This window comes from Quercus suber, unplaced genomic scaffold (assembly GCF_002906115.3).
Source record: "Quercus suber isolate HL8 unplaced genomic scaffold, Cork oak 2.0 scaffold_440, whole genome shotgun sequence".
Lineage (NCBI taxonomy): Eukaryota > Viridiplantae > Streptophyta > Magnoliopsida > Fagales > Fagaceae > Quercus > Quercus suber.
The window spans coordinates 265,041-337,129 of record NW_027069891.1 but is presented as its reverse complement, the minus strand read 5'-3'; the positions used below and the strand labels follow the sequence as shown (position 1 = coordinate 337,129).

The following is a 72,089-nucleotide window of genomic DNA, read 5'->3' as shown; positions in this document are numbered from 1 at the left end:
AAAATGTCAAGAAAAATCAACTTCAGTGCAGCGCTTGCAATCAAAATGTTTGTGAATCTCGTGCCTTCACTTGTCTAGATTGTGATTTCAATCTCCATCTTGGCTGTGGTCCCTTACCATATATCATTCAAAACAAATGTCATATGGATCCCCTCGTTCTTACAATTTCACCTGTTTTGGAGGAGGATGAGACAGACGAATTCTACTGCCATGTTTGTGAAGAAGAAAGAGATTCACAACTACCCGTTTATTATTGCGCAGACTGTCATTTTATTGCAGAAATCAAATGCGTCTACTCTCAAGTAAGTGCATAATTAAACTGTCATTTTACTTACCAGGAATTTTTGTTTTACTTATCTCTTTAAAAAAAAATTAAAAAAAAACACTTGTTTTTGTAAAGAGAAAAGAAATTAAAATTTCTTCAATTAAGTTACAGCCTTCTATTTTAATGATGACTTCAACTCCAAAATGATAATTGACATCTCTTATATCGTCAGCTTACATGTTTTGGTTCTTGTTTTTAATTTGAAAGCTATTTAGGACATTAACATCTAACACTGTTATCTAATAACTATAGTTCTATCCCTTATGTAAAAAGGATGTGAGATTTATTATTTCTTACCAAGACAATGCTTATTATCTGGATGCATTCAATAATATCTACTAATTAGAAGATTCCAATAGCTTACAACACAAACGTAATTAACCACACCATTATTATGGTTAGGCTAAAAATAAACATGATTTAGATAATGTCTTCATGATCACATCTAGGATAAAAAAAGCAACACCATTGCATTAAGGATTTGGGATTTCCAATATATCACCAACAATTTAGTTTCTGTAACGGCACAGTGGAAGCAAATCAATAGCTTAGGACAATCCCTTTGACAACTCAAATTAAATAGTTGTTACTCTAGCTACGTCACCAATCATAGAAATACAAAGAGAAGTACAACCCCAACAACCATTATGATTTTAATCACCAATAGTGCACACTAACTCATCAAACATAAACTATTAATATGGTTGGTTAGTGATAGGAAAAGAAGAAAACCTAAAATCTAAAAATCTCCTAGCTTTGGTCGACATATACTACATTATATTGAGGTAGCAAACTTAGCAGAAGAACTTGACACTTTAAGAAAGGATCTTATATGTAATATAAATGATTTGCTCGATATTTCCCAACAAAGTACTCGTTGACTCAAAAGCAATAGAGCACTCCAATTCACAAAGATGGCATACCACCCAAATACCAAAGGCAAGTGCTAAACATAACTTAAATAAATTTAAGACTATCTTATTTTTCATGAAGATGATATGCAAAATGCACCAAGAATGGGAACATACATCTAACATATATATATATATATATAATAATAAATAAATAAAAAGAAAAAAGAAAAAGTACCAAAGATGACAGAAGATATACCAACTCAATGTGACACATTTCTTTGAAAACTGGAAATTCTCTAGGTAGGTTTAATTCATTAGGAAAGTGAAAAGGCAATTTCAAAAGAAATAAATAGTAGATTGATACCAAAAAGTATAAGACACTTTTTAGAAATTGTGTTGTCCTTAAAGTATGCATGTAGACATAGAAAGAAGAACTCTAAACTCAAACATAGCATGTGAACCAAAACACATATACACATCTCAACAATATCATTATCGAAGTGTATCAAACTAACTCTCCCCTTAAGTTAGATAAATCAACAAAAATTTTCTTCCCCTTGAAAAAAATTTATTTTCCCCTTTAACATGAAGTTCTCTCCCTAAATCTATTACTCCCCTTAAGGAATAATCTAAATCTCAAATTTCTCCCTATTTTTGCCACGATTGTCAAAGGGCACCCAAAAAAAAAAAATTGTCCAAAGACAGACAAAAAACTAACCCAAAAGGAACAAGGGGAACAAAGAACCATAGACTAGGGGTGACAATTTGTGTTCACGGGTCAAATTCACGAGTCGAGATCGTGTTGTGTCAAGCCATGAGTGTTCGACTATATGGATTGACCTAAACCCGACTAATTTTGTAAACGTGTCAAGAATCCTCAATCCTAACACAACCTGTTTATTAAACAGGTCAACTCAACACAACACATTTAACCCATTTAATTAACAAGTCATGTAAAGGTCAATACAAATGACTTGTTTAATAACTTGTTTGATTAATAGGTCATACCTAACCTAAATAACTTGTTATCAATTCCCATATATTTAAAATTAAAATAAATTTACAATCATAAATATAGTAGTAAACATATAATTACAACAATAAATTAAGTAATAATAACAAAATAAATAAATAAATAAATAAATAAAAGCAAATACCATTATAAGCTAAACGGATTCGCATGTTGAACACGAACACAATCTATTTATTAAACAAGTTAGTCATATTGACTTGAATATAACCCGAACCTATTTAGCCTCAATCCATGACCTATTTATAGATGAGTTAGTTGTGTTAAGTTCGCTGGTCATATCAAAATTTGTCACCCCTACCATAGACCAACATGAAGAACATGAAAACAAGATACTATGGATACAAGGGCACAACAAATGCAAAACATGAATCACACATGAAAACCAAACAAGAGGAGCTCACACAATTTATAAAGCTTATTATAGACTTCTTGAAGGTCATCGCCATCATTCAACACAACCTAATCATGCAAAACAAAAAAATTAATGGATTCTATGACAACAAGGGTCAATAGATCATACAATAAAAATTAAAACCTAATCAGATACCACTTGTTAGTTAACATATATTCCATTTGGATATGCCAATAAATAAAAATATGACCCTCACACAATTGACAACACTTTGACATGGTTTGTTAACACTAACATTACATGACCTTATTAATTTATATGAATAGCATTTTCCTTTTTATAAATACAATTGGATGGTGCGTGTTGTTGGTTCGATAGATTTTGCGCCATGAATTCCTCTAATGAACATTTTATAATCATTGGTTGGTTTCTAGGTTGCATCATCACTAAAGGGAGAGCATGGACATGTAGAGTTAAGGAATACTCTTGGCGGATTGCCTGGTAACTTGATCAGCATAAATGAAATTGAAGAGATATTATTGCGAAAGAATAATGAACAAGTGAAGCCAACATCAACATTACGCGATATTGTAGACTCTTTGAGTAAAGAAGAATTGAACGAATTGAGCCGTGTTTTGGCGATGGAAACTGTTTCTTCTGAAGAGGATGACGATAGGGAATACTTGAACACTTCCTTGTTGATCAGTGTTTTGGCTATGGAAACCGTTACTGCTGAAGAGGGTGACAATAATGAAGATAGGGAATACTTCAAAACTTTCTGGCCTTTTATAAAGGGTTTCATAAACTTCATAAAGAGTCAAGCCGATGGTAGAAAGATTAGTGAGCAATTGGAGACTTTTCTTAAGTATTCGGAAAATGATGACTTGCTTTCTGAGAGGGCTCACATGCAATTCCTGAAGTTTCTTGATTGTGGCAAAATTATTCATAAGCCATGGGAAAGCCAAGAAGAAGTTGTCAGTGTTGGGGATTATATGGTTCCACTAAGGTTGGTCCCTATCCTTACGCACTTGCTTTCCAAACATGAAGATGTTAGTGCCAAGTCTTTCCTAAGCCCAAAGGTAAAACTAATTCTCTTAAACATTTTATGTGAGTGTATATATAGCATGACAAACATCAAGGTTGTGGATATCACAGCAGAACTTCTTCAAAATTGGTGGACAAGCTTTAAAATCTTGCAATTCGCAAGATTTGAAACTTCCTTTGCCTTCAATCATTTGAAGAGAGTTGCACAAGCTTGCTTTGCTCTTTTTGTTGAAAAGAAAGAAGACTTTGCTCTTGATAACATCCATAAAAATATTGCAAATCATTGTGAGGCTACTAAGGCACTTGAAGAGAACCGCGATCGCATAAAAGTTGCAAAATCTGCAAAATCTAGTTTAATTGTGGAATGGTCGAGAGATGCTTCGGTACTAAAGTACAGAAGAGCGGGTACAGGACTAGTAACTTTTTCAGCATAGGCTATTAAACTTCTATGTTATGTCTGTTTGTTTATTTCTCTTGTATTAACTAGTATTATGTTCCGTGCAATGCACGACTTGAAATTCTTTAAATAATATGATTGTTTAAATTTCTAATTAAGAATCATATGTAAAGTAAAGAAATTTTTTAAATAATATAATTAAATTGAATAATAAAATAGTTGATAAAAAATAAAAATCACTGTATGTTACATGACAAATGCATATATCTTACAATAAATCATAAAAAAATTAATCAAATAATGAGACTCCTATTAAAGAAACAATTTTACAATTTGTAATACTTACATTGAGTTTGAGTCATATACTACAAGTATAATGTGTACGACCAGACTTTTATTACTAAATAATTAATTATAGATTATATAAATTAAATCATGTAAATCTTCTAAATTTTTAAAAACTCTTAGCAGGAAAATTTTAATCAGGTTAGTATTTTTTTAAAACTTTTTGAAACATTCGCAATAGACTTTAGTAAGAGCAACTATGTTATTGTACTTTACCCAAAAATAAAAAACCATGTTATTGTTGTTGTTATTATTATTATTATTATTATTATTAGTATTTATTTTGCTTATAACGTGCCATGACATAAGAAAAACTGTGGAAAATAATAAAAAATGAGAGGGTGTTCACTTTACGCAACCATGTCATGTAGAGAATAACTTTTATTATATGGAAGATGTCACTGCATTTTGGACTGATTTTTATTTTATTTCTCACTTTTTTTTTCTTTCCTATTTTCGTTCTTAAAATTCAAAAATTATTTTTAATTTAGTCCTTGCTATTGTCTAAAAGCCTGAGTGCACTATTTGTAAACACGAAGTGAGATAATTATTAAAATAATATTAAAAATTATTTGACATTAAAAAAAGTCATGTCAGCAATTATATGATTTTAAAAATTAATAAAAAAAATAGTTTTTTCAATTTTAAAAGGTGAGATTAAAATTGTAAGAATTTTCTCAGATTTTCTTGCATTTTCTTGCAACCAAACACAAATTTCAGCCCATCAAGAAAATTCTAAACATTCATTTACGTAACTCCATACCCATTTGGAAAACAACCCAAAACCAAATCAACCCATCCACTCATGATCAAACTCAGCAGCTTCTAACTCAATCAACAAACCTATTTCCAATGTAATCAAACCCAGAAAAATTTGAACCCAATAAACACCATCAAACTCAAAAAACCTTGCTTACACACTTGCAAAGCAAAAAATCCCACACTGGCCGAAAACCCACAAAATCATTCAAATCACACCATCAGTACTTCGTTGAATTTTTGGGATTGAAAATTTTTCCAAAAAAACAAAAAATCAAAACCCAGCAACTCCACAAATGAACAAGATAAACAGACCCAAAATTCAAACCTAGCACATGAACACGATGAACGAGCTATCACTAGTTCTGAAGCCATCAACCCAAAAGACATCGCCAGATTCACTCCGTTCTGCAAGTCCAACGAAGCCTCCGCCATAGCTGATTTCAACGAAGTGGCGACAATTCCTCTTCTAGATCTCTTAGCTGCCTTCTTCTTGCTCACGTCAAATTTTAGACTAACCCAGCAACTCCACAAATGAACAAGATAAACAGACCCAAAATTCAAACCTAGCACATGAACACGATGAACAAGCTATCACTAGTTCTGAAGCCATCAACCCAAAAGACATCGCCAGATTCACTCCGTTCTGCAAGTCCAACGAAGCCTCCGCCATAGCTGATTTCAACGAAGTGGCGACAATTCCTCTTCTAGATCTCTTAGCTGCCTTCTTCTTGCTCACGTCAAATTTTAGACGAACCTATTTGGCGGAGATCAGAGGTGAGAGAGGCAAAGAGTGAAAGGGAGAGAGAGAGAGAGAGAAAAAAAATTTGAGTGAGAAATAAAAAGTGAAAGGGGGAGAGAATCCACTGCCAGGATGGTGGTGGAGAGCGGCGGCGAGGAGCATAGAGTATCGGCCATGGTAGCTGACTTGTTGGTTTGGAAGAGAGAGAGAGAGAGTTCTGAAAATGATAGCCAAGAAAAGCGAAGAAATGGGCAATTTAGAACCCGTGTCAAAATAATAATTTTCAGTTTTTTTAAAAATACGTAGAGAAAAAAAATAAAAATTAAAAAATAATAAGAAAATACATATAATATTGAAAAATTAAAAATATTTATTTAAACTCCAATATCAAATAGAGCCTAATATTTTAATTTGTGTTTTTCTGTTATATTTTTCTGACTTAGAATTTATTTTCAACTAAAACGATGACATGATAGTTTCAAATAATAATAGTTGCTGACCTTTGCATTTTTTAAACACTAAATAAATTTTTTAATATTTATTTTAATAGTCACGTCAATTTTATATCCGCAACAATGCACTCTTTTTACTATGTAGGCTATTTTTATTTAAAATAATAGTAAAGATTAAATTGAAAACAACTTTTGAATTTTTGAGACCAAAGCAAGAAAAGTAAAGAAAAATATGAAAACCAATATGAAAATTAGCTCAAAATATAAGAATCAAAAAAGTATTTGCTCCTATGTAATATTAATCTTATTGTGAATCTTTTGGTAATATTAATTAACTAAACGACTGTTTATTATATAATTTCACGATTCTAAAACAATATTTCTTAAGTCATATACTTTCGCATGGAAGGACTTTTTTATTTTTGATACGTTTTAGTAACAAATTATGTGAATTACTGTTACTGTTAGTTAACAATGACTCTTTATGGCTATGGATTGAAACAATTTAAAAGGTTCGTGTTTTTAAGTGCAATTTTTTAAAAATTTGGTTTCATTTAAAATCACCAAAAACAATAGAGCAATTAGGTACTTTATTAATTAAAGTATTTAATAAATGGTAATTACTTTTTTTTTTTAATGAGAAAAAGGGTAACCACTTGGTCCAACAAGAAGATAGCCAATTAAGACTGAAATTTCTTTATTTATACTATTTATAAGCGAATTCTCCTCTTTAGACTGGATTTTTATGTGGGTTAGAAATATCTCTAAGCCTTATGTTTAACAGAAAAAAAAAAAAACTTAAGGAGAACTCAGTAAAAACATATCTCCAATTTCATTTAAAATGCCTACAAAATAAAACACTCTCCTACTAATCTCTGTCTTCAAAACAAACTTATCTCAAAAAAATTTCTTAAAAAAAAGGAAAATATGATACTAGACAAAAAAAATAAAAAAAACTTGTCGCACGCTCAAAGCACCTGTGATGATGGTAATATATTATATTTCTTAAAATTTCATATTTAATTTGAAATCACCCAAAAGTATAGAGTAATAATATAATTTACTAAACAATTTAATAGAGAGTAGTCATTGGCAGTGAGAAAAGATAGCTACTATGTGCAACCATGACTTCTAGAATCCAAATTTTATTATTTAACTAGTAGAATTTTTGTGTAATGCACATATTAATTAAAAAATATTTTACTAATATCACACTATCTTAATTATTTTGAATCACATTACACTAATAATTAGTGAGCCACAAGTAAAAGGCACATTATTTTAATTTTGTGGCATGTAACACGTACCTATATTGAGTTACTTTTTGCAAAAATGGTGTCTAGTGCGTAAGTTTTAATATACCAAAACAATAATTATGATATATAATGAAAATGATTATAATAAATATCTTGTTTTATTTTTTATAGTTACTTGAAATTTTTTATAAGAAATGGAAGTAAAATGTTAAATTTTTAAAAATTAGATAATAAACTTTTGCATAGAGTAAACTATCATAAGTTCATAACCATGGTTCTCAAAATCAGAGTCAAATCATACAATCCTACTAGATTAAAACGACTAGGATCATGTATTTTTTAGGATTGCATGTAGGATCAATGGGATCGTGTAGGATCTGTAGGATTGCACTAATCCTACAATCCTAAATAATCCTACAATCCTAAATGATCCTACTAAAAATCCAAATATGCTTGGGGTTGGCTTAAAAAACAATAACCCAATCAACCCAATGATAGAAACCAATAGGCCCTAGACCATGAAGAAATGTAAAAAATGTGAAGTAAAAATCTATTAAAAAAAAAAAAAAACCTCACGAAATATGATGATAACGATGATTATGATTATGATGGTGGCTATGATAAGAATCTTAGAGTGGATGATTAAATCTTCACTCCATTATTTCACATTGCTTTTGGATATTATATTATAATTAGGTAGTTGTCATTTGCAAACTTACTTTGGATTTTGAACTTGGAACTTAGAAACTTTAAAAACATTTTCCAATTGTGTTGATACTTGATAGTTATTTTGACACTTGGTTACTTGTTAAACATTTTGGATACGTTGTGCAAAAAATTAAGTGTATTTGTTTCATTAGTGTATGCCACAATAATTGATTAAAATAAAAAAAAAAAAAAAAAAAAAAAAAAAAAAAAAAAAAAAAAAAAAAACCTCACGAAATATGATGATAACGATGATTATGATTATGGTGGTGGCTATGATAAGAATCTTAGAGTGGATGATTAAATCTTCACTCCATTATTTCACATTGCTTTTGGATATTATATTATAATTAGGTAGTTGTCATTTGCAAACTTACTTTGGATTTTGAACTTGGAACTTAGAAACTTTAAAAACATTTTCCAATTGTGTTGATACTTGATAGTTATTTTGACACTTGGTTACTTGTTAAACATTTCGGATACGTTGTGCAAAAAATTAAGTGTATTTGTTTCATTAGTGTATGCCACAACAATTGATGGTATGGAAGTGACATCATACTTCTGCAAATATTTGTTTTTTTAATGAATGAACTCATAATTTATGAAGAATGTTATGTCCACAACATTTTCACAACACTTTCATAACAAATCTTAAGTGGTAAGTTGTTATAGGTGTGCAAAAAAATAATTTAAGTTATGGATTCAAATTAGAACCAATAACAATTAACCACCTATAATTTGTTATAAAAATGTTGTGGATATAGAACTTTTTTAATTTCTGTGATTATTTAATATAAAAATCCACCACCAATGTGTTTTTTGTTTTTTTGTTTTTTTGTTCTCCCAAAAAAAATAGTAATTTACGATTTACAATTCAATCTTACAATCTATGATCCATTGACCTCCCACAATATTACATAGAATTTTAACTTTAACAACCTTGATTAAGATGGTTTATCAAAAGGTAATAGTGAAATGGTGATATGATAACTTTGTATATATGATATTATTTGATATCAAATATCTTCTCCTCTCTTTTCTAGAGTTGGATATTATATGCTCTTACTTTTTACTGCATAAATGTTACTAATGGTCCGTTTGAATACAACTGAAAGCTAAAAACTGAAAACTGAAAATATTGTAGCAAAATAATTTTTAAATGTGTAAATAGTACCGTGGGACCTATTTTTAATATATTTTTTTAATAAAGTGGTTATGAGTCCCATAAATAATGCGTGAACAATGTAAAACAGTGCTTAAACAATGTTTTGTCCCTTAAAGCTGGAACGTGTGCAACCAAAAAAAAAAAAACAACAACAACAACGTAGACGCACAGGAAATAATTTGTATCCAAACCCAGCCTAATTCATGGTCTTTATGGATGGAGAATAAAAAAGAAAAGCAAATAAAAAATCAAGATCCGGTGGTGAGACAAGGGTACAACAGAAGCTACCCTTCCACATGGAGTTGAGTATTATATGTTTTTACTTTTTACTGTATATATACTAATCCATGGTCTTTATGAATGGAGAATTAAAAAATAAAATAAAAATAAAAATAAAAAAAATCAAGGTCCGGTGATGAGGCAAGGGTACCACAGAAGCTACCCTTTCACTTAAAAAGGTTAACCACAATGAAAGCAAGGAAGTTGATGCCGCTGGGCTTTATTCCTTTTCTGATGGCTTTATATATATATATATATATATAGTCCAGCCAAATTTGCAACAAACACACAAGCCCACCTCTACCCTAATCCAAGAGTTTCTACGCCTGTAACACATGCGAAATTTGCTTTGTTGTTGTCCAACATGGACAGCAAGGGAGTAGCAGATTCTCCGCAGAAAGCCAACGTTGCCAGTTCTGTACAGCTTCCCAGCCATGCCATCAATGTGTCACAAGGTTCAATATTGCATCAACCCTCCCAGCAATTGGGTCCTTCGCAGCCAAACCTTAGTTCTTCGCGGCAACCCATGCCATTGGGTTCTTTGAAGCAATCCAGCCTGGTCAGCAAGGTGGAACCCAGTGCTATGCACCAAGACCGAAGCCTTAAAATTTCCAATGACAATGTGCTGGTGAGTCATATTCTGGGAACCCATAATCCACATGGCCAAGAAGTTGATGCCAAACCACTTCTCCGCCTTGTCCCAAAAATTCTTAGTCTTGGGCCTCGCTGCGCTCTCAGTCCTGACCCCCCCATTATAACGGTATAATACTGTACATTTTAAGATATATATGGTTCTCGTTTACATCCTGCTTGATGGAGGAAATGTGCATGTAATTTAATTGAATTGAAGGCATCCAGTCATAACGTTTTATCTTATTTAATTTGTTTTCATTTTCTAATTACTGTTTGTATTTTTTTTGCAGGATGCTCCCTTGCTTAAGAAGCTCCAAACTGCTAAAAAGGTTACAACAAATCACTATTACAGAATTGAATAATGTTAGAAACATTACAAGTTTTACTATAAAAATCTTATAATCTAATGTCCCAATTTATTCAAGAGTTAGGTTCTTTCGAATATACATCATCATTAGTTTCTTTAAAACCTTATCTCTTCTTCATGTGTGTATGTTAAAAATACTTAGTATTCTAAAATAAATAAAAAACAAAAAAAAATCATTTATGGAATCTATTATTACTCTTTTTTTTTAGAAATAATTACAATATACTGCTAACTCCGCAATTCGAACCCTTTTCCCTCTAGACTCCCAAACATTTTGTGCATGGGGAGGTACAAATTCAACTACAAGGCTTTTGGCAAAATCTATTATTACTAAGTTGTTGATGTGTACACTAATGACAAATTAAATTCATTAGCACATTAGTTTAAAACTTTTTGTAATAATATTAGATGTAGTTTTAATATTGTTTTAGATTTCATGCTGCATATTATATAACGCAATTATTTCTCAAAAATATCCAATAATCAATTGCGTTAAAAGAATGGATTATGTTATGCAGGTGGTTGGCAAACTTTGAGCCAAAATAAAAATGGGACTCGCAAGTCCTTTGAGGTTGGTCAGATTTGGATTGTATCTTTCACTATGAAAGAATAACGACAAGTTGTCACTCGTATAATTTAAGGAGTGATTGAGAAATTGACTCATATAATGCCGACTTAAACATTGGTGACGGTAGCTAAAAATGCATGATCCCCCACCTTGAAAATGTTATAAACATTTTGAGGGTTGTATTAGTATAATATGTACAATATTTATTACATACATTATTGATTGAGTTAAAATCAAGAACAATCAACATTGTCTTTGACTTTAGTCTCAATGAAGGATCATTTGTCCTTAGGGGCAGAGCCACGAATTTTTTTTGTGACACAAATATATTAGACAACACACACACACAAAATCGTAGTATTTTCTATTAAAATTATGTTTGTTTTAAATTTTATACCAAAGTGATTAAAAAATATTTCAATTGAACTAATAAATTTTCAAAAACATAAACGATCCAAAACTTGGAGCAACAAGTTTGGGTCCAAACATGTTTGGAGCTATTTTATTCTAACCCATTATGTAGCAAATAAAGAGACATTTATGGGTAGTTTTAATCACAAGACTTTTTTTAATGATTCAATGACTTATTTAATTACCACATAATAGATTGAAAAGATAGATCTAAACATGGTTGGTGCAAATCTTTATAAAAAAAATTTAACAGATATAAAAGCACATTTTATAATAAAAATTGAAATTGAGAAAAATAAAGTACAGTCTTGAAAAATATCAGACCAAATTTTTTTTATTATGAACATCATTTGACTAACTCAAATATTTCGCGGGGGGAGGAGGGGGACTCTTATTTTTGTAGTTCATCATCAATGTGTCACAAGGTTCAATATTGCATCAACCCTCCCAGCAATTGGGTCCTTCGCAGCCAAACCTTAGTTCTTCGCGGCAACCCATGCCATTGGGTTCTTTGAAGCAATCCAGCCTGGTCAGCAAGGTGGAACCCAGTGCTATGCACCAAGACCGAAGCCTTAAAATTTCCAATGACAATGTGCTGGTGAGTCATATTCTGGGAACCCATAATCCACATGGCCAAGAAGTTGATGCCAAACCACTTCTCCGCCTTGTCCCAAAAATTCTTAGTCTTGGGCCTCGCTGCGCTCTCAGTCCTGACCCCCCCATTATAACGGTATAATACTGTACATTTTAAGATATATATGGTTCTCGTTTACATCCTGCTTGATGGAGGAAATGTGCATGTAATTTAATTGAATTGAAGGCATCCAGTCATAACGTTTTATCTTATTTAATTTGTTTTCATTTTCTAATTACTGTTTGTATTTTTTTTGCAGGATGCTCCCTTGCTTAAGAAGCTCCAAACTGCTAAAAAGGTTACAACAAATCACTATTACAGAATTGAATAATGTTAGAAACATTACAAGTTTTACTATAAAAATCTTATAATCTAATGTCCCAATTTATTCAAGAGTTAGGTTCTTTCGAATATACATCATCATTAGTTTCTTTAAAACCTTATCTCTTCTTCATGTGTGTATGTTAAAAATACTTAGTATTCTAAAATAAATAAAAAACAAAAAAAAATCATTTATGGAATCTATTATTACTCTTTTTTTTTAGAAATAATTACAATATACTGCTAACTCCGCAATTCGAACCCTTTTCCCTCTAGACTCCCAAACATTTTGTGCATGGGGAGGTACAAATTCAACTACAAGGCTTTTGGCAAAATCTATTATTACTAAGTTGTTGATGTGTACACTAATGACAAATTAAATTCATTAGCACATTAGTTTAAAACTTTTTGTAATAATATTAGATGTAGTTTTAATATTGTTTTAGATTTTCATGCTGCATATTATATAACGCAATTATTTCTCAAAAATATCCAATAATCAATTACGTTAAAAGAATGGATTATGTTACGCAGGTGGTTGGCAAACTTTGAGCCAAAATAAAAATGGGACTCGCAAGTCCTTTGAGGTTGGTCAGATTTGGATTGTATCTTTCTCTATGAAAGAATAACGACAAGTTGTCACTCGTATAATTTAAGGAGTGATTGAGAAATTGACTCATATAATGCCGAATTAAACATTGGTGACGGTAGCTAAAAATGCATGATCCCCCACCTTGAAAATGTTATAAACATTTTGAGGGTTGTATTAGTATAATATGTACAATATTTATTACATACATTATTGATTGAGTTAAAATCAAGAACAATCAACATTGTCTTTGACTTTAGTCTCAATGAAGGATCATTTGTCCTTAGGGGCAGAGCCACGAATTTTTTTTGTGACACAAATATATTAGACAACACACACACACAAAATCGTAGTATTTTCTATTAAAATTATGTTTGTTTTAAATTTTATACCAAAGTGATTAAAAAATATTTCAATTGAACTAATAAATTTTCAAAAACATAAACGATCCAAAACTTGGAGCAACAAGTTTGGGTCCAAACATGTTTGGAGCTATTTTATTCTAACCCATTATGTAGCAAATAAAGAGACATTTATGGGTAGTTTTAATCACAAGACTTTTTTTAATGATTCAATGACTTATTTAATTACCACATAATAGATTGAAAAGATAGATCTAAACATGGTTGGTGCAAATCTTTATAAAAAAAATTTAACAAATATAAAAGCACATTTTATAATAAAAATTAAAATTGAGAAAAATAAAGTACAGTCTTGAAAAATATCAGACCAAATTTTTTTTATTATGAACATCATTTGACTAACTCAAATATTTCGCGGGGGAGGAGGGGGACTCTTATTTTTGTAGTTCAACTCTTATATTTGTTTTCATTTCTTATTACTACATGTATTTTTTTGCAGGATGCTGCCTTGCTTGAGACACTGTTGTATACGATTGACCAAACTACTAATAAGGTTACAACAAATCCCTATTACAAAATTGAATGATGCTAAAAATATTATAAGTTTTACTGTAAAAATATTACAACCTAATGTGCCAATTTTAAGTACAAGACAAATAATAATAATTTATAAAATATATTATTACTATGATGTAGATCTGTAAACTAATGACAAATCATATTCATTAGCACATTAGTTTTTAACTTTTTGTAATTATATTTTATGTAGGTTTAATGTTGTTTTACAAGATTTTCATACCGCAAATTATATAACTCTATTATTTCTCGAAAATTCCAATAATCAATTATGTTAGAAAAATGGATTTTGTTAAGCGGGTGGCTGGCTAACTTTGAGCCAAAATAAAAATGGGACTTGCAAGTTGTTTGAGGTAGGTTTGAGTTGGATTGTATTCTTCTCTGTGAATGAATAACATCAAGTTGTCACTTGTTCAAGTTAAGGAGTGACTGAGAAATTGTCTTATATAATTCCTACTGAAACATTGGTGAAAGTAGCTAAAAATGAATGATCCCCCACCTTGGAAATTTTATAAACATTTTGTGGGTTGTGTTAGTATAATATGTGTCATATTTATTGAATATATTATTGATTGAGTTAAAATCAAGAACAATCAACATTGTCATTGATTTTAGTCTCAATCAAGGATCATTTGTCCAAATGGCAAAGTCAGGAATTTTTGTTTCGGGGGTTAGATGTGACACTAATATATTAGTCAAGACACACACACACTTTTTCATTTGATAAGTTATATATATACACGGCAACAACAAAAAAAAAAATCATAGTATTTTCTATCAAGATTATATTTGTTTCAAATTGTATACCAAAGTGAGTAAAAATATTTCAATTGAACTAATGAAATTTTCAAAAACATAAATGATCTAAAACTTGGAGCAATGTTATTCTAACCCATTATGTGGTAACTAAAGAGATATTTTCATTGGTAGTTTTAGTTACAAGATTTTCTTTCAATGACTCAATGAATTGTTTAATCGCCACATAATAAGTTGAAAAGATAGATCCAAACATGCCTAGTGCCAAGCTTTATAATAAAATATAATAAATATAAGAGTACATTTTACAATAAAAAAAAAATGAAAAAAAATAAAGTACTATCTCAATAACTATTAGACCAATTTTTTTTTTAAGAGCATCATTGGACTAACTCAAATAATTTTTGGTGGGGAAGGGGGGGGACTCTTATTTTTGTAGTCCAACTCTTATATTTGTTTTTATTTTCTAATTACTGCTTTTTTTTTTTTTTTTTTTTTTTTTTTTTTGCAGGATGTTCCATTGCTTGACAAGCTCCAAATTGCTAAAAAGTTACAACAAATCACTATTACAAAATTGAATGAAATATTACAAGTTTTACTATAAAAATGTTATAACCTAATGTACCAATTTTATGTACAAGACTAAAAAATAATTTATAAAATCTATTATTACTATGTTGTTGATATGTACACTAATGACAAATAATATTCATTAGCACATTAGTTTGTAACTTTTTGTAATAATATTAGATGTAGTTTTAATATTGTTTTACAAGATTTTAATGCTGCATGTTATATAACATATTATATAACGCAATTATTTCTCAAAAAATCCAATAATCAATTGTGTTAGAAAAATGGATTTAGTTAAGCTGGTGGTTGGCTAACTTTGAGCCAAAATAAAAATGGGACTTGCAAGTCGTTTGAGGTTGGTCTAAGTTGGATTGTATTCTTCTTTGTGAAAGAATAACGTCAAGTTGTAATTTGTTCAAGTTAAGCAGTGACTCATAAATTGACTCATATAATGCCTAGCTAAACATTGGTGAAAGTAGCTAAAAATGCATGATCCCCCACCTTGGAAATGTTATAAACTTTTTGAGGGTTGTGTTAGTCTAATATTTACCGCATATATTATTGATTGAGTTAAAATCAAGAAATCAACATTGTCATGAACATTGTCATTGATTTTAGTCTCTATGAAGGTTCATTTGTCCCTATAGGTGGAGTAGGAATTTTTGTTTGTGGGGCAAACTTGCTCACTAATATTTTAGTCAAGACACACACACATATCATATATATATATATAACACACACACATACCACTTTTTATTTGATAAATTATATATATACACCCCAAACAAAAAAAAAAAAATCATAGTATTTTCTATCAAAATTATGTTTGTTTTAAATTTATACCTAAGTGAGTAAAAAATATTTTAATTCAATAAATAAAATTTTAAAAAACAAAAGTGATCCAAAACTTGGAGCAACAAGTTTGGCTCCAAACATTTTTCTAGCTATTTTATTCTAACTCATTATGTGGCAACTAAAGAGACATTTTATGAATAGTTTTAGTACAAGATTTTTTTTAATGAGTCAATGACTTGTTTTATCGCAACATAAAAGGTTGAAAAGATAGATCCAAGCATGCTTGGTGCCAAGTTTTTTTTATTTAAAATTTAACGGATATAAGAGAACATTTTACAATAAAAAATAAAATTGAGAAAAATAAAGTACTGTCTCAATCACTGTTAGAACAATTTTGTTTAAGAGTAAATTTTTTTTTAAGAGTATTATTGGACTAACTCTAAATATTTGGGGGGGGGGGGGGGGAGAGACTCTTATTTTTGTTGGCCAACTCTTATATTTGTTTTCATTTTCTAATTTTTGCTTGTATTTTTATGCAGGATGCCGCCTTGCTTGAGACACAGTTGTATACAATCGACCAAATTACTAACAAGGTTACAACAAATTACTATTACAAAATTGAATGATGCTAGAAATATTATAAGTTTTACTATAAAAATCTGACAACCTGATTTGCGAATTTTAAGTACAAGTCAAAAAAATAATTTATAAAATCCATTATTAGTATGTTGTTGATGTGTACACTAATGACTAAATCATATTCATTAGCTCATTAGTTTGTAACTTTTTGCAATAATATTATATGTAGTTTTAATATTGTTTTACAAGATTTTCATATGCATATTATATAAGATATTATATAACGCAATTATTTCTAAAAAAAAAAAAAATCCAATAATCAATTATGTTAGAAAATTGGATTTTTTTAAAGCCGGTGATTGGCTAAATTTGACCAAAATAAAAATGAGACTTGCGAGTCCTTTGAGGTTGGTCTGATTTGGAATGTATTCTTCTCTGTTAAAGAATAGCGTCAAGTTGTCATTTGTTCAAGTTAAAGAGTGGCTGAGAAATTGACTCATATAATGCGACTTAAACATTGATGAAAGTAGCTAAATATGCAAGATCCCCACTATAGAAATGTTATAAACATTTTGTGGGTTTCGTTAGTATAATATATGACATATTTATCGCACATGTTCTTGATTAATTTAAAATCAGGAACAATCAACATTGTTTTTTATTTTAGTCTCAATTAAGGATAATTTTTACTGAGGTTTGGAGTCGGAAATTTTTGCTTGGGGGGCAGGTATGGCACTAATATATTAGTCAGCACACACACACTTTTTTATTTGATAAGTTATATATATACACACAAAAATAAAAAAATAAATTGTATTTTCTATCAAAATCATATTTATTTCAAATTAGCAAAATAAGCAATAAATATTCCAATTGAACTAATGAAATTTTCAAAAACATAATAATCCAAAACTTGGGGTAACCAGTTTGGCTCCAAAACATGTTAGAGCTATCTTATTCTAACCCATTATGTGGCAACTAAAGAAAAATATCATTAGTAGTTTTAGTCACAAGATTTTTTTTACTAAGTCAATGACCTATTTAAACGCCACATAATAGGTTGAAAAGATAGATTCAAACATGCTTGGTGCAAAACTTTATAAAAAGATTTAACAAATATAAGAGCACATTTTACAATAAAAATGAAATTGAGAAAAATAAAGTACTATCTTTATAAATATTAGACCAATTATATTTTTTTAAGAGCATCATTGGACTAACTCAAATATTTAGGTGGCCAACTCTTAGTTTTGTAGGCCAACTCTTTTATATGTATTCATTTTCTAATTACTGCATGTATTTTTTGCAGGAAGCTGCCTTGCTTGAGACGCTGCTGTATACAATGGACCAAACTACTAATAAGGTTACAACAAATCACTATTACAAAATTGAATAATGCTAGAAATATTATAAGTTTTACTATAAAATCATACAACCTAAATTTTAAATACAAGACCAAAAAATAATTTATAAAATCTATTATTATTATGTTGTTGATGTGTACACTAATAACAAATCATATTCATTAGCACATTAGTTTGAAACTTTTTGTAATTATATTTGATGTTGTTTTAATATTTTTTACAAGATTTTAATGATGCATATTATATAACGCAATTATTTCTCAAAAAATCCAATAATCAATTATGTTGGAAAAATGGATTTAATTAAGCAAGAGGTTGGCTAACTTTGAGCCAAAATAAAATTGGACTTGCAAATCGTATGAGGTTGGTCTGAGTTGGATTGTATTCTTCCCTGTGAAAGAATGACGTCAAGTTGTCATTTTTCAGTTAAGGAGTGACTGAGAAATATTGACTCATATAATGCCTTACTTAAACATTGGTGAAAGTAGCTAAAAATGAATGATCTCTCACGTTGGAAATGTTAAAACATTTTGTGTGTTGTATTAGTATAATATGTGTCATATTTATCACATATATTCTTGATTGAGTCAAAATCAAGAACAATCAACATTGTCTTCGATTTTAGTCTCAATCAAGGATCATTTATCTCTAGTGGGAAGTCAGGATTTATTTTTTGGGAGAGGGTGGGGGGATCGACTTGTGACACTAATATATTAGTCAAGACACACACACACACACTTTGTTATTTGATAAGTTATATATATACACATAGACACACAAAATCGTAGTATTTTCTATCAAAATTATGTTTGTTTCTAATTGTATGCTAAAGTGAGTAAAACATATTTCAATTGAACTAATGAAATTTTCGAAAACATAAATGATCCAAAACTTGTAACAACAAGTTTGGCTCCAAACATGTTTGTAGCTATTTTATTCTAATACCTTATGTAGCAACTAAAGAGACATATCATGAATATTTTTAGTCACAAGATTTTTTATAATGAGTCAATGACTTGTTTATTGCCACATAATAGGTTGAAAAGATAGATTCAAACATTCTTGGTTCCAAGCTTTATAAAAAATTTAACAAATAAAGAGAACAATATTTTATAATAAAAATAAATTGAAAAAAATAAAGCACTGTCTCGATAAGTATTAGACCAATTTTTTTTAAGAGTTTTATTGCACTAACTCAAATATTTGGGGGGGGGGGGGGGGGGACAAGTCTTATTTTTGTACGCCAACTCTTATATTTGTTTTTTTGAAACCCAACTCTTATATTTGTTTTCATTTTCTAATAACTGCTTGTATTATTTTGCAGGATGCTACCTTGCTTGAGAGGCTGTTGAATACAATCGACCAAACTGCTAAAAAGGTTAATTACTACAAATCACTATTACAAAATTGAATTATGTTAGAAATATTGTAAGTTTTACTAGAAAAATCTTATAACATAATGCACCAATTTTAAGTACAAGACAAAAAAAAAAAAAAAAAATCATAAAATCTATTATTACTATGTTGTTGATGTGTATACTAATAACAAATTATATTCATTAGCACATTAGTTTGTAACTTTTTGTAATAATATTACATGTATTTTTAATATTGTTTTACAAGATTTTCATGCTGCATATTATATAACATATTATATATATAGCGCAATTATTTCTCATAAAATCCAATAATCTAAGTTAGAAAAATGTATTTTGTTAAGCCGGTGGTTAGCTAACTTTGAGCCAAAATAAAAATGGGACTTGCAAGTCTTTTAAGGTTGGTCTGAGTTGGATTGTATTCTTTTTTGTGAAAGAATAATGTCAAGTTAAGGAGTGACTGAGAAATTGACCCATATAATGCCTACTTAAACATGGGTGATGGTGAAAGTAGCTAAAAATGCATGATCCCCCACCTTGGAAATGTTATAAACATTTTCTGGGTTGTGTTAGTATAATATGTGCCATATTTATCGCATATATTCTTGATTGATTTGAAATCAAGAACAATCAACATTGTCTTTGATTTTAGTCTCAATCAAGGATCATTTGTCCCCAGGGGTGGAGTTAGGAGTTTTTGTTTGGGGGGCCGAGTTGTGACACAAATATATTAGTCAAGACACACACACACACACACTTTTTTATTTGATAAGTTATATATATACACACCAAAAAAAAAAAAAAATCATAGTATTTTCCTTCAAAATTATGTTTGTTTCAAATTTTATGCCAAGGAGAGTAAAAAATATTTCAATTGAAATAATACAATTTTCAAAAATAGAAATGATCCATGTTAGGACATATGTGATTCACTTGTTAGAAACATATGCCACTATTTTATGTAATTGGCTAATCTTTTGACAAAACGCACTTTATTTGTATTTGGGTAGATCTAGGATGTGTTTAATACTTCAAGAAATTTTGTTTCAAGATCAAGTGTTGAAGCCATACAAGTTTGTCCAAGACTCAAGTCTGAAAAGTGTCTATCATTAAAGCTCGACAGCTAGCCATTTATCGAGCTTGAAGAGCTGTTCCAGCCCCGTGGCTCGACAAAAGCTTGATAGATAGGGTATCTGTCGAGGTTTATGAAAAATAAAGTTTCAGTTATGTTTTAACTCCAATCCGTGATTGTATGTTTGGGCTTTCTTTTCTCACAACTCTAGACATATAAAACGATTATTTTAAGAGCCGTCAAAGGTGGAACAAGTTGCACAAGTGTTGAGCAAAGTTTGTTCAAGCAAATTATGACCAGAGACAGAATTTGCCCTAGTTCATCTTTCTTGTCAAGAAGTTGTGTTTGTACACCGTAGGGTTTTGTGACCAAGCATCTTCTGGATATTCATCGTGTGATGAACTGAAGAACTTTGTAGCCAAAAACCTTCTTTAGTTGGTGATTAAAGTCGCATATTGGGATCCGCGTAATTGGTTAGTCACGTACTAGGAGTTGTGCATCAAAAGAAGAGACTGTCACTACAAAACAAGTCCATTTGGGTATTAGGGTAAGGGTTCAACTATAGATTAGTATAAAGTACTGTGATTCCTTTAATTGTAACCGCTTATTGTGATAATAGTAGATTTTCGGGAGTGGTGACCTTAAAATCACCCGGTGAGGTTTTTGCCGTGTAAGTTTTCTCCATTCGTAAACAAATCACCGTGTCAATTTATTTTTCGCTACATACTTAGTTTAATTGGTGATTTGGTTGTGCTACCACACGTTTGCATGTTAATTTGATTAATTAATAAACTTGGCTAATTAATCAATTAATTCATCACAATGGATCAATTCATTTTTGGCCTATCAAGTGGTGTTGAGGTTCAAAATTGGGCACAAACTAAGGCCCAAAGAAATAACACGGTGGGCTCATTTCACAAGAAAAATAAATAAATAAATAACAAGAGCTAAGAAGAAAAATAAGGAAAAAGGGAAAACTGGGCTCACACAATAAAGAAAAGAGAAAAGAAAGTAGAAAAGGGCAAGAGGAGGATTAGGATCCAGAGACCCACGAAAGAACAAAAAAGGCCCAAACCAGACAAAAACCAGCAAACCAAAGAAAGCCCAGTAAGAAGGGGGGCCAAGATCCCAGAAGTCCCCAAAGTCCGGGATCCCTGGACGCGTGAAGTAAGATTGAAGCAAATTCACAGAGGGATAAAAGACAAAGAGCATGCGAGTCTCATGCTCCAGACATGCAATAGAGCCATGAGGTACGAAGCAAAACACAGGAGCCGTGATTCCAACCATTTGGAGAAAGTGACAAGGAAGAGTACAATTGAAAAAGTTGGAACGCTAAGAAGAAAAAGCCAAATAGCTGAAGACCAGCCAACGAAAAAGTCTGGAAATAGAAAACTAGCTAAGGGACTTTCGTTTGGTCAGACCAAAAGCAAGAAACTATGAGAGAAAAAGGAAACGACATAACCCTGAGCAACCTGGCACGGCACGAACTCTAAGGGAAAAAAGGGAGAAATTACTAGTACCCCGGAGCCCGAGCTGTGCTATAAAAGGAGGAGGGGGTCCATGCTACAGGGAGATAGAGATTCAGATAGAAATTCATCTTTGATTAGAGGATTCAAACATTCACGGCCATTTTCTGGAATCTCATAAAACTATAGAACGTGCTCTATAAAATCAAGAAAAAACAGAGGAACCGCTCCCGGTATCCCAAAGACAGCCACTATAGCACAGGCTCGGATTCAACAAATTCAAACTTTGCAAGTCTTGGAAGCTTAAATAGCTATCAAAGTCTGTAATTTTTGAACTTAGTTGAACCTTGCATCACGTCTTAGTGAGCAATGTAATCATAATTAAAGAAAATTAATAAAATGCACCTCACCAATTCGAGGATCCCTAACCTTTTCTTACATTATATTTCATTTGTTGTGCATTCCTTTGCTGTTAAAATGTCATTCAATACAGATATTTTTGTTTGTTAGTTATTTGTATTGTAGGAAGCTTGTTTTGTACACCACTCAGTTCTTAAACAGCCTTTTTAGTTGCAGTGAACCGAGTCCAGTCCACCAAGAATATTCATTTGGCCCAGGATCTTTAGGCCACTGTGCTGAGAAGAAAAAAGGCACTCTCACAAGTGGTATCAGAGTAGGCACACTTTGATTAGTTTTTAATCTTTGCTGTGTGATTCATTGACCCCTATTTGTCATGGATAGAGGACAGTCTCTCATTATACCTCCTTTGTTTAATGACACTAACTATGCATACTAGAAAGTACGCATGAAAGTTTTCTTGCAATCTCTAGATGAAAAGGTGTGGCAAGTTGTAGAGATTGGCTAAACTAAGCCAAAGGAAGCCTCGGTCGATTGGGATGATGCTAAGATTAAGGCGGCAAATTTCAACAGCAGAGCATTGAATGCCTTATTCAATGCAGTCACCAATGAGGAGTTCAAGAAGATATCCTCCACTGAAACCGCGAAGGAAGCATGGACCATTCTCCAAACAACCTATAAGGGAACCAAGGCTGTCAAGGATTCAAAACTTCAAAAGCTCACTACAAGCTTTGAAGAGATCAAGATAAAGGAGGATGAGTTGTTTAATTAGTTATACGCCAAGATTAAAACATAGTGAACTCAGCTTTCATTCTTGGAGAAACCATTCATGAACCCAAGATTGTGAAAAATGTGCCTAGATCTCTACCCGAGAGATTCCATGCCAAGATCACCGCGATCGAGGAATCAAAGGACATCGACAAGATTCCTCTGACAGAGCTGGTTGATAATCTGCAGACCTATGAATTAGGTTTAACAAGAATTGACAAGTCGGCTAAAGGCAAGAGCATGGCATTGAAGGCCAAGAGCAGTGATACTAATGAGTCTTCAGACGATAATGATTCTAAGATGAAGTCCTACATCACCAGGTAATTCAAGAAGTTTATGAAGAATGCAAATGGAAAGGGTTTTGACAAGGATCGTAGGCAATCTAGCTCCTCACAATTCAAGAGCCAAGATAAAGGGAAGAAGGATGCTAAGGATGGCGGTCAATACACTGTTCCTTCATGACCTAAGTGCTTTAGGTGTCAGGGTTTCGGTCATATGAAACAATAGTGCCCTATATATCTCAAGACCATTGGGAAGAGCAAGGCACTTGCTGCTACTTTGAGTGACACCGAGCCTGAAGATAATTCCGACAATGAGGATGACAGAATCCAAAATGCCTTCACTGCCACTGTCAATCCTACTGAGGGGATTGTTAAAGAAGTGGATGAAGAAGAGGAATTGGTGGAGTCCAAGTTTAAGAAGATGGATGAACAAGATGACATTCACATAGCCTATGCAAAGTTATACAAGGTCTTAAAAAAGTATGAGAAGTTGTATAGGTTGACCACCAAGAAGCTTAGTGATGTGGAGCTTGAGCGTGAAGAGCTTTCCACAAAGTTTGATGAATCTAATCAAACTATTAGAGTACTGAGGTTTGAAAATAACTTCTTGGCTAAAAAAATCAAGAAGCTTAAGGCAGAACTGTTCCAAGTCAGAGCTCAACTGGAAATGACTTCAAGTGCTAAGCTCGATGAAATGCTTAGTCTTCAGAAATCTGCTTCAGATTGAACCGGTTTAGGGTATGATTTCTCTTCTCCTAGTATTGCTTCTACTAGTTCTACTATTTTTGTTCCTCCTGCTAATAATGTCAAAATTGAGAAAACTAATGTCAAAACTGATTTAGTTAGTGATAATACAGATAAGGGCAAATCTATCTTAGGAGCACCCCCTAAGCAGGATAAGAAAGATGTTAAAAACCCTAAAGCTAAGAATGCTAACTCTTAAAAACATAAACATAAGAAGCAGCATCTCTGTTATCACTGTGGAGCAACCAATCATACTCGACCTAATTGCTATAAGTGGCTAGCCACTCAATAGAGCAATGGCATGATCGCATCGGGAAACCAGAATCAGTTTCCATCCTCTTTTGCTCCTCTTGGAGATCTTCTCAAAGCTTTCATGTTCCTTTCGAACTTAAACAGTTTCAACTCTTCTCCCTCATCGTCGGATCAAGGATTGGCTAGACGAAAAGGTTCTTCCAATGTGTGGAAGGAAAAGGGTTCTAAGTGATTCTATCACTTTTTCTTTCTCTCTCCCTTCTTGTTTTTGTTTGCATTACTTGAGTGTTTTGCTTTCAAGTTTCAAGTCAGTCTAGTTTCTATGCTTTGCTTTGTTTAATATGTTTTTGTTTGTTTTTAGTTTTGTTTATTTTGTTCTTAATATAAAAATTTTAAAAAAAATTGAAAAATCAAAAAAATTCAAAAACAGTGTGTGTTTGTGTACATTGGTATTTGTGTACCTTGGATGGCCATTGAAACAAAGTTTTCTAAACTTTGTATCTCTTGTAGCTTAAATGAGCATCTATATACACAACTAAGCAAGTGAGTTTTGTGGCTTGTCTTTGTGATGAGTAAGATTAAGTAATTTCTTGTACTTAACACTCGTATCACTCTTTTTTACGAGAAGGATTAGAAAATCCTAAAAGAAAGGCATAAATAACCATCTCACCACTGTTGCTCGCCAATTATGAAATGACATCTGTATGTTTCGGCATAGCAAAAGTGCAATGTCAATGACATTTGTGTGCTTCGGGATAGCAAAATTGGAATGTCAAATGCTTAACATCATTGAGTATTTCCTTTCTCTCTCTTATATGCCCATATATGATTTGCTTAAAAAGAAAAATATGCAAAGAAAAATAAAAAGCAAAAAGATCAAAATGCTTTTAAATATGATTGCAAGCGTATATTCTAGGAGATATGGGAGTTATAGGATGTACATTAAAAGTGATAATCTCTATCAAACAGTTATGATTGTGTGTGAGTTAAAGTGATTTTCTCATATCTCAAATCGTCATAACATGTATACACTTATGCAATCTTGCGATATTTTTCACACACAACACGCAATATTCTTTGCTACTTTTGATACATGTGTAGGTACAATGTAATTTGGCTATCACAAGGTTTACATGTGTTAATGTATGTTCACTAAACTGTCTTGACTTATTTTTGAAATAAAAAATTAGTTAGACTTGTTTAGTGTGGTGTGTGTGTGTGTGTGTGTGTGTGTGTTTTGGGATTTATATGCTTAACATTTTTATGATTGAGAGATGATTTTAAGAGTTCAAAATGCTGTTTGGATCATTGGTTGTGTTGCATGCTTGATTGCATTCATATCCATATTTTTCCCTTTCTGAAAAACTATTTTTAAGCAATCTCGACACCTCCTCGACATCTCTCGACACCTCTTTGACATCTCTTGACACCTGGCTTATCTATCGAGCTCTTTAGTTGATTTTAATCGCAATCTCGACACCTTTCGATAGTTAGGTGGATCGATCAAGAAATCTCCTGTCTCCTCGATAGCTCCTTAATCCATCGAGCCTGTTTTGCTGTGGACACCTCTCGATAGATGCATATGTCAAAGCTTTTAAAGCTTGACACCTGGTTCGATACCTCTCGACACTTCAATCTGTCGAGATTTACTGCGGTTCTATAAATAGGTTCTTATGCTATCCGGACTTCATTTCCTCGATCTCTCTCGATCTGTCTGTGGCTGTTCATCTCCCAAACACTTTCCTCTCTCTCTTAACCTCTTCCTTAAGCAATTTTTGAGCTTAATGAAGTTTTTTCTCACTTGGTAAGTCTATAATCCCTCATTTTCATGCATTTCATACTTTATAACCTAAGTTTTGGGATTTTTGCAAAATTTGGGGTTTTTCAAAATCAAAGAGGTTTATGTGAAATTTTTGGGATGTTTTTTGAAGATTTGATCTTAAAAACTTCATGCATTACATTCCCTAAGCATTATAACAGTATTGTCATGCATTTAGATGTGTGCAATTGATTATGTACTGGTAGGTTTGGATTGGGCTGAGCCCATGATGCAATTATCTTTGCACGTCACATGCTCATGCATTTTCATGCATACGTCCTTTACATTCAATATATTTGAATTGTTTTTGGGACTTTTCTAAGTGTTTCTTTCTTCCCCCTCACTCTAGTTTACGTTAGTGCGTCAATGGCACCAAAACTTAAGTCTGCTCCGTCCCAGAACCCTCTTCGTTCCGGGGCATCGTCTTCTTCTGATCCTACCTCCCCTTCTATTCATTTTTGTGACGAAGATGCCAAAAAGGACTTCTCGAAAAACTTCTCTAAACGAGTCATTCATTCGAAACGCTGAGTCATCCTGTCGGACTTCTCCAAAACTGACCTACCCACTATTATTTGCAGTTGGGGTTAGAAGTCATTGTGTGACGTCTCAGTCACTTGTCTTTCTGTGCTGATCCAAGAGTTCTACTCCAACATGCATGGACCAGATAATTCTATGCCTCTTTTTCATACTCGCATTCGAGGTACACGCATAGGTGTCACATCAGAGTTGGTATCCAATGTGCTCCATGATGTGAGCGTCTAAGGACTGTGTCCAAAGACGAGATGAATTCTACTTTTTGCAAGCACCCTTCTAATTGGGGTGATCATCAGTTTACACCATGTATGGCCTTTGCTAAAGGTCCTAGATTCATGAACACCCTCTTTCTCACTATAACTCTATCACATAGCCTCGTGCTTGATTTTTGCTTTCCTTTCTTGAGCATCTCACTATATATTTTCCTTCTCACTTCATTCTCTCTATTATAGATGTGTATAGGGATACAGCTACCTGTGATAAGCTCATCTTCCCTTCAACTATCACGCGGATTTTATGTCATTTCTCTGTTTCTTTTCCCTCTTCCGACCACTTCTCCGTCATGTGTGCCATTGACTACGCTACCGTTAAATGGAGCGAGGCATAATTTCGATCAAGGCGATCTGGTATGGCAGCTCCTCCCACTTCTTCAGCTCCATTCACCTCTGCTCCCTTTACTTCAACGGGAGGTGTGACTCTGGACGCGATCATGGCGTAACGTCAGCGCATGGATGCTCGCCTTGACACTCTCACTGATGAGTTGTGATAGATGAACACCCGTATCAACTGTATTGCTAGACGGCAAGCTCACCTTTGTGGCTTTGTGGAGTCTCCCTCTCCTTCTCCCGAGACATCTAAGGCATTCGAGGACGATGACGACTCCAACAACAATGATGATGGTGAGGATAGAGATGCTAGATCTTCCAGCTCTAACGAGATGTCTACTTGACACTCTGACCCTTTGTCACTCGTGATAAAAAGAGGAAGTAGTTTTGGTTATGAAAGTAGTCATAGTTAGGGGGAGGGTTAGTATAGGAGATTTTTGTTAGAGGGAGTGTGCACATTGAGGGATATAGTGAGGATTTTATGTATCTTTTTCTTTTTTTTTCTATTTTAGATACATTGTTTATGTGCCATAGATCTTGTGATCATATTGTGATAGCAAACCTTGTACTTGTTTATATATATACATTTGAGGTTGTTATTACAGATCTTTCACCTATCTCTCCATGTGTTGTTTCTTTTCTTTCTTTATACACATATTTCTTTTAATTGTATGCAATCTATTATTTCTGTTTCACATTAAGATGGCTTGATGAGTTTTGTTTAAAGTGTTTCAGAAATACAGGTTGTTAAAGTCTACTTGCCATAAACTTTCTTCTTGCAAAGTTTTTCAAGAGTTTGTATTATGATAGATTCTATTGTATATAACAAGTGAATATGAGTTGAGTGATTTATGACATCTCTCATATCTCATTTGTTTGTTGTGGTTTTGTCACGAATTGTCAAAGGGGGAGATTGTCAGGACATATGTGATTCACTTGTTAGGACCATATGTCACTATTTTATGTAATTGGCTAATCTTTTGACAAAACGCATTTTACTTGTATTTGGATAGATCTAGGATGTGTTTAATACTTCAAGAAACTTTGTTTCAAGATTAAGTGTTGAAGTCATGCAAGTCTGTCCAAGATTCAAGTATGAAAAGTCTCTGTCATTAAAGCTTGATAGCTAGCTCGACAACTAGCCATCTATCGAGCTTGAAGAGCTGTTCCAACCCCATGGCTTGACAGCAACTCGACAGATAGGGTATCTGTCGAGGTTTATGAAAAACAGAGTTTTAGTTCTGTTTTGACTCCAATCCGTGATTGAATGTTTGGGCTTTCTTTTCTTACAACTCTAGACATATAAAATGATTATTTTAAGGGCCATCAAAGGTGAAACAAGTTACATAAGTGTTAAGCAAACTTTGTTTAAGCAAATTGTGACCAGAGACAAAATTTGTCATAGTTCATCTTTCTTGTGAAGAAGTTGCTATGTTTGTACACCATAGGGTTTTGTGATTAAGCATATTTTAGATCTTCATCATGTGATAAACTGAAGAACTTTGCAGCCAACAACCTTCTCTAGTTGGTGATTGAAGTCGCGTACTAGAATCCGCGTAATTGGTTAGTCATGTATTGGGAGCCGTGCATCAAAAGGAGAGATTGTCACTATAGAACAAAGTCCAATTGGGTATTGGAGTAAGCGTTTAGTTGTAGGTTAGTATAAGATACTGGGATTCCTTTACTTGTAACCGCTTGTTGTGATAATAGTAGAATCTCGGGAGTGGTGACCTTAAAATCACCCGATGGGGTTTTTGCCGTATAGGTTTTCCCTATTCGTAAACAAACTACCATGTCAATTTATTTTCCGCTACATACTTAGTTTAATTGGTGTTTTTTTTGTGCTACCGCGTGTTTGCATGTTAATTTGATTAATTAATAAACTTGGCTAATTAATGAATTAATTCATCACAAGGGGTCAATTCGTTTTTGGCCTATCAATCCAAAACTTGGAGCAACAAGTTTGGCTCCAAATACGTTTAGAGCTATCTTATTCTAACCCATTATGTGACAACTAAAGAAACATTTTATGGATAGTTTTAGTCACAGGATTTTTTTTTAATGAATCAGTGACTTATTTAATTGCCACATAATGGTTGAAAAGATAGATCCAAATATGTTTGGTTCCAAGCTTCATAAAAAATTTAAAAGATATAAGAGCACATTTTACAATAAAAACCAAAATTGAGGACAATTAAGTACTGTCACGGTACCTATTAGACCAGTTTTTTTTTGTAAGAGCATCATTGGACAAATTCAAATATTTGGGGGGCAACTCTTATTTTTGTAGGCCAACTCTCATTTTTGTTTTCATTTTCTAATAACTGCTTGTATTTGTTTTTTGCAGGATGCTCCCTTGCTTAAGACATTGCTTCATATGATCGACCAAATTTCTAATGAGGTTACAACAAATCACTATTACTAAATTTAATAATGCTAGAAATATTATATGTTTTACTATAAAATTCTTACAATCTAATGTTCCAATTTTGACCCGAAAAAAATAACGTTCCAATTTTAAGTACAAGAAAAATAATAATTTATAAAATTTATTATTGTTATGTTGTTGACGTGTACACTAATGACAAATCATATTTATTAGCACATTAATTAGTTTGTAACTTTTTAAATAATATTAGGTGTAGTTTTAATATTTTTTTACTAGATTTTCATGCTGCATATTATATAACATATTATAACACAATTATTTCTCAAAAAATCCAATAACCAATTAAGTTAGAAAAATGGATTTGTTAAGTGGGTGGTTGGCTAACTTTGAGCCAAAACAAAAATGGGACTTGCAAGTCCTCTAAGGTAGGTCTGAGTTGGATTGTATTCTTCTCTATTAAAGAATAACGTCAAGTTTTCACTTCAAGTTAAGAATTTATTGAAAATTGACTTATATAATGTCTACTTAAATATTGGTGAAAGTAGCTTGTGGGTGCATTTTTTACTTCAAGGAAACTCGTGTGTACTCCTAGGCAATTTTTGCTCTTTGTCAACTAGTGGTACTCTAATGCCATTGGTTCATGCCTTATAAAGTGCTAAGAGGAAGGAAACCCTTCCAATGTGGGACAAAGAGCAAAAATTACCTAGGAGTACACATGAGTTTCCTTGAAGCAAAAAATGCCCCCACATAGCTAAAAATGCATGATCCTCCACCCTAGAAATGTTATAAGCATTTTGAGGGTTGTGTTTGTGTAATATGTGTCATAGTTATCGCATATATTCTTGATTGAGTTAAAATCAAGAACAATCAATGTTGCCTCTGATTTTTGTCTCAAGTACGAATCATTTGTTCCCAGGGACAGAGTCAGGAATTTTTTCTTGGAATGGCCTAGTTGTGACACTAATGTATTAGTCAAGACACACACGTGCATAGATACATACACACACACACTTTTTTTTTTTTTTTAAGAAAAAAAAAATCTTAGTATTTTCTATTAAAATTTTGTTTGTATCGAATTGCATACCAAAGTGGGTAAAAAATATTTTAATTGAACTTATAAAATTTTCAAAAACATAAATGATCCAAAACTTGTTGCAACAAGTTTGTCCCCAAACATGTTTAGATCTATCTTATTCTAACATCTCATGTGGTAACTAAAGAGACATTTCATAGATAGTTTTAGTCACAAGATATTTTTTTTATTGAGTCAATGACTTGTTTCATCGCCACATAATAGGTTAAAATATAGATCCAAACATGCTTGGTGCCAAGCTTTATAAAAATAAATTTACATATATAAGAGCACACTAATTCTTTTATTACTTTTTAATAAATTATTACAATTCACATAATATGACTAAATTAGATTTCAAATTTCTAAAGTCATTCAAACTAATTCTTAAAATTTCAAAATAAATTAAACTAAAAAAATTAAAATTAGGGTAATAAAATAATCTTGTATAGATGGTGGGTCAAGTTAGGTAAAGGTGGTTGGGAAATATAAATAAATATATATATATATATCTCAACCCAAATCCAACTCAAAATAAAATTTCAATCCAACCTAACCACCCACCCTCGGAAACCAAATAAAAGCTTCAGGTTGAGTTCGGTTAAGTCGGTTTTAACGGGTAGGTAGGTTAAATACACACTTCTAATGAGCACCCAAACACCCTCATGCGCGACACTAGGAGATTTAGAAGCTGCCCCCACTTGCCACCATGTGTCGCGTCTCTCCCACATGCTCACACATGACAACAAACATACTCCATGTGCCTTCATGCGTGATACACATTCCTTCACCTGATCCACCATGTTTCACCATTGGGCTCTGCCATGTCAGCGCTAATAAGTTTAGCAAATATTTTTACCACATCAACAAGGTTGATGCCATACTAATGTCAGCAACATTTGTGTGCTGACCCAATCTAACAAACTCCAATTTAACCCAACCCAGAAACATTTGATACGTCATTTAGGTTAGTTTTGATCCATGAACCCAATAAAACCCACTTTTTTTAACTTGAGCTGATATGCCTTCGAAAAAATATGGTAATACTTTTTCACCCGAGGCTCAGTAAAATTAGTGAAACATCCTATCACCGTCAAGTTGGATGGACCCGCAAACCACTTGGTCCTAAAATATGGTAGTTAGGGGTGTACAACCAACTCGTCAATCCACAAAACCGACCCTATCCAACCCAATATGCTGAGTTGAGTTGGTTTTTAGGGGTTGGTAGGTTGGGTAGGATTTTTTTTTTTTTTTTTTTTCCTTTTTTTACAATGGGTCAGGTTAGGTGTGGGTCAATAAATTCACAAATCTGCCTAATCCAACCCAACACACCTATATTTAATATATGTTTAAAAAATATTTTATATAATTTTATTATTTACTCTTTTGTTTATTAACTGAGTTGGGATAGCTAGAACTATATGATATTCTACTAACTATAGAATAATAAGACTAGTTTATGTTTATTTTGTTTCTCAACTAAGTTGATTTGAACTTTGAAGCACTAATAAAGTAGTCTGTGTCTTCGTGTTGGTTTGATGATATGCTCAAGATTATTAGATTATAAATTTGCTCTTATTTGTGTTGATAATATTTTAATGCTCAATTAAAAAATTAAAAATAAAAAACTAACCCATAAGTCCAACCCAATTCAAGTGAGTTGGACTCCTATGATGAGTTGGGTTGGGTTGGGTTAGATTTTTATTTTTTTCAACCTGACCACGGTGGGTAAGATTGAAAAATGTCTCAACCCAACCCATTCACATACTCCTAATGGCAGTATTTCTCAAAGGCAGAAAAATGCGGTAGTATGTCATCAGTGCCATGTCAAAGCCGACGCCTAAGCCAAAAGACATATCTAATGATTTTGATTCCGAACTTGAAGGCGATTTTGAGGCACGCCTTGAAAATGGGAGAGTATCTACTACAAGATTCTCTCTTGATTTATCAACACTTTTGTTCCTTTAATCAACAGTCTTCTCCCACATCTTGGAAATGCTAAGGCCGCTTGGGACTTTATGGCTAATCGTTACAATTGCGCTTATGATTCAACATTGGAATTTCAAAATGAGTCCATACTCTATTTGATGCGCCAAGAACCAATCCAATCTACTTTTTATTGTTACTCAGCAAAAAATTTCTATATGGGACCAAGTATCAAGACCAACATCCGTACATGGATTTTATGAGGTCTTTGTGAAGACTTAGGAACTATTTAGATTGAGAAGAGAGTAGAGTAGAATTGGCCCAAAATTAGCCTATTTTCAGCCAGCTCTACTCTCCTCTCCTCCTCTCCCCCTTCATTCCAAACAGGCCATTAGAGCCTACCATGCCCTCCCAACTTAGCCACTCCTTCCTTTGATGCTTCTGTCAAATAACTTACATCAAAAATATAATCAACAGTAGAGCAGTAAATTTTCAACCGATCACAAATTGCCACATCAAACCACAAAGTTCATGTAATACTTTCAAAGCGGCCAACTATAAGGTTGAAGGTGCCACATTCTACTTAGTAAGTCCCACTATTATTCAGAAACTAACAAAATTTTGCCAAGTGTCATTGAATAGAAATTACAAAGACATGCATCAAGATTTTAATTCAAAGTGACACAAGCAATATAATTAAATTTTGCCATTTGTTACTTAAAATTGTTTATCTTCCACCCCTACGTTTTTTGTCAAAACTTGATCATTTTTAACTTATTTAATAATTAAAGTATTTTTACAATTTGAAATTTTCTCTACATCAATGACATCCAAAATTTGATCTTCCCGAAATGAATTGGAATTGAGATTCTCACTACAATCCCCTTCAAATAAATTCTTTTGTCCGTGAATCTAACTTTTATAAAACAATATATCATTATAATTAAACATGAATCTTTTCATTCTTGACTGTGTGGAAATTCTAGGCTTAAGTTTGCATTATAAAATATTGTATATCGTTTTCCCAATCTATTGCATTGCTCTCTAGCTTACTTGATACAAATTACGCCTTGAAATCTTTTGGGATCTTTGTTTAAGAAAAATAATCTTCAAAATCCAAGATGCAATCTAGCTATATGTGAAGTCTTTTTTGGATGATACCCCATCAAAATATGGAACAACATTAAAATTAAGAACATGTAAATTGATAGGTTAGATACCTACAAACATAATCTATGACATGAATATCCCTACTATTCAAAATCACTTTTGACTTTTAAAGCAAGATTGATAAGCATGTCACAAATCTCATTGAGTCCATGAGTCATCCTCTCAAAATGTTAGAATTGTGTGATTAAATGATCAAATTTATCATATCCTAATAGCTCAAACTTTTGAGACAATCGGTAATTTAACATGGTATCAAAGCATGAGATCCTAAATTCAATCTTTGTCTCCTTCACTCTATCTCCTATTTAAATTCTCACGTGTTGGGTCTCACCTATTAAAATGTAGTTTCGGCCCATACGTGGGGTGAGAGTATTAGAATTATGTGGTTAAATGATTAAATTTATCATATCCTAATAACTTAAGTTTTTGCAACAATCGGTTATTTAACACAAAATAAGCTTGAATCACCGCCCCTAGGACGTTTACCCCACCATTATAATTAACTAGTAAGTTACTCATGCGATACACGGATAATGTTGTAATATTTTATATAATATGGTTTTGGAGAATGTTGTATGTGTAATATAGCATAGTTATTGTAGAACTTTATTAGTAATGAGTTTATCATAAATTTAAAATTTAAAAAAAAAAAAAGTCAATATTTAAAATGCAAAAAGTTTTTTGTGTATGTGTGAGGGATGAAAAGTCTTAAAACATTAAACCAAATGAAACAAAATGTCAATATTTAATTTGTTTTTATCTCTAATGTGGCACTTAAGAATATTTCAATTCTTTTTGCATAGAATGCGCCACTTGGCAGTACCTTATGTTTTTCCACGTGAGATCTCTGCTTTTATATATATATATATATATATATATATTGATTGATTGATTGGGTAATTTATTTCATAGTCACATTCTACTATATCAAGATGTTAACAAACTCGCTAAATTCATTCTAACTAAACACAAACCTTTTAAGTCCATAAGGGCTTCTTGAATCTACAAAGAAGAACTCTATAATCCACCAAAATTAAAGAATATCTCAATTTTTTGAAAGCAATTTATTTATTTTCATTTTACAAATTCCAAGCCTATATTAGAAATTGCATAAATGATAAAACTTATTTCTTTTCTTGTTAAAATATTCCTAAACACATCTTAGTATTCATCACTATAATAGGACTCTAATTTCACTAAGAAACCCTTTATAAAAATAAATAAAATAAAATAAAATAAAAAATAAAAATAAAAAAATAAAAAAATAAAAAAACCTTAAAATCTAGTAAGTAAAATCCTATATCCTAAATACGATGAATTTTTTTTTTTTTTTCCTCCTTAGATAGTGTTTTTGTTCACTATGTCATTTCTCCAGACCAGTGTTTATGCTCACTGTGTTATTTCTCTAGTTGTTGCAATTTTCCCAATAAATACATTGTCCCTCATTCATTCTGTTGACCTCTTGTCTTCATTTTCGGATATAAGAGTCCAAAATGTCTAGTAAAACACGGTTTTATATGCTAGGCACATGAATTGTTAAGTTTCTTTTGTGTGTAGGAAATCAGCTTATCTTGAGAGATAGACGCTTAGGAAACTCAAAGCATCATTGTGAGAGATGAAATTTGTCTTGAGGACATAATGTAAAATACTAATCTTGATCAAAAACGATATTTCTCTCTTATTTTCTTCTTAGACTGTAAGTTTCATGTGTTAATTTATTATTTATAAGTTAGAGCAATTTACATTTTTGTCGTTGTTTTGTTTACCAAATCACAAATAATAAATACTTGCATTGTATTGTATTTTACCCACTAACTTCAACATTAACATTTTTTTTTTTTTTTTTTGAGGAAGCAACATTAACAATTTGAAATATATAATATGTGAATTTTCAGCTAGCTTACATGGCTTCGAGTGGCACGAAAGAACATTTAACGACAGTCACAATATTTAACATGCTAGCAATTTATAAATGGGGTGTTAAGTTGGTACTGACTCTCTTCGCTTTTGCTTGGAACTATGGACAATTCGATGCTCAAACTGAGCACGGTGCGCCATTGAAACCCCAGTTCAATATACTTAAAGATCTAATCGGGACGGCATTGGAAGTGACCCATTGTGTCATTGAGTTTAATGGACTACCATCCAAGTATATCACATTGGAGGTACCAGCATTATCCTCTGCCATGGCCCAGATTCCAAGTGCTGCCTATTGGACTGTCAGGAGCATCGTGGTCTGCACATATCAAATTGTTAGCTTCACTAGCAAGGGCTACGAGTATGTTTTCCTGTCCATTATAATATCCCAATTTGTAATTCTCATGTAAATCCTTCATCAATGTGGCATTTATATGTAAGGTTTATGAAACATTTCTTGAAATTTCTATACTTAGTAATTGACTTTTTTATTATAAAAAATTATCTAAATTGTTTTACAAGTAGTGTAAATTTTAAACATATAAAATGTTCATAAGGCGTTTAACTTTAATTAACACTGCAAAAAATGGCTATTGATTGCAGGTTTGCGTTATCCACCACAGAAGCATGGGAGCCATCCACCCTGGCTCTCAAGCTCAAAACCATACTTGAAGATCTTAGGAAGAAGATGAAAGAGTGCATTCAATACATTGGTAAGCCAATTTTTTGTTGTGTTACAAACCATATCTGTATATGCAATGCCATAAAAATGAATACATAAACTTGACATACATGTGAAAATGATGTTGCATAATCTATTACATAAGGTACCACTATGTATACGCTAAAATTCTCCTATTCAATGTAGAGGAGATGAGGGATATTGAATCTTATCAAATGCTTGTCAATCTCTTCAAAATAGCCCAAATTGACAACATGAAGGCTCTCGAGGCCCTGATTTGCCCTAGGGATGATGTGCAGGCACTTCTTGATGGTTTCACCAAGAAAAGGGTCGGCAATCTTCTAACACATATCGTTATCATTACTAAAGCAAAATTACCGATATAACCATTTAAGTTGTGATAGTAGAATTAGTTATCTAATTATCTATATATAACAGTTTCATTTTGGGGAAACCAGGTTAACCTCAATGTTCTTAGAAAGAAGTATGTGTTATTGCTCATTTCAAGTCTAGATATCACCCAAGATGAGCTGTCGATTCTTGAACAGATGTATTATGAGTCGAGGGTCCCCAATATCAAGCTTCAGAATCCGTATGAGATTGTGTGGATCCCCATTGTGGACCAGTTGACTGATGCCAGACAAAGGCATTTTGAGTTGCTACAGGCTTCAATGACATGGTACTCAGTGTACCACCCTTCCATAATATCCACGACATCCGTCAAGATCATCAGGGAGGAGTGGCACTTCAAGAACAAGCCTATCCTTGTAGTCCTAGACTATCAAGGGAGAGTGGTGTACCCCAATGCAATTCACATGATGTGGATTTGGGGAAGCCATGCTTTCCCTTTCACTACCTTGAGAGAAGAAGCTCTTTGGAGAGAAGAGGCTTGGAGGCTTGAGCTGCTGGTGGATGGCATTGACGCAACCATATTGAGCTGGGTAATAATTATGTGTGTGTGTGTGTGTGTGTTTGCACGCAAACACACACTTTAAGAAAAAAAATGTTAAAATAATTATGAAATAATTAAATTAACTATTTCCTAACCATTTAATTTTTTGGATAATAAGGATTTATTATAGTAATTCACATTTCCCTCTTTTCACTGAACAGATTAGAGAAAGAAAATACATTTTCGTGTATGGAGGGGATGACATGGAGTGGATTCGGACATTTACAAAGGAAGCAAAAGCAGTTGCAGCGGATGCACGCATACTCTTAGAGATGGTGTATGTAGGAAAAGCCACAAAAAGGGAGCAAGTGAAGCGAGTGATAGCGAACATTGTACAGGAAAAACTCAGTCACTGCTGGCAAGACCCAGCCATGATATGGTTCTTTTGGACGCGGCTTGAGAGCATGCTGTTCTCAAAGTTTCAGCTAGGCAAGGATGAGGAAGACGACCTTGTGATGCAACAAATCAAGAGGATGATTAGCTTTGACAGAGAGGGTACATGGGCTGTGCTTAGCAGAGGGTCTAGTGTGTTGGTTAATGAGCATGGAAACATTCTCTGGTCTGCCTTGTTTGAGTATGATCAATGGAAAGAAAATGTGGCACTGCAGGGTTTTGACGCTGCTTTTCAAACCTATGTTGCCACGCTTCGTGGTAATTCTCACCCTTGTTGCCGCTTTGAGTTCTCTCACTATGCTGGAAAAATCCCAGAAAGCATGAAGTGTCCTGAGTGCCACCACTACATGGAGAAATACACCACTTTCCTCTGCTGCCACGATGAAGGCATTGTTCCAAGCTTACTTGCACTAAGTACTACTAATACTTAAGCCCACTAGCATTTTCCTTAATTAATATAGTAGCTATATGCTTATGTTGCTGGTTCTAAATAAGAGAACAATATATATATATATATAATGTTTGTTTTATTTATTTATTTATTAATTTATTTTCTTCTTTCATCTTATATTTGTAAAGAATTGAGTGTGAGAGTGTGAGATGTCCCCTCAATTGCCACTGACCGGTTTTAGACCCCTTAAAACACAACCAGATTGGTTAGCCTAGATTAATTAGCCAAGTTATTACTTAGTCAAATTATGTAATTCTAGGTTAAAGCAATCAAATAATTATATCAAAATAATAAAGCAGCGGAATAATAAAAGACACAATGATATGATCACCCAAGAAACCACACGGTAAAAACCTGGGGAGGATTTGACCTAGCTATCCTCAAGGTAAATCTGAATCCATTATGCGAAAAAATCGAAGTTCATACAGAAGGACTACAAGCTCCCCGCTTGACTTCCTAATGCTACCCACCAGTAGAACTTACTGACACGACCATGAGCAAGCTCCAAATCCACGGACTCCTTCTTTCTTGAATTCTTCAATCAGTTACAAGCACCCACACTTGATATTCTTTAAGCTTCAATGGTAGCAACCANAATTGCCACTTTCTACGGCTTATGTATCCAATTTGAAGGAATAAATAAAAATTATATATGTGTGTTGTAATAATCTTCTATGATTATATGTATATATATTATATAATATAAAAATTCTACTTTAATTTAATCTAAGTATATATATGTGTAAAGTTTTTTCTTAAAAGCTTGAATTTTGGCATTTACTCACTACATCTCACAAGTACTTATATTTAAAAATCCCTTATAAAGAATAATAATACTATTTCAAAGAAGTTTGTTGAGTGTTTAATATGCATGATAAATTGAGAAAGCGCCAAAACCATTTCGTTCCTTTCAAATCTAACTTTTGTCTTGATTGATATTATATTATTTTATCCCAAGCAGGTTGAACCCGATACCGTCAAGTAGCTCCACATTTTTGTAAACCAAAACCTGCAAAAAATTCAGTTGCATCTGCCCCTATAGCTCAGTGGTAGAGCGTCAGTCTTGTAAACTGAAGGTCTGGAGTTCGATCCTGCATGGGGGCATATTTACATTTGGTTTTTCTTAATTTTGACTAATCATAACCATTGCATGAGGCTCTTCCATTTTTCTTTTTTTGTGGTTTAGTTTCATAACATTTTATTCATCCCAATTTGAGATTTAAGTGTAAGTTTGATCATACTATGCATTTGAGAACTATTAGTACAGATAGGAGTGTCATGAGTCTATCCATAAAAAATGAATACCGAAATAGTTTTGAAATCATTTATTCATTGTAAATTTGGTTTTTCTTAATTTTGACAAATTTACCGTTGGATAGTTCGATCCTGCATGGGGGCATATTTACATTTGGTTTTTGTTAATTTTGACAAATCATAACCATTGCATGAGGCTCTTCCTTTTCCTTTTCCTTTTCCTTTTTCTTTTTTTGTGGTTTAGTTTCATAACATTTTATTAATCCTAATTTGAGGTTTAAGTATCAGTTCGATCATATTATGCATTTGAGAACTACTGGTACAGATAGGAGTGTCATGAGTCTATCCATAAAAAATGAATACCGAAATAGTTTTGAAATCATTTATTCATTGTAAATGTGTTCATAATTTTATGCATTTGTGGGTATATTAATTTTTTGTACTATATCTCATTCACTTCTAAATATTTGTGTGATTGGAAAATGCATCAACCACAAATGAGAATAAACGGAAACTATTAACATTTTAAAAATTATAAAAGCTTTTGAGCACGCGCATAGCGCGGATGAAAAGGTTAGTCTATATTTATGTCTTTAAAAATATTATGAATTAACAAAAATTTTAAATTATTATACTTCTGTGACACTTCTATTCTCAAATAACATTTTACTTTCTATCTTTCAATATTAATAATAATAATAATAATAAATAAATAAAGAAGAAAAGAAGAAGAAGAAGAAGAAGAAGAAAAAAGAAGATGTTTTACCAAATAATAGTTGAATAAACCAAAATAATGCAAAATTGTGTACACCCCCACTTTGGATCTTCATATGTTCATTGATAGGGATAAGGGAAGATATAAACTATTGAGCATTTCATAATTATTTGAAGTGCCAAATTTTCTAAACTATTGAAACTCAAATTCAACAAATTAAAAGGCGTTTAAGTGAAGGTCCAATGATAATGATATCTTCTATTGTGACTAGTTGAAATCCCACCTTCTCCACCCAATATATGATTAAAAACAAAAAAAAAAATCATCAAATTAAACCATCTAAATAGTTAGAATATTCTAAAAAAATATAAAAATCTAAACAATTAGAACTATTTAACATCTTCATCCACTAGTACAAATATCAACCAAATAACAACAAAATTACATGATGTCTTCAATTCATAGTAGCAATACACCACATCTTGTTCCTACAAAAACACGAATATACTTTCTCTCAACTGGGCATTAAAATTGCAAAAAAGTTCACTTCAATGCTTTACACAATAGTTTCCTTCATAAGAAAATTTTGAAAAATTTAATGATACAGAATGTCAAATTAAAAACCATAACAAAAAACAATGTTCAAACTTTGTTTCGAGATTTCTACCTTCAACATAAAACTTTCCAATAGGATTGTCTAAATGGAACTTCTTGAACTCCTAAAATATCTGCACAAATCAGATTATATAACAACAATCATATGAAACATTTATCTAAATGACACTATGAGTATCCTGATTCCCAACTATATTATTCTCAGCCTTGAAAGCAATGAGAGAGAAAGAGAGATCATATCTCTCCAATTTGCCAATCCTATACTTGAGAGTTAATTTTTCATTATTAAAAAATATATAATTTAAGGTATATAGACATAGTAATTTGGTGTTCGAACTTCGAAGTTTCTTTATACTAATGGAAATTTAAGACCTCGTAAAAAATGGAAATTTTGACTGTACTACCATTAACAAAAGCAATAGTAATAGAAGTAGTAGTAAACAATACTATCTTGAGTATTCACCCATAAACGCATCATGGTTTGGGTTATTTGATCATTAATCTTTTGGAATTTCAAACCCATTGCCACCAACAATTCACCGAAGTGAATTGAAACTCAAAAGCGATGATGCTCCGGCGACGAAAAATCTATTAGTTAACAAATTCGAGATCTTGTGCGGTTTTTTTTTTTTTTTTAATCTAACCTGAACTGAAAGAAAATGTTGAGTAAATACATTTTGGATTTTGTTTTTGAGTGGCTCCCTCTAGCATGCAGTCACCTGTTACCAAAATGCAAAAATGGTTCTCCCTTGGTATAAAAAGAGAGGACTTGTCATAGGAATGGGGAGAGATTGGATAACATTATAATTGCTTGATAATAATAGGGAAATTTGAAATTGTTCGGTGGAAGTAGATGTGGCAAGCGGGCAGGTCGGGTCAGGTCAATCAAGTTATAAGTCAATCAGGTGCATGTTGAGTAGAGTTGGCTTGTATTTTTCAAACAAACTTTTTTTTTTTTATAATTACAAAAACAAATCAATGGCAACATTTTTAGAGAGAATGAATAAAATTAATCAAAGAAATGAATTGCACCTAAAGCCACTTGTTAATATCCTTCCAAATTGACAGTTTTGAGCGTAACTAAAATTCTTTATAGTAATGAATTCATGATGAAAAAGTCATCAATGTTAATGACTCACTATCAAAATGCTTGTAATTACAAATTTACAACTTCGGAGAGAGATAGATCACCCAACATCAATGGTTCTATTTTTTTACTACTTAATTTAAATATTCTTTCTTTATTCTTTTTTTATTCTTTCTTTCTCTCTCTTCCCGTCTCTCTTCATTATTTTTATCAGTATTGGTGGAGCTAAAATTTTTAGCTTTTAGCAACTCAAAATGCTGTTTTATCTATTTTAACACCTCACATTACAAGTCATCCAACATCAATGGTTCTATTTTTTTACCACTTCATTTAAATATTATTCCTTTATTCTTTTTTTATTATTTCTTTCTCTCTCTTCTTGTCTCTCTTTATTATTTTTACCAACATCAATGGAATAAAAAAAATTGATTTTTATTTTTTAATAACTTATAGCTACAATGAGCTGCCAAAGATGGCAGCTCACTATAACTCATTGGCAAATTTTTTTAACTATACCACCATCAATGTGGCCTGCCTTTTAGTGTTTTGGGTGGTATAATAGCAATTAAGCTATTTTACCATCATCAATGCTAATGCTCTTAGCAGTGTTAGAGTAGCGTATAGTCAAATCAAATGTCTTGCTTTGTTTACTTGTTTTCGGTTTTCCTTTCATTTTTACTTTTTTTTTTTATTATTTTAATAAATGGGTTGTCAACTTATCATGTGACCTTTATTGGCTATTGGCTAGGTAGTAGGCTACCAACCAGCCATGCTTTGTGCTTTATGCACCTAGCTCCTATGGCATAGTCTAAATATTTTTTAGCGACTCTTTTTTTTAACAAGTTGGGTCAGTCTAGTTGACTTGTAAAAAAAATTAGATTAGGTCATAAGTCAACCTGTTTTTGCTTTGAGTCAAAAAATTCAAGTTTAGATCAGGTTTTTTTCAAGTCAAGTCAACAAAATTTGACCCATTTTGTCATGTCTAGGTGAAAGTTTGAAATTTTGTGTGTTGAAAAGATAGTTCAATAATTAGAAGGATTTTTTTTTTTTTAAGTGCCTTTTTTTAGGGCAAGGGAGGAGAACATGATTTGAAAAAAAATTGACTAGGGAGTAGGTTTTTTTTTTTTTTTCATTGAACTATTAATTAAATTTTAATTACTTGTATACCCTCACTTATTTACCTGTTTAAAGTAATGTTAGGTAAAATTTAGGAATGATTTAAAGAATTGAGAGATCAAATAACTAACTTTCTGAATCCTATTAATATATAGAGATAATGCACTTTTTTTTTAATGATAAGAAATTAAGGACATGATTAAATTTAACTAGATGATATGTACTTATCATTATTTTCTTAAAACTCATTCATCATGAGAATCCATTTTAAGGTAAATACTTTACTAACCTACATATGACTATAGCATTTAAAATCAAATATTTTATGGATAAATTATAATATCTCTTTAATGGTTTGGTCTCATCACAATTTAGTCTATCTTTTACATTTCAACCAAAATGACATCATTAGAATTCCGACCCAAAACTCCTTAATAATTTAATTTTAAGCCAAACCTTAGGAGTTTGAAAAGTTGGTGAGAGTATGTGATAGGGCTAAATCATAAAGGAGTAAGTTGTGATTGAAAATACCACCATACACCCTTAGTGTAATAGTTACTTAAGTACAAATTTTTATGGGATTGGGGGGCAGGGGGTCAAGGGTTAGGGTTCAAGTCTCCTGGAGGGAGTTTTACACATATATATACTTAGATTAGGCTAGAGTAAAATTTCTATCTCCAATAAATAAATAAAAATGAAAAAGTTGTAATTGAAAGTTTAATACAAAATTTGTTAATTTGAAAAGAACTATAACATTTTTTTTAATCCAAACTTTTATGGGGATTGAAATATAACAATTGAAATCTTGTGGATAAAATTGTGATAGGCCAAAATCACATAATGATAAACTATAATTATTCATTTCTATATTTACTTTGTTTACTTTGAAATTTAGAGGAAATACATTTCATAAAAAAGAAAATTGAAAGAAAATAATGGGGCAAAATTTAGAAACAATTCATTAGGTATTATATTTTAGGTTTTTCAGTTGAATCAACCACATGACTATATTGAGTGTTAACTTTTCTAAGGACAATTAAGTTCAATGATTTGGTTCATTGGCCAATGCAATGTAACAATATTGTGTTCAATTATGTAACTAAGATGCAACACTTATAAGAAGTGTCAAGATCCTTATAACTCAAATGACATCTCATAAATTTATAATATTTCCCACAGATACATCTTTTATTTAAATCCCCTAAACTTCAAATATTGAATTATTATAAAAATAATATAATAATAAAAAAGTAAGTTTATTGTAACTCAAATGACATCTCATAAATTTATAATGTTTCCCACATATACATCTTATATTTAAATCCCCTAAACTTCAACTATCGAATTATTATAAAAATAATATAATAATAAAAAAGTAAGTTTATGTTTATCCGTTAATGCCTAATAAAATTGGGAAGAGCCCTTCCTCCACTATGGTAGGGTCTTCACCTTCCATTCATTTCCATTACCTAAATGAATTCTATTCCTTACTATTAAGATTTACTCATTCTATTATACTAACATGTAACCTAAGCAATGCATGGGATTATAAGGTTTAAGGTTTATTAAAAAAAAAAAAAAAAAACATGCAACCCATGTCAATGCATGGGATTTGTTAAATGTTATTAATATTTTTTTTAAAAAGAAAATAATTAATGAAGTGCATTGAATTGAAGTAGTTTAATCTATGTCTTTTTCTATAAAAATATTTGAGTCATGAATTGGGTTTTTAGTGACTATTTCTTATTCTATCAACAATAGTAACATGTTATGATTTAAAATGGAGTAGAAATTTAGAGTTTTAGAGGTCTTTGACACTTGAAAGAGGTAAGAGAGGGAGAAATATTTGGTGTTCATATTTGATGGGAAGATGGATAACCTTTGTAAATAAGCATGAGGAAGGTTAAAAAAAATCCCTTTAGAGCATTGTTCTCAAAACCGTACCAGAGGTTTACCTGGCTGAAGAATTAGCTCACTAGTTCATTGGTTGAATTGTAGGTTTATTAATTAATTAAATAATATATTTTATAATTATAAAAATCATCTAAAATAAAATAAAAATACTCCATTTAGGTAAATTAATAAATTATAACAATAAAAAAATTACATCATATGACATAAAGTTAGAAAATATAGTCCAAAAGTCTTGAAACAAGTTATATAGTCCAAAAGTCTTGAAACAAAATATCTCATAAAAATTTCAAATAAATTTTTAGCTTAATCATTAAACGCTAGAGAATAACAAAAATTATTTAAATCTCCAAATACAACTAATGACTTCAAAGTTTAGTGAATTTAATAGTTTAGTTTAGTCTTTTTGAGTTTTTTCACAGATACACACAATATTTTTTTTTCTTTTATCTGCAGGTTAAAAAGATTAATTCGTGCAATCCGTCAATTTACACGGTTTGATAATGAGTCATTGCATATCTGGTATTTTATACTAAACCGTTCCAAACAATGCTTTGGCTCACGAGTTTCACAATTTAACCGATGATTTGGTACGGATTTAATAACTATGCTTTTGAGATCAACGGGTGTGACAAGAGAGAGAATTTGGAGGTTTCTAGGACTTGTAAATTAAAGCTATGAATAATCTTTATGGATTTTAAACCCAATAACTTACTTATTTGACTCAAAAAAAGGATAGACATGTTACACAAAATTGAGAATTGAACTGAAAATTTAATTAGATTTGCTCACAGCTTCAACTATATATATATATATATATAGATTCCTTGAAGAACAAAGTGATAGTAAGAGTGAAAATTCTCTCGACCCTTCGGCTCTAGAAAGGGATTTCAATAGTCACAAGTAAGAATAGTCAAAACCCCGTTGACAAACACTTGCTTAGTGTTTCTCAGGACTCAGGAGAAGCCATTTCCCTAATCAGAAAAGACTGAAACTTCGTTTGCTATGCAATACTCCTTCGATTTCAATGGCTTCAACTCTCCAAAAGCTCCTTAGAAAACAACCAGCCACAAGAATCATAGCTGCTTTACATAACCCACAAGCCCCAAATCCCACAGCGCCTCTTATTTTCCCCCAAACCCATCTCACTGAACCCAAGTCATTAAGCCCTTTTCTGGGTTCACCAAAGGCAGAGAACTTGACCCATTTCCAGTTTTCACAGATTTACCCAAGTTTTCCATTTGGGTTTTGTCTAAACCCGATTTGCCCAATTGGGTCGGTCCCATCAGAGGCTGAGGAAGCGGCTTGGGATGATTCCAGAACGGTGTGGGCAGATAGTGTGAAGAAGAAGAGGAAGAAGAAGATGAACAAGCACAAGTACCAGAAGCTGAGAAGGCGCCTCAGGAGGCAGACTTAGGGATGGCTTTCATAGGTGAGAGTTGATGATGTTTGGGGACTATCAGATTTGCTGATTTTGTTTAATCTGAAATTTGTAGGGTTTTGATATAAAAAAGTTCACACCTTTATTATTCTTAAGTGGCAAAGATGGTGGAAGAGATTGTTTAAAGCCTAATTGGGGTATTTTTGTAATGTGACTTTTTCCTTTTGGTAATAAGAACAATTTTTGGAGTTCACTTTGCTGTTAACTGTTTTGGAGTATAATGTTATTGGTTGGTTGTGGAATAGGATGCATCTAATTAATTGGGTTTAATACTGCATGCTTATCTATGTAGTTTAGTTTGGATTGTAGAATATAGAATATGTTTTTTCAGCAATGCAGCTCTTGTTTTTGCTGATCAGGATTTAAGGTTGATTTTGTTTTTTATAAGAGCTAGAGCTTTAGGGGTATAGAGCTGTGAATTGTGCCTGCATAGAGCAATTTTAGCATGTGTACTTCCAGTAAAATGTTAACGCCAGCTTCAGACGTTTTCTACTTTTGTTGTGGATATAATACATTTGTTTATAAGCATAACTTGGATCCTCTGTTAAGAATGAGGGTATTGCATAGCGAGATATCCAGGCAGGTCATTAGATATTATGCAGTGAAGAGTGGTATTGTTCCTGCTGGCTCATGTGTTGTTGTTAATGACAGGAATTAACCATTGAGTATATGTGCTTGAGAAACCGTGTTTCTTATGATGAAGTAATCTCCTTTAGTCGTTACACTTCTCTCTTTGGGCATTTTGTTGTGGACTGTTAGTTATTTTGTGCCACTGTAAGATGTGTGCTTGTTTTTCCTTTGGCCTCTGTTCCATCATTAGTTGTTGAAATTGTAGGTTGTTTAGGTTCCAAATGAGTAATTTATATTAAAAGGTGATCCAAAGATCTGTTCAAAACAATCATCATTTGTAGTTTTGAAAATTTACTAAAATAAATATTATAGTGAATAAGTTGGATTGCATAACTGCAGCATTGATCCCTACTCTATGGAAGCACCTTGATCTTATGCAGTCAACTTTATAACAGGGTGCATAGGTGTAACATTTGTTATCATTTTACCAACTGGAAGTTTTGAAAGATATATTGTACAAAATGTTGAATCATGGAGCATTCAATAGTAGGATGCTTTGAAGAGCTATTATTGATGCCTAAGTATGTAAGGAAGGATTAAAAGTTAAAACAGCCATGATAGAGTAAGCTTAAAAAGTAGCAGCAAGGCAGCTCATTGAGCAGGCTGTTCGAAAGATGGTTAGATTTGGAAGCCTTGGATTTTCAGTCTACTGTATAAGGTATGATGATAGATCTTAGTTGTATGAAAAAAACTAGTCTTATGACCCTGCATTACTTGGCTTAATCAAGAACCATATGTAAATAAAAGAAAACATTTCAATAATATAGTTAAAATTGAATATAAAAAAAATTACATTAAGTTACATAAAGGAATACACATCACTTATAAAATAAAAAAATTAAAAAAAAAAAATATAGGTTTGAGTCCTTGGACCATACAATATCTTGGTTCAGTCTAGTACTCAGGTATATTTGAGTGGTTAGTTTTCCCATAGGCTTGAGTTCGAGGACTATGCAAGGCCTTGGTTCAGTCCAACACTTCTGTTCTTCTGTAAGTAGCTAGTTTTCCCATAGGTTTAAGTCCTTGGATCATGCAATACCTTGGTTTAGTCTAGTACCCAGGTATATTTGAGTGGTTAGTTTTCCCATAGGCTTGAGTCCGAGGACCATGCAAGGCCTTGGTTCAGTCCAACACTTCTGTATGGGATGAAGGAGTTTGTCCTCAGCGCTTGGAATCTTACTTTTGGCATGATGACGGCCTCGACCCTGCTTCACCGGAAGTGGGCCATCCTCGGGCCGGATCCTTGACCCCGCAGTGCCCTGGGCAGGGGTGGTTCAGACTTTTAACCTCACTCGTGGTAGTAACCCCGCCTTCAGTTCAAGTTTCTGCCCTCTTCAATTATGAGGCGTCCCTTGACTGTTCACGTTCTACGCCTGACGTTTCGATGTGCGAGATGCGCTCTCATTAATATCCTCGTGGATTGATGCAGATCCAGCGGTCTATGGCCTCCTTGGAATTTGGTTAGGATTAATGCCGCTGATAACGCTTTTTTTTGAATTCTGTGTGGTAAAATCCTCTAACAAAACAGGAAACACGTCCCTTCAGCTCTTCGAGCCCCTTCAATAACCCTGCCAGGATTGTGATAAGAGTTCGGAGAAATGGGGCGGCCTTGGATAAGAGTGAGGGCACACAGGCCGAAGGTCCTCCTCCCTCGACTGAAAGTGGTTGTGGCTGTAGCCCGCGTCAGACTTCCGGCGCGGCAAAGTTTGGGCGTCATCCTGATGGTGTCATGCATGGCGGTTAGGAGGGAGGTCCCTGAAGTACATAATGCTCTTCTCCGGGGCGCACCCACGCCTACCCTTCAGACGGGCGGTGACTCGCGCCTGGCCTATCCGTCAGTGGAGGCTCGCAAGATTACGTCATGTCCTATGCTCGGGTGTTGCCGTCTCCAACGGCCAACCACCGTGGGGCCGAGAGAGAATCAAGGGAACATCATGGGGAGGGGTCGTCATGCGCCCATGCATTTGCTCCTCTCTTCTCGCCAGCACCAACCGCATCGGCCCGAGGGTTGTTGGTAGCCTTAAAACAAGCTTGCCACAGTCCCCTGCCCTAAAGTTAATTGTAAAACAGGCTCATCTGGGCCTCTGTTTGTATCTTGTATTTACTTTTCGATTAATAAAACGTTGTGATGTTTGTTTCCTTCTCCTATTATCTGAATCTTTTACTTTCCTGCAACGATCATATCTTTTGCAAAAGCGTTATTGTTGGTTGTTACTTCATTTTTTTTTTTTGAAGTCGGTGTCAGTGTCGCCGGTGGTAACGAAAAACTACCCAACCTTGCGCAAGCCCCCAACGGTGGAAATTGCTAGTCGTTGTGCCTGCTAACGCCCTAGTTCTTCCCACAGATGGCGCCAATTGTAAGGACTCAATTTGGAAAGGCCCTCGTAAATCAAAAGGAAAACCATCCCAAAAGCCCAAACAATACATTTTTAGACAGTGGGTTCAAGAACTAGGCCCTAACAAACGGACAACGCCCAAAACAGGACACACACTCGTTGAAGGCCGGCACACCAAAGTTACTCCTTAAGGTTTCTCCTTGGCACTGATTCGAGGATCCTGATAGAGGTCCCCCCCCTTTAACTATTTTGTTGGTTTCCCTTATATAGTCCTCTTCTCACCATCTCTTTCTTCTACCTGTTGATCGTCCACGCGTTTCCCTTCTGATCGTCCTTCCCATTAGCTACATTATCAGTAATCATGTGATTTGTAGTGGCCAAGGTTGCCCTGTCTAGGAGTCATATCTCCATTAGTGCGGTCAGAGGGTTAGGTGAGCGCATTATTGTGGAGGTGACAACCTGTCTTGGGCTTGTTCCCCTACTTGGTGTTGGCCTCGGTCAACTGAGGACAGGGTCACCCTCGGTGGGGGTCCTTACAGCTCAGGCCTTTATACAGCTTGGGCGATTCTCCATCCTCGGCATGGGCCTTGGGCCGGATGTAAAATGGGCCGAGGCTATCAGACTTTCAGGCCCTACAAGTTTTATTTCTTAATTTTAGAATCAAATGTGAGACCACATCATAAATATTCATCCGAGTGAGTTATTAAGTACAAAAACCAAAGAGTTTAAAGTAAATAAATCGTAAAAAAAAGTGCTTCACAATAATTTTTTTTTAAAAATGAAAAATTTACATTTTATACCTAATAATGTCTCTACAAAATTTTTTGAAGAGTTAACAAAATATAAAAATGGCTATCAATAGTATTTAAATTATATTATGTATCTTATTGTATATCTTTAATTGGATCCATGCATATGCATGAGGTGACAAACTAGTCTATAAATATAATAATAAATGAAGCCAAGAAAAACTAAAATTAGAATTCCAAATTAGAGTTCTAATTTTACGCCATGTGTCCTAAATTATTTATTCTTAAAGAGTTTTATTTTTTAATTTTAGAATCAAATGTAGGACCACATCATAAATAGTCATCCAAGTCATGAGTTATTAAGTACCAAAAAAAAAAAATCTAGAATAAATGAATCATAAAAAAAAGTGCTTCACAATAATAATAAAATGTGGACAATTTACATTTTATACCTAGTAATATCCTTACAAAATTTTTTAAAGAGTTAATAAAATATAAAAAGGGGTAATTACACATAACCCACTTGTGGTTTGGGCGAAAATCACTTTGCCTACCCGTGGTTTGAAAAATATTACTTAACTCACCTGTGGTATGTTTTGTTTGTTTTCTGTAACCACCTCTGTTAGAATCAAGAGTAAATAGGTATTTTTGCTCAAATTTTATATCTCTTTCCTCCCAAAACAAAAAATAGAGCAAAAATGCAAGAAAAACAAGATCAAAAAGTGGTATTTGTCTCTCTCTCTATTCACACAAATTTTGAACATAAAGAACATACCCAAAAAAATAAAAAAGCCTAAGCCCCATTGCCTCCCTCACCCCTTTGGCTAACTCCATCACAAACAGAAAAGGGTTAACTCCAATGTATTTGCCTGATTTTGAAACAGATACAATAAGAAATGAGAACATAGTAAACAAGAACTAAATAGAACAGAACAACATCAAAATAGAATAAAACACCATCAAACTAGAAAGAAATAATGTTTACTTCATTTTCTAAGCAACTGCAAGCAGCCTCAAGGCATGCTTCCAATGCAACAAACTCAAATGGAAGAACTTTCATTCCATCTTGATTGTCAAGGCCTTCACTACAAAAAACGCGTTTTTAAACTGCGTTTTTGTAAAACACGGCTACAAGTGAGACTTTGAGCTGTGTTTATGAAAAACGTAGCTCCACCCTGGACGTATAGCCGTGTTTACTAAACACAGCTATAGAATAGCTCTAAAGTCGCGTTTATCGATGGTGAGGCTATGTTTTTGGGGTAGGAATTAAGCCACATTTTTAAAAATGCAAGTTCAGACCCGGCCGGTTTTTTTTTTTTTTTTTTTGAATATGCCTGAGCTGCGTTTAATCAAACGCAGATCTCGATCACTTTCAACTCTCAGACCCCTTTTTCCTCTCAAGCTACCTCTCGATCCAACTTTCAACTCTCAAAATCCTTCCTTCACTTCCACCCTCTCCAAATCCCCATCCTCCCTTCGCTCTTCCCTCCTCTCCATTCGCTTCTCATCACACACACACACACACACACACACACACACACACTTTGTACTATCTTTGTATGCAATAATAGACAATGTGTTTGATTCACTGATTTTGAATTGGGTTTGCAGGTATTTGTCGATAGAGAAGAATTGGTGCCAACAAAGCCTTGGGTCTCTCCCTCTCTCTTTCAAACTCTTAGTCTCACTCAAGACACTCTTGCAAGGCTGACTAACAGTAAGTTTTTTAATTGTTTGTTTTGATTTGTGTTTTAGGGTTCCCAATTTTGGTTTAGGGTTTCGATTTTTGGTTTAGGGTTTTGATTTTCGATCTAGGGTTTCGATTTTGGGTTTAAATGGACTTTTAGAGGGAGAAGCTTCATGGGATTTTGATATTTTGTTTGTTTTCTTGCAGGAACAAAAGCTTAATGTATTAGGATTTTAGAGCATTGAGGTAAACCACTGAGAATTTCTTCTTTCTTAATTTGGGAGATTTGTTTGTTTACTACTCAGCAATTAGTTGAGTTTTATAGATGATAACCATGACCAAACAGATTAGGTTCAAGTTATTCTTCCTCTTTACTATTCTTTTTCTTTTTCCTTTTTCCCCACTTTGATATGATAATCAATCTCATACTTATGTCTGAAAGATTTATTGTTAAGGATGAGTTGGGCAAATGTGGTTGAAAATGATCCAAATGTTTCATGTAATCTCACCCATAGTTTGTCTTTGTGTGCTCGACCGCAAATGTTTTGAACCGTTGTGGCACCAATGACCCACTGATCTTGATGCAAGTGACAATCCCCTCTGGTTATTGACCAAGTCAAATTAGTTGTGCTTAGTGCTAACCAGCACCACACTATGAACTGCCACCCTTAAAATGATTGGGTTTTGTGTGCCATATTAAATTGGACAAGGCAAAGAAGTTTCAACTTTTTTGTCTCAAGGAAATCCTATGCCATATGTACACAGTACTCTCCTCTGAATTGTTAATCTGGTGCTGATGTTCTTGATGACTAGTAAAACCTTCTTGTGGGTTTTCTTCTGCTGTGATTATATAAGTTTTGTTATTTGCTTTCTAAATTTAGGATCGTAGAATCCGCCTAAAAATAAAATGTAAATCATATGAGGCATGTTCAACAATTCTCCTGCAAGTAAGAGACATGTCTAGGCATCCAATGACAATAACAAGAAGATAGAGTTAAGGTGAGTGAGACCCACCACTTGTTTCTCTTTCATTTGATTAAATATTATGGACCCTTTAGACACCACAAACACCCCTTTATTCAATCACAGACTACATTCCAAGTCACCCTTTAAGTTATATTAGTTGTTATTAAGTAATTTTTCACCCATAAGATTAGTGCTTGTCTTGTGACCTTGATTCCAAGCACAGTCCTGAAAATTAGGGTCCATGAGGTGTGGCTATTATCATGATTTGTTGCGTATGTATATTTGGGGTCCTACACAATATTTGTAACCAGAAAATCGAAGTGATGTGAGGATGTAACAAAATCCTAAGTTGTGATGTACAAAACTTGTATATATATCTTTTGGCAATTTTGTGTTGGGAACTTGTGATTTATTGTTGGGAACTTGTTTATGGAACTTGTAATGTTGAGAACTTGTGATGTGGGGATGTAACAAGATCCTAAGTTGTGATAGCAAGAAAAGAAGAAGAAGAAGAAGAAAGACCTATAGCCGCGTTTTAAAAATGCGGCTATAGTTTCTCCCAGTGTAGCTGAAAAAGGGACCTATAGCCACGTTTTTAAACGCAGCTCAAAGCGGGCCTATAGCCACATTGTTAAAAACGTGGCTATAGACCCACTTCGAGTTGCGTTTAAAAACGTGGCTCTAGGCCCTTTTGTCAGCTACACTGGGAGAAACTATAGCTGCATTTTTAAAATGCGGCTATAGGTCCGAAGCCTAAGCCGCCGCTATAAACGCAGCTCAAAGATAGTCTGTAGTCGCATTTCTAAAAATGCAGCTATAGGTTTGACCTTTAGCTGTGGTTCTAAAAACATGGCTATAGACTTGCAGGGGCTATTGCTACGCAAATTAGGCTAGGTTTGGAAACGTAGCTATAGGGAACGCAGCCATAGCCTATAGCTGCGTTTTTGGGGTCTATAGCCGCATTTTTTAAACGTGGCTATAGCCCACTTTTTTGTAGTGCGTCATCCTGATCCTGAAACTGTGGAAACCCTTGAGAAAAATTTATAAGACTACCAGCTCTTGATTGTGGCTCTCCCAAGTCATACAAATTTGACCAGTTTGAATCATCACCATTGCCCTCCTATACACAACATAAAACACCAAACCACAAACATACACACCTAAAACAAATTGATAAATACAAGGAAAACAACGTCACTACAACCAAAAATACTAATAATATATTTTTTTTAAAATGTACTCTTTGGATTCCAAAAAAGTTTAATTGGACTGGAAATTAGATTCTTATAATTCAACAAATTGGGGTTCATTATTGAAACAAAACAACACAAAATGAAAAAAACCCTTACTCAAAAATCAAAACATTGAAAAAAGAGAGAGAAAATTGATGAAACCTGAGAAGTGGTGGCATGGTGATGACGCAAAATCCTTCTCTGAAGCTCTTCAACAAAAGGGGTGACAGATGGGTCACGAGAATTAAGCAAGAGAACCTCTTGGGCTGTGATGATAGCCTTGATGTGCTCCAGATTGATCACAATTGCTCGCTCTCGATCGACCCAACACAGTTGATCACAATTTTAACAGAGGTGGGTTACAGAAAACAAACAGAACATATCCCAGGTGGGTTAAGTGATACTTTTCAAACCACCGACAGGCAAAATGATTTTCACCCAAACCACAGATGGGTTATGTGTAATTACCCCATATAAAAATGACTATTAGTAGTATTTAAATTATATATATATAAGAATTATATTATGCATCTTATTATATATCTTTAAGTGTATCCATGCATATGCATGAGGTTATAAGTTAGTCTATATATATATATATATATATAATAGGTAAAGTTGGGAGAAAATCAAATTAGAATTTCAAATTAAAGTTCCAATTTTGCGCCATGTGTCCTAAATGATTTATTCTTAAAGAATTTTATTTCTTAATTTTAGAGGAAAATTATTGTGTACTCCTAGAGTACCATAAATGTGTACTCCCTTCTCTCACATGAATTGCGAGTCCCACTAATTAGATTCATGGTAGGACCCACCATTTATGTGAGAGGGGGACTATGCATTTATGGTACTCTGGAGTACCTAATAATTTTCCAATTTTAGAATTAAATGTGGGACCACATCATAAATATTCATCCAAATGAGTTATTAAGTACAAAAACCAAAACGTCTAAAATAAATGAATCATTAAAAAAAAAGTACTTCACAATAATTTTTTTTAAAAATGGACAATTTACATTTTATACACAATAATATCCTTACAAATTTTTTTAAAGAGTTAATAAAATATAAAAATGACTATCAATAGTATTTAAATTATATATATAGGAATTATATTTTGCTTCCTATTGTATATCTTTAAGTATATTCATGCATATACATGGGGTTATGAGCTAGTATATATTAATAACCAAAACTCAGAGAAAATCTAATTAGATTTTAATTCGATTATCAATTTTGTGTCACGTGTCCTATTTAATTTTTAATTTTGTGCCAAGTGAATTATTGAGTGTAAAAATCGAAGAGTACAAATCCAATTAGATTCTAAATTGGATTTCAATTAGAGTCTAATTTTCCATCATGTGTCCATCTAATTTTTGTGGTAATTGAATTATTAGGTGCAAAAACCGAAGAGTTTAAATCCAATTAAATTCTAAATTATATATATATATATATAATGAGAAATCATTACATACTTTAAAAATGTATGATCTAAAAAAAGTGTAAACTAATACCATGTATAATCTGAACATTTTCTAAAAAAAAAAAAAAACTATAATTTGAACTATATAACTGTGATTGTTTTTAATTATAACTGTGCATTTGCACAGGACTACACGCTAGTTTTTTTATTTATTATTTTTTTTTTAATGTCTATTACAATATACCTAATGTGCCCTTATGTTTGAAAGTTATTTGATAAAATAGTCATTTTAGTATCTCGTTTCTTGAAGAGTCGAGTTCAAGCATTAAACTCATCACTCCAAGAGACAAGTTCTATCTTTTTTCATTCAGTTTTTTCTTTTTTCTTTTTCTTGAGCTAGTTATGTTATATTCACTTAGCATTGTTAATCAAGCCTAATGTCTAAGTAGAAATTGTATTTTGAAAAGATGAGTTCTATGTTCTCAAAGGCTAGTTTCCCAAATAACTTTCAAATATTGTTATTTTGACAAATTTTTTTTAAAGGTTCCATTTAATATTTTTTGGTTATTGTTATCATCCATAGCTCTATGGAGTTACTAGCCATCCATAGTGCCACTATCTATGCACCGTCCAATCAATCTCAACCTACAAAGTGAAAATGATGTCCTCACTTTAAATTCATTATGTCCGTCATTCATCTTTTTTCTTTGCTAGTAACCTTGCAGCTCGAACTCTCTTCCTCCTAAACCTCAAAATACTTTATATATGAAAAGATGTCAATTCAACTATAAAGTTTTTGGCAAGGAAACTAGTTCAAATTGATTGTGTATGCTTGTTTTAATATATATTTTTGTACACATGTTAAACTTAAGTTTTGATAGGAAAAAAAAGAAGGTAAAAGTTTTTTTTTTTGAGAATACTAGGAAAAAGTTGATATACCATTAAATAAAACTTAATTTATGCACACTCTCATTAACAAAAATCTTAAAAAAACGATTGTATAACTTTGTTTGGCAGTAAATAAAGTATTTATTCAGCCAAAAAAAAAAAAAAGAAAGATAAAACTGATGCTGCACTGTCTAATCTGTCAGCTAGCATTTTTTGTTAAGACTTTAAGATTAAAAAAAGAACAAGGCACGTCATTCTCCAGAATCAGAGAAGAAAAAGGAAGGAAAGCTGAAAAAGAGCAGTGCAATTTTCTACAAAAGATAAAAGAAATTGTGCACCTTTATTTTTACCAACAAATAAAAGTATGCAGCACCAGAAAAAAAGTAGCATCTCAGAGTTATGTTTATCAGTTGAGATTTTAGAGTTGCTGGACAACATCACAACACTATTCCTTGCACCAAGCCACCCATTTAATCCTCTCTCTCTCTCTCTCTCGCAGTTTGAGCCATGAAATGAGAGTGAGAAAATAAAAGAAGAGAAAGGAGTACAGAAATAGTAGGCTATTTAACCTAAAAATTAACCCTTCATGAATCCCTTTAGACAAAGTAACTTAAGTAAGAAATACAATTTAATCTCTTTCGTGGCTGGCAAGTCAGACCCTTTATCGTGCAACACAATCAAAGAGTTAAAAGGAGCAACAAATTAAGATGATCCAAATATGGTCTCTCTCTCTCAGAGACCTTTGGTTTCTTTAAGATTTGGACTGCATGAATATTAAAGACATTGGAAACGACGGAAAGTGTATCACCGTATCTACTCAGGCCTTAAAATAAATAAATTCTAGCTATTTACTGCATTATTCCGAAAAAGATACGATTATCAAACACTATTTACAAAAAGGGCTATTTATACCTCTCCTAGTGCCCTTTAAGCTTTAACTAGAAAAGAAAGATAAGTTTATAGCTCTGCTACTCTACTTTCCAAATATATCACAAACCAATTGATACCAACAGGTTTCAGGATCCTAACTGAAAATTTAAAGATATGCATGAGCCCTCTCACAACATGTGAGCCTCACACATTGGTGAGGTCATGTTATAAGAGCCGTTGCATATATAGAGTGGAAACAAATTAAAGATCTCACTTTGTATTTCTCTTCCTTCGATCTTGTTGGATTAGCAATGAGTAGAGAACAATGTGAAAAACTGAGCTGTAAATAAAAAAGAAGTCTAAGCCCACGGTTCGAAGTGAGAGTTAAAAAAGTGGATTTTTTTTTTCTTTGTTCAAGACACACAATAAGTAGATAAATTGGGTATTTTCTGTATGAGAAGTTTCTTTAGTAATACATCCTCAGGCAGTTGAAGTATTCCAAATGGAGATCTTGCTGCGTATTGCTTTTATTGGGTTCCAATTTTTGCGGTGAGGTTATATTTATTCTTATTGATTTATATTTATATCTTTCTAATTTATTGTTAAATTAAGTAATAGACATAAACTTCAGCATTGTAATATTTATTTTATTATAATGGATTAGTCGGATTTTATCATGGGCATATCTATGATCTAAAACCCTAGGAAAAGTCAAAAAAACAACCAAGTTTATTCATGCATTAGATCATATCTAAACCTTAAGTCTCGGACCTAAAAGAGAATGTGTGCATATGTGTGGTTGTGAATTCTCCTAAAAATTGGTACTAAGAGCAATAGTATAGTCATGAATTCTCTTTAATGGCGCTAACAGCTTTGCTCTAGCTCCTTGGTTTTGCAGTCAGTGTGTCATTCTCAGTTGCTTGGCTTGCAGTCGTCTCTCTCCCTCTCTCTCTCTTCATTTTTCTCTTCTCTATCATTATTTCGAACTCTTTCTTATCTCAGTTATCATTTTATCTCTAAATAGTCTTTTTTGCCTTTTCATTTTATTAGTAAAAGGAAATTATAAAATTTCATATATATGCATTTTTTTTTCTTCTGTGATGTTGATATATTCAAGTATTTTTTTTAATTTAAAAAAAAATAGATTTTATATAGTTTAAATTTTATAAGGAATCGTCCAGAAAAAAATTCCTAGTGTTGTCACTAACTAGAACATCAAGTCATCAAGTGAGCAGCCGTAAAGAACATCAACGAATTGATGTTCAAGCCCTCCTTAACTGCTGCAATGGGCTTAGCTCGCCTCCATGAAAGCCAAGTCCCAATTCAACATAGACTAACTCCTCCTATAGAGAATGAGGAGTCTTTGCCTCAATTTCTTAGTAACGTGTGACCTACCATTAAGACTATCAAGAAATTTACTCTTAGTCGTTAAATTTTACCTAATAGTTTTGAATAATGGTACTTTGTTTTGGTGACTATTAAACAAAACATTAGTATTATAGGAGTTATCTCCTCATCATTTGTTTTTTACTTTTTTTTAGCTCAGCATTTATCTCTTATTTGAGATACGTTTCAGGCTTCGTATGGCAGATATAAACTCTACGATCAATAAGAACAATCTATGAGAATGTTTATGAGAAAAAATTAAGTTTTTGCTTGTTAGGAGGTCCCAATTATGAATTATCCCTCAAGCATAACCATAATATTTCTTTGGCGATTACTTGCTTTTTTCATATCTCTCTTTTGACATCATAGCCTCACATGAGAGAAGAGGTGTAGCTTGCGGCCAAGGGGGTCATGTTCGTATCAAACGCACATGGTTTGACATAATTCGTAGAATTTAAAGCACTCTATTATGACAGTGTCTCCCAGCAAAACAAACCCATCGTTACATAAGTTAAAATTAATGAGAAGTCACGAAGAGAGAAAATGACAATGATAATGATTCTCCTTCCACCCACAATCTTATCATCACTTTCGCTAATTCTAGCGCCGACGTTGAGATATCAAAGAACATAAGCACCCATGAAGTATACTTTGCCATCCACTCGAGAAACAGCATTAATTTTCGTCATTGAAGCCATATCAATCATGGCACCCACGACTTTGACTAGGTTGAAAAAAGGTAATTGCTCAATGTCCCTATTTGACCAAGTCTTCAGTTTGACCAATCCACCCCAAAGCTTCAGCCATATTAACATTCAATAAGATTGGAAGTGGGGCATCCACTCCAGTTTTTCAACCTCACGGCTGCAATATCCAGCAATATCATCAACCGGATCTGTTGATTTATTGTAAATGACAAAATGTATGGCAGATCCAAACAAACGGTTTTCCATTTAAATGTCAAAAGAACATATAATGCTTATGTATATTTCGTAATGAGATATTTATAAATCACCAATCAGTCTAGTGGGTCAAACTTGATTGTGTAATTCGATTGCATGCATATACGTCATCACATCATCAGATCATCGCTAACGTGGCAATCTGAAGAAGAAATGTCAGGTCTTTCGATCATATGAGTGTGCATTCAATCTATAAATTCAACAAACTCAACCTAATCTAATTCGACACTCTTGATTGGCTTTTCTTGAGTCAGTGGGTTAGGTTGTAAATATTTCTCCAAGTTCGGGTTAGATTGGAAATGAGTTGGCAAAATTTTCAACCTAAGTAACCCAACCTAACCTATGTTATTAAATTTTAAATATATATATTTATTTAAAATTTTTAGTTTGATTTATTTTAGTTATTGAGACTTAGTTTATCATTGTTAATTTGATTTGTTTTAGTATCTTGAGAGTTAGTTTTGACAAACTCAGAATATTATGCATACTTATGTAAATTGTAATCATTTATTGAATAATAACTTTAAATAATTATTAGAAGCTAATTTCTTATTAGGCCTAATAAAATGATTCCACCCGATAACCCAACTCCACCCAATTCGATTCTAACGGGTTGGTTTTATTGGTTCTTAAAGTTATCTTGGGCTGGGGTTCGGAATTTTAAGTCATGAGGTCAGGTTGAGTTAGAAAATATCTTAAACCCAAACCCAATCATGTACACCCTTAATAGTGTTTTTTTTAATATGACTTAATGGTAAGTTATTTCACTATTTAGTTGTTTAAAAAAATATTTTATCCATAGCGAATGATAAATTATTCCATAAAAAATAAATTTACCAAAAATGAAGAAGAATGCTAAATGCAATTTCATTCTTCAACTTTCATGATTATGGTCTCTTAACTATTCATTGTCTCAATTCCATCTCTTAACCTCTAAAATTAAGTCCGTTATATTATGTTTGTCATAGCCTTTTTTTTTTCCCTAGTTTATTTAGCTTATTTGGTTTATATACAAATTTTGTGTCTATAATATTTTAAGTACATATGTACTCTATCTAGCTTATTTTACCACCAAATAAAACCAATAAAAATAGGCTCTCTTAAATAAATGAATGAAACATAAATAACATTGTTTGGTAGTACTATTATTGTGGGAATGAATTAAAAGATAAATCATTTTATAACAACGTAATTAATATACGTCTTATTATTAATATTATTATTAGAATAAGTAAAAAGATAAAAAGCACTAAAAGAAAACTGATCAGGGATGGAATTGGGATTCAAATTTGAGGAGACCAAAGTATAAACCAAAGTTAGATTAAGACTTGATGCCGTGGTGATTTTTCAATTCTCTTTGAAGAATTTTCAAAATTTGGTACATTAATAATAGAGTTTGGCAATGTTTGAACATCAACATGGTGAAAAAAATCAAACGTTGCAATTAATTTTCTTATAATCTACAAATAAAAATCAAATAAATGTTGATTATTCTATATTAAATTGTTCTATTGTGTCATAAATTAGTCTTAAAAAAAGCCAAACAAATCGCACAAGTCACAATAAAATATTAATGATAATTTGTTGGATTAATCAAACAAACATTAAAAAAAAAAAAAAAACACATTATCAATTATTAAATTTTATTAGGTTGGGTGCACGGTCCTTATGATGTCAAGGCCACACTTTAATATTTCTCACATAAATTAGATAGTTGAACAAGCATTGAAATGTCCAATTTTTATTATTTTATTAAAAGAAGTGTGTGTGTAACTTAAGCTGAAGTAGAAAAAAAACTTAAAAAAAGGATAAAGAAAAACAAAGGGACACACCAGTTCCATAAAATAAAAAAATAAAAAAAAAGGAAAAAAGAAAAAAAGAGACAAACAGCAATGAGAGATGCGAGACATCACAAATTAAGAAATAAACTCAGATCAATGAATATAAAATCAACTGATTGAGAAGAGAAGACCATACCTTAACCAACTCAACTCATGTGTGAGTGTGAAAAGTAGACCAAGCTGAGAACTTGCGACAGTGTGCTTGGTGACTGATAACTGGTTTGTGGATCTGATATCAAAGGCAGTGAGAAATGAAGGAAGGTTGAGAGAAACGAGACTAAGGGAGAGAAATTAAATGGGTAAAGTTGGAAATTTTTGATAGTTTTGTTTTTGTTTGGACTGGATTTCTGATTTATTTTGTAGTTAATTTTGGTTTATTAATGTTGTTCTTGGGGCAATTTCTTTTGTTTAAACTAGAGGATTTTTTGGTTATTCTTAGATCAATATCCAACAGGCAAACGGTTGGAGCATTTTTTTTTTGCTTTTTATGGGTTAATATGTAAATACTTTGAAACCGATAATAATAATAGTTAAATAGCATAACTTATTTGGTGCAACTGTGCAAGACAATAATTTAGCTACAAAAATTAAATAGGAAAATAATGAGATGTCATCAAGTAAAGTGAGAAAATAATAAGAGAGAGATATTAAAAAAACTTTGTAAGTTATAACGAGGTGTAATGAGCATTTTAAGTCAAAATTTCATTTAACTCTATTCTTTATCCTATAATTACTCTTAGTTTTCAGGACAATTATAAAATACTTTGAAACTTGAGAGTACAATAAATTAATACATATTTTCTCTTCTTATATGAAAATTGGGTCATATTATAAATTTAATTAGTGTGCCCTACTATTATTTGAGAGGAGAAAATATACATTTATTGTATTCCTAAAGTATGATATAATTATCCCCATTTGGGAGAGAATGAAAAATTGAATTTTTGAAGAAAAGTTGAGGAAAGAGTGAAATCACTCTTATCCATTCCGTTCTCTTGCGATGAAACTCTCAAACAAGAAAATGTAAGAAAAATTCTTTTAAAAACATTTCAATTTTATTCCTTTTCACTTCTCTCCCTTTTCCCAAATGAAATGGCCTGTAAAAGGCAACATTATCATAGTTTGATGGATAGAATTAACACACTAAAATCTATAGAAACTAAATTGAAATTAAGTCAATTTTTTATTAAAAAAATTAGGTACTTATTATTGGACCAAAATTATAATTTAGCATAAAAGAGAAGATTTTCCACAACATTGTATAAATAGAGGGATAAATGTTGGTTCAAAATACGAAATTACCCATAAGAATAAAGGTGACAATATTTGACACATTAATAAACACAACAGGAAAATGATATGGTATTTCATAGGTTAGTTTTTAGTATAATCATATTTGTGTAGCCGACTCGCTTTAACACGATTAATATATATGCCAATTCTATGTTGACTTGCTTGCCTGGCAGTTATCCCTAAATGATCTAGTTCATTATTTGTGTCAAAGCGGGTTGACTTATTTTGACACAAACATGTTTACCTCATATAAATAGATATCATTTTATCCAATATAAATTTGAATTATAAATATATAATTGAGCAATTAAAATAATTTTAATAATTAAATTGATAAATCTTTCATTAAAACTTTTAAGCCTCCAACCCTTTTACTTGAATCAAATAAAAACCCGTCGTTCCATTTAACTTTTCTTAGATTGTGTATTTCTAAATTTGGATGGAAAAATAAGAACTTTTAATTTGTATGCTATTAATATTATAATTGATGTTATTTTAAAATAGAATTTTGGTATTTTTTTTTTATTTGATGTTGAATTTATTTGTTTATAATTATTATCTTTAACATTCTTACAAAATATATAAAAAAATAATAATATTGTGTGATATATTCTTTAAATTGATTGAAATGGATTGTATTTTTGTTAACTAAATACAACATTATTATTATAAAACAAGTTTAATTGAGTTGTCTATGTTAAATTAACACAACCGTTCTCCTTAAATAAACGTAGTTATTTATTAAGTGTGTTATGTAAGTCATGTCATTTCAACCCATTTAATAAATAAATTGTATTATACTTTGACAAATTCTTAAATAGGTTTGGTTAGGGTTGATTCATGTAATAATATCCCAACTTCAAGCAAGTGGCAACACAAATGTCCATCACTTGAGAATAATTGCTTGAGGACAACGCAAGGGCAAATGGCATCTTCCATGGGGCAATGGAAACCAGGAAATTATTTTAAGAACCAATGATTTGACAATCGATTTGCCCTAAACAGTAAACATGCTGTCTTAAATTAATACTAATACAGATCACAATGATAGGTTTGATAAATACAATTTTATTTTATTTATTTTACAAAATTAAATTATTGTCATTCTTAAAAATTAAATACATGCTTGACAATTGTGGTATGACAGTATGACTTCTATTATACGAACTAATTGAGACATAGAATTAACTTTCTTTTCAAAAATAAAAACCAGATCACATCAATAATCTGAGTGGTACTAGTAGGTTTGTCATGCACTGTTGGTCTCCAGGATGGCAAGCCCTTCTGGGCTGATATCAGCCTTCCCCGAAACCAAACATAATTAGCTAAATTGGAACCATTTCCAAATTTAAAGCCCAAGCAAATAAACCACTGGATTTGCTCATAAATCATAGGCAAAGCCACTAAACCAGGTATGGGGATTTTTTTTTATTTAAAAAAAAAAAAAACCATACCTAATTAAAATGGATTTCATTTTAATCATTTGTCATTGGTTTAGCCTTAAAAGAAAATGATTGGAGAGTAATCATTTTCATGGAGGAAACTTTATGAATGCAACAAGTTAGAGTTGTGTATGGGTTAGGTTGAAAGGACTTCTAAACCTAAACTCGAGCTTGTGTGTTGAGAAATTATCAACCTAACTCAACCCACATAGATTTGGTTGTGCATGTGATGGGTGGAAAAGACTTTTACCCCAACTCTAACTTGTTGGGTTAATAAATTATCAATCCAACCAAACCACATGGATCATGTAGGGTTGGGTTAGTAGATTGTGCTTATACGTTTCATGTCTCATAAAAAAGGACTTATATTAATTATTTAATTACTTTTTAAATAAATTATTATAATTCAAATAATATGTCTAAATTATATTGGAAATTTATGAAATCATCAAAACTAATTCTTAAGATTGTAGTATACAATTGTGATGGGTGATTACACCATAACATGGTACACTCTCAAACGTACAATAACTTCCCATTTGGTGGATGCTGTTGCTAGTTCATAAAACGTGAGTGTGACTCTTGGAATTGATATATTTGTTCATAACAAATATGTCTATTCCCAAGAGGTATACGTTTGCTTATAAATACTCCTAGATAATCATTTGGATAGGTTACACAATTTCTATAATTTCTCCCTGCAGACTCAAGTAACTATGTTTGTGTTTAGCAAAAAAAAAAAAGTCCCAATGTTTGTGATTCTCAATCTAACAACATTGCCGACCAGCAAAAAAACCAAAATAAATTAAACTCAAAAACTAAAATAAGAGTAATAAAATAAACTTATATATATATATATATATATAGTGGGTTAGGTTGGGTCAAATAGATAAAAAAACTATCAACCCAACTCGAGACTCAAAAATAAAATTCTAACCCAACCCACAAAAACCATGTTTAGCAAGAAATTATCTTGTATATTTAATATACTACATCTCTTTTACATAAATGTGGATGGAGGCTCATATATTGAACTCACAACCTTTATGTAAAGAGAAGGTGTAATAATACACCGAATAATTTAGTGCTTAGCAATGAAATAAAAAAAGAGAAGCCGGTTGATCTAGTCTTTGTGTTTGTGTGTGTTTTCTGTATTCATGACTACTTTCTGGGTTTGGAAAGGTTGAATTTACCGACATATGAACATACCTCATTATGTAAACATGGGCTGAAGCTATCAACTGAACTTAGCAAATTTAATATCTTCATATCTTCTCTTGGACAAGCCCAACCCAATTAAGAGTTTTGATTTTGAATAAGAGTATTGGACTACTGGGTTGTACTTTGTAGATCCACATTAATTTCATGTAGATCCAGTGGATTAGTCCTCGTTTGGTGTTGGTTGGTCGGTTATATTTTAAGCTGGAAAATCTCTTTTTTTCTTCAGTCCCTGGTGGAAAAATCGAGATTGAAAAGTAGTAAATTCGACATTTCAACACCAGAAAAGTAAAAAGACCATTATTTTACTTTTAATTTCTTGGTAATCGTTAATTTTGAAGATTCTGAAAGCCCCCACTGTTGAAGCCTTGAAGGTTCGAGTTGACGGCTTGATCCTTCAGTCTGAAAGTTTCAACTTTCGACTTTCAAAATTGGAAAAATTTTATTCCATAAATAACTAAACAAATATTGTGGGAACCTAAAAGAAACCCACATCGCTCCCGAGGAAATATATGAGTAGAAACCATTGCAATTTCACCAGTTGAGATTATCAATCACGGGTGGTTTTAACGTATTTGACCAAAAACATTGGACCGTTGACTATCTTCTTTGGTCATAGTTTTTTTTGTAGGTCACGATTTTTAGTTTGTTATAGACTTAAAGGGAAGCTGCTGCCTTCTGCCTCAAGTTCAAGCCACAGTTGGTTCTTCCCCTGTAAATTTTACTCATTAAAAAATAAAATAAAATAAAACAAAATAAAACCTTGGTTTTGGTGAGTATGGTGTTCCTGTGGAAATGATAAAGTGATTCTAGCAATACAAAAAATTATATAATTTTTTTGTCTTAATTTTGATATAGTGGACTATGAATGGTTTCCTATTACTTATACATAGATTCATCATTTTTTCTCTTCATCAATCACACTCTATTACATCACAGTTATGAAAAAGAAGTGTAATTTTTTGCGTCACTTAACTACACTTTTCCAAATAATAATTGTAGGAACTCAATTGTGTCATGTTCCTTAAGAATTTTATTAGAGATGACCTATTTTAAAATGTGTACTTAAATTTTAATTTTAAATTATGAAAATTTGTTGTATGTTTAATATTAAATGTACACATAAATAATCTATACATGTGTCAAATGATCATTTGCACGTGTGTAATGCATACAAATATAAGCTCAATTATTATTTCCAAATTTTAGACATCTATTAATACTTTAACAGGCTTTCCAAATAAATTATTTTTCTCAATTCAAAAAAAAAAATATATATATATATATATATTTTTTTTTTCTTATTTGAATTTTCAAATTTTAGACATCTATTAATACTTTAACAGGCTTTCCAAATAAATTATTTTTCTCAATTCAAAAAAAAAAATATATATATATATATATATTTTTTTTTTTCTTATTTGAATTTTGAGATTTCTTGTAATGGGTCCTCTTTATATGCTACTATCTTACTCTAAATCAAGGCTTAAGCCAATGAATTTTATTTTCCCATCTATCAAGGGCCGAAAATCTAGATAGTAATTTTATTCCAGTGGAAATATTTCTCCGAAAAATGCCAAACGGTTGGAAAATTGGGATAAGGACAGGTAAAAGAAAAGGAGTGCTTGTCCCCTTCGTTTCAAGGATTCTGATCAGTCATAAACACCGACATAAGCTAAAGATATTTTAAACACGAGGTGCTTGAAGATTGAAGAGTAACCAAAAAAAATCTTACTACGAATTACAATCAGACCAATGCAAGACATCTATGATCTATCACGACTTTTGTTAACAGGAGTCCTTATACTGTTATGCACGCGTTAAGAAGCTTCAATTGAGTTCGATCGATATTTAAATATGGTAAAAACTAATAAATAAATAAATATCTTTAAATTGAAGGTGTCTCAACTCCATTAAAAAAAACCAATCAATTCAATTTTAGCAAATATCTTAAGACGCTTGATAACTAAACTGACAAATACCATTTATCAACATAATAAAGATATTTTTTATTATTAAGGATTTTAACAATAGAGACTTTAATTTATATTCTTTATAGTAAATTTCATAATATCCCAAAAAAATAAGATTTATTTGGCTTTTGGAACATTAACTAGGCCAAGAGCCTTGAAGTTTAGTAATATACTATAACATGCTTTTCTTGATTAGAAGAATTAAGTTCAAATTCATCATCTCGTTCTTTTAAATAATCGAATTATCATAGAAAGGGGCCCATATTAAAAGTTTATATATATAAAAATAGAAGGGTCCTTATTAAAAGTCTATTTCGCAAAAAGTTCTAGTTTTTTGTCTTAGGCTTTTTTTGAAATTTAACAAAATTATGATTATTTTTTGAAAATAAGTTAAGTTACTGTATAGCTTTTGTTACACACTTAATTTAAAAATTACGAAAAATTGTTATTCTTGGTATTAAATTAAACTATGCAATTAATGCAAATAAGTGTTCGGAGACTACAGCATAGCCGTAGGAATGTCAAGTTCAATTAATCATGATAATCATAATTAGAATACAAAAGAAGTTAGTCATAGATTAGGGGAGAGAAAACATAATTAAAAATGGTAAATGTTGGGTGGGTCCCCCCATTCCCAACTCCCAAATTTATCATTCGACGTCCTTGATGAAGAAAGTTACAAAATCACACGCAAGCCCATTAACTCATACCATAATGAGGAAATGTTAAGAGGGTCCCAATTCTCAGCACCTAAAAAGCAAACATTAATCATTTTCATTCGACGGCCCAGATTAATAGCATTTTCAAAATCACACGCAAAAACATTAAAACGCAATACCATACATGATAATACTACTAACGCATAAAAAAGCGCGTCCTTCTCAAATGTGCGTAAGTGGATCATGAATCACGACACGGGTTTAGTCGGCCGTGGCGATTGCGACGAGGTCACGACTCACGCACGCACCTGCTCAAACTCAAACTCAAACTCAAAACTCAAACCCACCCACCATTTGACGGGGCAATTGGCAAAAGTAAAAGTTCAAACTCAAAAACTCAACCCCACACCTTTCTTCCTATTCCTCTCATATTATTATATTTAACCCTGTTTCTCAAATACTCTCTCAATCTCAAAATCTCAATCTCAATCCATCTCACCGTTTCTATTTCTGTCACTCTCTTTCACGGGAGCGTAGCTTTCACACACCACCGCCAACTACTTTTTATTAATGGGCCAGTCCACTTCCAGCTTAGGTTCTCCGTCGGAGTTTAGCCAGTTATACCCGAATTATCGGTTCAAACTCAGCTCATCGGCGGTTATCACGCCGTTTGAGTTAATGGAAGAGGCGGAGTTTTCCGAAAACGTCGTCGTTGGTCGTGACTATACAGCCGATCTTCCTGACGAGTGCTTAGCTAGCATTTTCCATTTCCTCGGCACCGGAGACCGTAAAAGGTGCTCGCTCGTTTGCCGTAGGTGGCTCAGCGTTGACGCTCAAAGCCGTCACCGTCTCTCTCTCAACGCTCGAGCTGATTTGCTCTCTTCGATTCCTTCTATCTTCGCTCGCTTCGACTCGGTCACCAAACTCGCTCTCCGATGTGACCGGAAATCGACTAGCATAGACGACGACGCTTTGGTCCTGATCTCGATCCGGTGCCGGAGCCTCACTAGCGTGAAGCTCCGTGGTTGCCGCGAGCTCACTGACCTAGGAATGGTCGCTTTTGCTCAGAACTGCAAGGGTTTGAAGAAACTCTCTTGTGGCTCGTGTATGTTCGGCGCTAAAGCCATGAACGCAGTCCTCGATCACTGCACAGCTCTCGAGGAGCTCTCCGTGAAGCGCCTCCGTGGCCTACACGATTCGGCGGAGCCGATCGGTCCCGGCGCTGCGGCGTCGTCTTTGAAATCAATCTGTTTGAAGGAGCTCGTCCATGGTCAGAACTTTGGACCGCTTATAGTCGGTTCGAAAAAGCTCAAAACTTTGAAACTCATTAGGTGTTTGGGTGAGTGGGACAAGGTTTTAGATATGTTAGGAAAATTCAACACTGGTTTGACCGAAATTCATCTCGAGAGGGTTCAAGTTAGCGATGTTGGCCTTTGTGCCATTTCGAATTGCTCCAATTTGGAGATCTTGCATATTGTTAAGACTCCGGAATGTTCAAATTCCGGCCTTGTTTGTGTTGCTGAACACTGCAAGCTATTAAGGAAGCTTCACATTGATGCTTGGAGGACTAATAGGATTGGCGATGAGGGTTTAATTGTTGTGGCCAAACAATGCCCCAATTTGCAAGAGCTTGTTTTGATTGGAATGAATCCTACCTCGACGAGTTTAGCACTGATAGCTTCTAATTGCCAGAAGCTTGAACGATTGGCACTCTGCGGGAGTGGCACCATTGGTGATGCCGAGATTGCCTGCATTGCTGCGAAATGTGCAGCCTTGAAGAAGCTTTGTATTAAGTGTTGTCCCATTTCGGATGTTGGGATTGAAGCGCTTGGTTTTGGTTGTCCCAATTTGGTGAAGGTTAAGGTGAAGAAGTGTAAGGGAGTGAGCACTGAAGTTGCCGATTGGTTGCGAGAACGAAAGGGGTCTTTGATTGTCATTCTGGATGCTTGTGAAATTGAACCATTGGATGGCAGTGGTAGTGAGCTTGGAGTTCAAGAGAGTGGCATGGAGTTCCCACCAATTGTTAGCCAAGGAACTCTGGTAGCTGATGTTGCATCAAGTAGTAATAGCCGGATGACAATGTTTAGGACCAGATTTGGATTTTTCACTGGTAAGAATTTAGTGGCGTGCACTCTCAGGAGGTGGTCAAATGGTGAAGATGATGGTTCCAATTCCAACTTATGATGATCTTTGTAAGATTTGGAAATTTTGTTATTGCTCAAATCAATCCTAGTGTTTTCACTAGAATTCTTGTGTTTTAATTGTCTGTAACTGGTTTGTTTGATTTATTGTTTATTGTTGAACTGTATTAGCAAAATGAAAATTCCTGCAACAAAGTGTTGGTTTGGAAAAAGATTTCTTCCTGTTCTTGGTTAACAATCTATGCCAAATTGCTTCATGGATGCACTTTTGTTGAATTGCTCTTTTAATTAGCTCTATTCTAGGAAGCACGGACACTTCATTTGGGGTGCCATAATTGTGTCATATCAGTGTCGTACCTATGTCATAATAGTGTTCTATTTGTTGTATTACGTTATATTTGTTGTATTAAGTAATAATTCTTCAAAAATTGCTCGAGTTTGCGTATCATACTCGTATCTGTGCCCGGGCCCATGTTTTTCTGAATGGTTATATTATAGTCTTATGTAGCCTTTCTTTTACAAAAACCGAGCACAATCATGCTGTAATGTGAAGCTATCTTGTAAAATGAGTACAATAACAAGTAATTCATTGGTCTTCATGTTAGTTTGGGGCCTTTGGCATTACATAATTGTGGAAGTGCAGAAACTGTTTAGTCCTATTCGCCTTGGAGATTTTTTTTTTTTTTTTTTTGACATATTGGGTTTAGGATCTTTAATACTGTTGGCTTGGTCTGAAAGGGTCAGAACATTTTTTTTGTTTGAATGGTCCAACAGAGTTTTATACGCGCGGTTCCTTAATTTTTTTTTTTTTTTTTAAAAAAAAAAAAATCGTCTTCAGAATGTTAATATGCTAATGCTTTGTCAAGATTCGAGACGTTCTTATTCTTTATGATTCTTGTGGTTTGAAACCGTGTTAATGTCGGCAAATATTTTGAAAAGTTATGCTAAGAAGACTATTTTGTTAGGTGCCCCATCTATGGACCTTTGTAACTTCTATTGCTTTATGTGGTCTGAGAGGAGAGTATTTTGGCATTTTATGTGTTTTCGCGGACATATAAGCTCCTGATAGGAAGTCATACTAATTTATCGGTGGAAAAAGTTTATTTCCAAAATTTTTAGGAGAAATTTTCTTCCCAATCCAAAATTTTATCCCCAAATTTGTTAGGAGAAATTTTCTTCCCAATCCATTACAGCCAGGACGACAAAAATAGCTATTTATCTATACTTTTAGTTACATAACTGTTTTAATAAGTTATATGATTTGTTTAAATAATACAAGTGGATTGTCTTATAAGTTGCTAGGTACTACATTAAAAGAAATTTCTTCAAATTAGTTCAAAGGAAAACTTTACGGGAGAAAGAAAAAACAAGATTCTTTTGATTGCTTATATGTCAAAAAAAAAAAAAAAAGGAGATTTTTTTGATTGCTTATATGTCGCTTCAGTGCAAGACTTATTAGGTTTGGATATGACCTTACATTTATTGAAAGCAAAGTAATTGCATTTACATGTATGTTCAAATTGGTGGTGGCGGCAAAGCCTCCACTTCACTATCTTAACACAGTTGATACAATTTGACATATACATTGGGTGCTCAACTTGGAATTTGGAAGTAATAAGAGAATTTGGCAAATTATATACTCTTTAGTCAACACGTTTTAACCAAACATAAATCATGTGCGAGTGTCACAAATTATAATGGTGTGTTTCAAAATGTGCCAAACCTAGAGAAGTTGTAGGGCAAGGGAAAATATTTTTGCCCGTGCTTAATCTCATTTGAAATTTGTGAAAGT

General features: G+C 32.8%; 5 protein-coding genes and 1 non-coding gene across 6 annotated transcripts in view; all 6 read left to right on the top strand.

Annotated features, from left to right (window-relative positions):
• The window catches only part of LOC136062683 (uncharacterized), a 10,370-nt gene extending 6,328 nt beyond the window's left edge, over window positions 1-4,042 (top strand). The window contains exons 2-3 of the mRNA XM_065762050.1: window positions 2,999-3,570; window positions 3,688-4,042. Coding sequence (XP_065618122.1) covers window positions 2,999-3,570; window positions 3,688-4,042 — 927 coding nt within the window. The remainder of the gene's footprint in view (window positions 1-2,998; window positions 3,571-3,687) is intronic.
• Window positions 4,043-9,996: 5,954 nt separating this feature from the next.
• Window positions 9,997-10,784, top strand: LOC136062681 (uncharacterized). Its single transcript, XM_065762046.1, has 2 exons — window positions 9,997-10,468; window positions 10,632-10,784. Exons 1-2 carry the CDS (start codon window positions 10,073-10,075, stop codon window positions 10,701-10,703), a joined length of 468 nt encoding a protein of 155 aa, XP_065618118.1. The 5' UTR covers window positions 9,997-10,072; the 3' UTR covers window positions 10,704-10,784.
• Window positions 10,785-12,102: 1,318 nt separating this feature from the next.
• LOC136062682 (uncharacterized) lies at window positions 12,103-15,798 on the top strand. Its single transcript, XM_065762047.1, has 4 exons — window positions 12,103-12,417; window positions 12,581-12,619; window positions 14,093-14,146; window positions 15,437-15,798. The coding sequence occupies exons 1-4, from the start codon at window positions 12,184-12,186 to the stop codon at window positions 15,527-15,529; spliced, it is 420 nt and encodes a 139-aa protein (XP_065618119.1). The 5' UTR covers window positions 12,103-12,183; the 3' UTR covers window positions 15,530-15,798.
• A 20,173-nt stretch (window positions 15,799-35,971) lies between these two features.
• On the top strand, window positions 35,972-38,442 carry LOC111992808 (protein SIEVE ELEMENT OCCLUSION B). The gene is made up of 5 exons (XM_065762049.1): window positions 35,972-36,345; window positions 36,588-36,697; window positions 36,853-37,019; window positions 37,125-37,607; window positions 37,780-38,442. The coding sequence occupies exons 1-5, from the start codon at window positions 35,972-35,974 to the stop codon at window positions 38,440-38,442; spliced, it is 1,797 nt and encodes a 598-aa protein (XP_065618121.1).
• A 1,052-nt stretch (window positions 38,443-39,494) lies between these two features.
• TRNAT-UGU (transfer RNA threonine (anticodon UGU)) lies at window positions 39,495-39,566 on the top strand. Its single transcript has one exon. It is a non-coding gene; the product is annotated as a tRNA-Thr (tRNA).
• A 28,805-nt stretch (window positions 39,567-68,371) lies between these two features.
• LOC112030048 (F-box protein SKIP2) lies at window positions 68,372-70,573 on the top strand. The gene has a single exon (XM_024062729.2). The coding sequence runs from the start codon at window positions 68,727-68,729 to the stop codon at window positions 70,338-70,340; it is 1,614 nt and encodes a 537-aa protein (XP_023918497.1). The 5' UTR covers window positions 68,372-68,726; the 3' UTR covers window positions 70,341-70,573.
• The last annotated feature ends 1,516 nt before the right edge of the window (window positions 70,574-72,089 follow it).

Bases quoted from the DNA above. Each gene is read 5' to 3' on its own strand.
- LOC136062681 (XM_065762046.1), top strand. From the start codon at position 10,073: ATGGACAGCAAGGGAGTAGCAGATTCTCCGCAGAAAGCCAACGTTGCC. The intron at 10,469-10,631 runs GTATAATACTGT...TTTTTTTTGCAG, and splicing joins CTGACCCCCCCATTATAACG to GATGCTCCCTTGCTTAAGAA.
- LOC136062682 (XM_065762047.1), top strand. From the start codon at position 12,184: ATGCCATTGGGTTCTTTGAAGCAATCCAGCCTGGTCAGCAAGGTGGAA. The intron at 12,418-12,580 runs GTATAATACTGT...TTTTTTTTGCAG, and splicing joins CTGACCCCCCCATTATAACG to GATGCTCCCTTGCTTAAGAA. The intron at 12,620-14,092 runs GTTACAACAAAT...ATTTTTTTGCAG, and splicing joins AGCTCCAAACTGCTAAAAAG to GATGCTGCCTTGCTTGAGAC.
- LOC111992808 (XM_065762049.1), top strand. From the start codon at position 35,972: ATGGCTTCGAGTGGCACGAAAGAACATTTAACGACAGTCACAATATTT. The intron at 36,698-36,852 runs GTAAGCCAATTT...TATTCAATGTAG, and splicing joins AGAGTGCATTCAATACATTG to AGGAGATGAGGGATATTGAA. The intron at 37,020-37,124 runs GTTATCATTACT...TGGGGAAACCAG, and splicing joins GCAATCTTCTAACACATATC to GTTAACCTCAATGTTCTTAG.
- LOC112030048 (XM_024062729.2), top strand. From the start codon at position 68,727: ATGGGCCAGTCCACTTCCAGCTTAGGTTCTCCGTCGGAGTTTAGCCAG.